General features: G+C 36.3%; 4 protein-coding genes across 4 annotated transcripts; 1 reads left to right on the forward strand and 3 right to left on the reverse strand.

Annotated features, from left to right (window-relative positions):
* Window positions 1-404: 404 nt before the first annotated feature.
* On the reverse strand, window positions 405-5,639 carry LOC104102612 (cathepsin B-like protease 3). Its single transcript, XM_009610374.4, has 12 exons — window positions 5,620-5,639; window positions 4,325-4,520; window positions 3,459-3,512; window positions 3,288-3,368; window positions 3,016-3,172; window positions 2,906-2,910; window positions 2,732-2,806; window positions 2,525-2,650; window positions 2,172-2,390; window positions 1,208-1,321; window positions 1,084-1,119; window positions 405-789 (listed from the first exon to the last, which is right to left on the reverse strand). Exons 1-12 carry the CDS (start codon window positions 5,637-5,639, stop codon window positions 655-657), a joined length of 1,218 nt encoding a protein of 405 aa, XP_009608669.4. The 3' UTR covers window positions 405-654.
* Window positions 5,640-7,542: 1,903 nt separating this feature from the next.
* Window positions 7,543-11,425, reverse strand: LOC104102613 (cathepsin B-like protease 2). The gene is made up of 10 exons (XM_009610375.4): window positions 11,099-11,425; window positions 10,320-10,373; window positions 10,148-10,228; window positions 9,877-10,033; window positions 9,687-9,766; window positions 9,342-9,467; window positions 9,012-9,230; window positions 8,450-8,563; window positions 8,322-8,357; window positions 7,543-7,811 (listed from the first exon to the last, which is right to left on the reverse strand). The coding sequence occupies exons 1-10, from the start codon at window positions 11,165-11,167 to the stop codon at window positions 7,674-7,676; spliced, it is 1,074 nt and encodes a 357-aa protein (XP_009608670.1). The 5' UTR covers window positions 11,168-11,425; the 3' UTR covers window positions 7,543-7,673.
* Window positions 11,426-14,483: 3,058 nt separating this feature from the next.
* LOC104102611 (uncharacterized) lies at window positions 14,484-28,418 on the reverse strand. Its single transcript, XM_018772967.3, has 16 exons — window positions 28,145-28,418; window positions 27,499-27,543; window positions 27,021-27,061; window positions 26,839-26,920; window positions 25,273-25,317; window positions 24,981-25,037; window positions 24,587-24,646; window positions 24,356-24,483; window positions 22,789-23,056; window positions 22,647-22,713; window positions 21,697-21,767; window positions 21,531-21,620; window positions 16,417-16,525; window positions 15,889-15,980; window positions 15,438-15,543; window positions 14,484-14,899 (listed from the first exon to the last, which is right to left on the reverse strand). The coding sequence occupies exons 1-16, from the start codon at window positions 28,274-28,276 to the stop codon at window positions 14,775-14,777; spliced, it is 1,518 nt and encodes a 505-aa protein (XP_018628483.1). The 5' UTR covers window positions 28,277-28,418; the 3' UTR covers window positions 14,484-14,774.
* Window positions 28,419-52,735: 24,317 nt separating this feature from the next.
* On the forward strand, window positions 52,736-60,051 carry LOC104102609 (peptidyl-prolyl cis-trans isomerase FKBP17-1, chloroplastic). Its single transcript, XM_009610370.4, has 6 exons — window positions 52,736-52,865; window positions 52,972-53,077; window positions 53,927-54,049; window positions 56,890-57,006; window positions 57,853-58,043; window positions 59,710-60,051. The coding sequence occupies exons 1-5, from the start codon at window positions 52,807-52,809 to the stop codon at window positions 57,973-57,975; spliced, it is 528 nt and encodes a 175-aa protein (XP_009608665.1). The 5' UTR covers window positions 52,736-52,806; the 3' UTR covers window positions 57,976-58,043; window positions 59,710-60,051.
* The last annotated feature ends 12,038 nt before the right edge of the window (window positions 60,052-72,089 follow it).

Below are 72,089 nucleotides of genomic sequence, written 5' to 3' on the forward strand. Positions count from 1 at the left end.
TACTAATACCATGATTTGCTATGCATTAGCTATACATAGGATAATACCAAATAGAGTGTATAACTAATGTCTGTATTAGTTATACATAATTTGAAAAAATGTATCAAACAAGGTATTACTAATACACAAAACTAATGCATGCATTATTTTCTCCAATACACTCTACCAAACGACCTCGACAATAAGTTACGTATTCACTTTCTTCCAAAATAAAACACATTGGAGGGAGGGGAGAAGGAAATGATATGCTAACTATGATTATGATGAATTAACCAAAATTATGATGAGTTAACTTAGCCACCTTTAGAAATTAGGGTAAAGCTAACTAAAATTATTCCTATTTATCTTTCAAAGATCAGTAGACAACCCAATTTCTTCTAAATTTTCACTAAAATTACCCGAAGTTTCGACCACAATAATACAGTTCATTGATAATGTTAAGTAAAATTCATATTAATGTTACAACAGTGCCAAGATTGACAAAGTACTTGTGAAGATATACATAACAGATAAGGAAAGCACTTCCACTGATAATAAGATAGTGGAACAATTGCAGACAACTTAAGAGGGGAAGAATAATAAACTTAATATGTTATTGTTCCCCAGTCTTCAGAAACTTGCATTCTATTTAGTGTTTAGTTGAAGAATTAGCATTCACATTGCGGCGTCAAGGAAAGCATCAGAGACATCAAGTTCCACGTTCAGATTTCTGGCTGAAGGCAATCCTGCAACCACTTCATCTTCGATTTCACATTCGTTTGTTCCTCTTCTGATCTTAAAGTAACCATCCTGCCATGAACACAAATATACATTTCAGAAGAAGGATGTACGCTCTGCTCAATTAGCACGTCTTCAAGAAGTAGCATTCACCCCCTCCCCCCAAAACCCAAACCAAACCCAAGAATGCGCATGTATAAAGTACTAGAGACATATACTGAACATTATGAGTCAAGTGTGTGAACTCTGATTTTGATAGGGAAAAGCTACGGTTTTAAAACATTTTAGTAATTTTCCCCGAGGAAGAATCGACTTTTTTTCGTTCAAGTAAGCTATGGAAAGGAAAAGGATTAGTTCTAGACATACATCACCCCAGCCTCTGTTCCACTGATTGGCAAGAAGCTGCAAAGCCGAAAAAAGATGATCAAATTTAAAAAAGGACGAAATGGTTTTGAAGATATAATGGCACAATTCGAAGATATCAACAAACCCAATAGTCCTCTCCATCCTCGGAGGTTCCCCATCCGATGAGTTTAACAGCATGGCCTCCCATTATATCACCAGTTACATGCTTGTAAACTCCAGACTTGTAGTGAGCGAAATCCTGTGCTCAAAAATAAGCTTGTCATTCAGTAAAGGAAGGGCATATGTATCAAAGTAGGAGATAATAACAGATAGAATAAAGAAAATAATTCAAGTCAACAAATCCTAATTTCACCAGAAAAGATCACCATGCCGAGGCAAATGAAAGAACATAAGCAGCCTACTACTGAAGCATGTACCACACTTGACAAACAGTACATGTGTGCACAAATATCCCAGACTAGGATATTAGTACATTCAAACAATGAACCTTAGATATTACTCGTAGTACATTTTAACATACTATTGAACTTCCAACTGGTACTTCTTCATTGTGATAGACATAATTATTCTGGAAGACTAAACGACTACAGATCACAAATTGGCATAATAATTCCACAAACATGGTTGATGGTAATACTAGGATTTAGAAAGGTAGACTTGGTGACCAAAACTTATTTTGATCTCTGTATAAAAGTTAATCGACAATAATTTGACAGTTAACCAAAGAAAGAAAGTAATTTCAATTATATTTTGTTATTTCATTCATTTCAGCCAGGCAGTATATAATGTCTTCATGTACGCTTTCTAAAGAATTCTCAAAAATACATTTAGAATACAGTACTAATAATATTTAACTAAAGTTTCTCAATGTATATTAGAGTTAGCCAGGAAGAAGCCTACGCAAGCTAACAACATCATAGGGTAGATACTGAATTGCGTTGTGATTCGTGTTTGGGATCGAGGCTCAGTTGTCATTGCTCTTTTAAAGGTACACGCAACATCCAACTTTATATCTAATATCATATAGTACGAATTGTATCTCAAAATTCAGTATCATAACTTTACTCTCCTTCCTCAATCATTCTTACCTCGTAAACAGTAAAAGAGACCTCAACTGGTCCATTCTTGTACACTTCTGTCATGATACTGTGTGGATCGGAGCTGATCATGTATGCATTGACGCCAAAATGCTTGGACCTACTCCAGAGTAAATTCTGTTTAACGCACTTCCTGTGACACTTTGGGGTGGGATATGCAGGTTCACATCCAGGGTGGGAACATCCCTCGTTATCAAAGTAAGGGTCACACTGCCAGAATAAATTTTATTAGTCAGTTGAGAATAAGGATCCACAATATCATTTTGAGTGGTGTATAAGGATCCAAAGTATCTGAAAGCTGTAATCTTTCTGAAGTCCAATAAGTCAAGAACAAAACCATATACCTCATCTGTGACCACACCCTTGCGGACAAAGTACTTCCAAGCTTGTAACGGATATCCACCATCACAACCATCCCCACATAAAAAGCCACAGCATGCTAAGAGATCATTTGCTGACAGAGAGATATTCTGCCTCACGTCAAATTTGAATCATCAGTGACAATAACTAGAATAAACCTTGCAAGTATTCAGATTAAGAAATGAATTTACCAAGCCATAATGAATACAGAAACGATCGGACAATGATTCAACAGCACCAAAAGCCCAACAAGAACCACAGTGTCCCTGAAATACAAACGATCAGATTATTAGAGTACCTGGAAGAGAAATTTGCAAATTTAGGGAGAAATACATAGGAGTGATACTAGAACCAAGATAATTCACCTGATCTGCGCCGCAAAATAGTACCGGTGCATGACATCAAAAGATGGAAAGCATTAGCACCCCACTATAGGACAATAGCACTAAATCAAGCACAAAAATAATAAACTAACCAAGAATTCTCCCAATAGTGCTACAGTTAGGCCAAGCCACTCGTGCGTCAAACTCTTGTGGCAACTCCAAAAGTTTTGGATGAGTTAAAATAGGAATGCCCTTTAAATCACCCTTTCTTGTGGGCTTAACTCCAAGAAGGCGCTTAAACTGGGAAACCTGTGAATGAAAGGTAACATATTCATGAAAAGAGCGGTGAAGGATGTATCATTGCACAAAAGAAAGTGCAACGCAGTTTGTCCAAACAAAATATACAGCTTTATGGAAATCTCACCGTGAAATTTGAGAATCGAGGGTTCAGTGCAGCTTTCCATCCAGCTTTTTCATTTTCATTAACCTGTTTAATGATTGCGTCCTGTATGCCCATTCAAAAAAAGTCTCTCGCCTTTTAGTAAGAACAGAGTACAATGTGACAGTATTATCTTCTCTATCATGAAGGTCTTACCTGAAGGATTGCGGATTCCGCTTTAGCTTGGGATATTGGTTGTTCTGCAACAACCTGCTTGCCATTCAAAAAAAAATGATTACTGTTACCTACGCATATTTTATTTTGGATTTGAAGATAAACCTACATCTATGTTCCCTCTTTCTACCATTCAATAGTATTGTTCCTTTGTCAAGCGCTCAATTAACTTATACAGTGTGCAGAAAAAGAGAGGATCGGATTGAACATTTCAGCTATGGAACATTTTTGCTTCTTACTTGGGACGTAGGCAGGATAAGGGCAGTTGAATCAAATTAGAGGTTTCTGCTAAAGAACTCATTTTTCCTTCTATAATAATATGCATAAGCTTGGTGAGTAGATTACCATCTATTGGAGCTTCATCCATATACACATTAAATGCGGGATTTTATTAGGTTTGTTGTAGTTCTTGTAGTATTACACCATCCACACCACCACCACCCCCAAAAAAAACCTCCGCACTGTCAACCCAACATATTTCCACTACATATAGGTTCCAGGCAACATCTGCAAAAACGAAACTATTACCCTCCCCCCAAAGAAAAAAACAAACTCAAGCAGACCTCCTCCTCATGTATTGCAGGCAACATAAACTGAAGCTTCAAGAAACATTTAAAAGATTTCCCTTTTTGGAGTACATTAGTTAATCAACTAATTTATCATCATGATTACCAAGATTAAGCTAACCCAAAAGCTAAAAAAAATGGAAGAAAGCAAAACAAGTCAAGAAAAACACAATAGATGGGGCTTTGATCTGCTACAATCACTCAATCCATCTATTCATCTAAAGCTATATAAACCACACCAACCAGCCAAAAACACAAATTATGAAGAATCAAGGATCGAACCTGCAAAACAACGATAGAGGCACCAATCAAAAGCAAGAGAGTGGCTAAGGCCATGTGATTCATCGCTATATTTGGCTTTTCTTTGGAGTTCTCCAATGGTGGTGTGAGGTGCAGGAACTCCCAGAAATATATAGATACAGGAAAAGATAGATCAATTATTGGCCCATCTCTTTTGACGTATGATAAAAGTTTATAACTTTATCAACTAGAGAGATGATTATTATTGATCCACTTTAGGATATTTTGAATTAAAGAATTGGATCAATATTGGCCCTCCCCAAGTTCTGCCAAACTTAGGTGTACATGTTTAGAACCACGTGTGGTTTTGTTATTGGATATTTGGATGTAAGAGAGTACAATAATTTTGTAATTTCAAGATAGATTAACGATTGAGATCTCTTATCATGTGTTTGGCCGAATTAGAAAAGAGATTCCTTCAAGTTGGAGTCCGTTTTTTATATTATTCCTTTGAAATGAAACTACCCACTTGCTGTTCAATATTTATTGAAAGAATGGGTGATATTTTGTTTTTTTATAAAATAAAATATATGATATAGAAAAGGTAATGTAGAGGGTCTCGTTTAATTTTTAAAAAATTATTTAAATTTTTTGAATATTTAACTAGGTTAAAAGATATGAATATCCAATTAGTTGAGATTACTTATGAGTTTATTTATTTGCATTTAATGAAAATATGAATCTTAATCATTCAAATTTTTGTCATTGATTATGTTTGTTTCTTAAATCTTAATCATTAAGTGCATTTATTTTTTCTATTAACAATTACTTAATGATACTAAATAAATATTCAGATGTATAATATGGTTTTAATATTATTAAAATGTTATCTACTCAAGAATTTCGTCGAACAAGGTATTTGACAACTACTCTATCCACTTTGATCGCTATCTACCATCATTCACTACTTACAACCATCATCTTCAATCACCGCCACGACCATAACCACCACTGTCATTAGCCATTATTTACAATATAACACTAATCACAACTATCAACCACCACTAGTCACCATGACAATCATCACCATCAGCCACCATCATATATAACTAGCCACTACTATTAGTCGTAGCCTCTATTATCTAGCATCATCATCAACCACAATTGACAGTCGCCATCACCAACAACCATCATCAACCATCACCATTAAGTACTATTATCAGCCACCATCATAACGAGCTACTAACCACAAATTCACCGAATGTCATCCAACTTATTATTTATTTCATAAAAGTCACTTATCTATTTTTCATCACTTAAAAGTCACTCAACTTTACCTTTGTAACTTAAAAGTCATTCTAGTTCAAAATCTATAAAATATCCAATAAAAAATATGACATGGCATTACATTTAATTAACAAATCTAACAATAATGCCACATAAGCTTAAATAGACCATATCTAAGTTAGACTCATTTCTTGCTCAGCCCGATTTCGGTTGGTTTTTTGAATATTAGTTTTAATTTATTTTATATGAAAAACCGACCGATTTCGGTCGATTTCTTAAAAAATAAATTTCGCGGGATTCTAAAATAGTTTCCCGCATTTTTGTGCAAAAAAAAAAACGACCAAAGTCGGCCGGTTTCGTAAAAAAATTAAAAATTAAAATATTTTGGAAAACCGACCGACTTCGTTCGGTTTTTCGCGGTCGGTTTTGGCCGAATTTTTAGTAGTGAACTTCTACTATGCAATTTCATTGTGGGTATTTCTTACCAATATTTTAACTTTAATGGAATAGTAATTTATGAAAATAGATTCTTATTAGCTTGTTGTTCTTGTCTGTTAGTGGTACATTTATATGTTATGTGAGATTGAAGTCGGTCAGTTTTTTAAAATATTTTATTTTTTAATTTTTTTTTACGAAACCGACCGACTTCGGTTGTTTTTTTTTTTTGCGCAAAAATGCGGGAAACTATTTTAGAATCTCGCGATATTTTTTAAGAAACCGACCGAAATCGGGCGATTTTTCATATAAAATAAATTAAAACTAATATTCAAAAAACCGACTGAAATCGGGCTGAGCAAGAAATGAGTCTAACTTAGATATGGTCTATTTAAGCTTATGTGGCATTATTGTTAGATTTGTTAATTAAATGTAATGCCATGTCATATTTTTTATTGGATATTTTATAGATTTTGAACTAGAATGACTTTTAAGTTACAAAGGTAAAGTTGAGTGACTTTTAAGTGATGAAAAATAGATAAGTGACTTTTATGAAATAAATAATAAGTTGGATGATCATGAGTGAAATTAACCCGCCATCAATTACCACCACCGTTAACCATTACCACAACCAACTACTATGGAAATTTATTTTTTTAATATTTGTTTTGATGCAATATTAAATTAATTCGTATTTTATTGAATTTAATATTTATTATTTTTCAATAATGGAAAATTTATACATTCTCATGTTGAGAAAATAAACTATCTTAATTATTTAATATTCGAATTTTATTGCAACATATTAATATTTAGATGCGCATCCAGACTAGGTCATTTTAAATTCAATGAAATAAGTGGGGCCCAAGAGTCTTTGAATTGGTAAGAGATTTTGTATGTTTATAGAAAATATCGAGAATTTCCAGTTTTAGATGCTTAAATTATATAATATTGGACTAAGATGGAACTAAATCAGAGTGGCATAAAGGTGAAGATTCATATAATTGACCACAGCTAGTCAGCTAGGCTCAAATTAAGACGTAGTAATTTTTGCTGGTTGTCAGATTATGAAAACATGCATCTTTCAAAACTCCTAAACTAGAAAAGCACAAAAAATTGATAAGGTGAGGAATATTTCGCAGTTTGTACACATAAAATATGTTTTTGTCTCTTTTTTAAAATTTTATAAAATTCTTATAGATAGAAAATTTTCATGTCTGTATTCGACTTACCTTTTGATTGTTTTACCTTTTCAAATATAACCAAAGGTTGTATTATAAGGAGTAAGTAGTAATCTAGTCAACAGAATATAAGCGGTACATACCTCTTAACTAGCAAATTGAAAAAGAAAATCCAGAAGTCTTGACAAACAAGAGAATTACCATTTTAATTTATGTTTTTCTCTAAATTTGGGACAAAGTTGTTAAAGAAAATTGTGTAAATTGTGTGGACAACTTGAATGCATTGCGGGCATGCCCACTGATTAAGCTCGTAGGACTTAATTACTAGAGTAACAAATAAAAATTATTCTTAAGTCATAAAACTGAAAACTGAAATTAACAATATAACTGAAAGGCGACTATTGGAACAAGTGTTGATTATGAATTATACAGATAATTAAATCGACGAGATAAATATGCTAGTGCATTAGGGTTGAAGAAGTAGCCTTTTACATTGAGGCATCAAGGAAAGCATCAGATACATCATCAAGTTCCACATTCAGATTTTTTGCAGAAGGCAATCCAGCCACCACATTATGTTCAATGCCACACTCATTTGTTCCTCTTCTGATCTTGAAGTAACCATCCTGTCATATTGGAGATATACATTCATTTAGAGAAGAAGCTACTTTAACTTCTGTGCATTAAAATAGTATACAATTTATTTGCATCATTAGGTTAAATGACATACGACGGCATGTAACTCTCTATAGTAATCCTAAATGAGTAACTTCAAAAAATGCAGTAAATAACTTGCCTTAACTGGTTAAAATATAAAAGGGGCAGTCCGGTGCACAAGGCATCCCGCGTTCACGCAGGGTCCTGGGAAGGGCCGTAGCCCCAAGGGGTATGATGTAGACAGCCTACCCTAATGCAAGCATTAGTGGCTGCTTCCACGGCTCGAACCCGTGACTTATAGGTCACACAGAGATAACTTTACCAGTTGAAATATAGTGCAAAAATTATTTACGTTGTTAGTTTATATAAGTTGAAATCCATTTATTGATGTGCCGCATCAACAACAAGAAGCTAGCATGCCTATGGCTAAGGACTTTTTGCTCATATATGAAAACATAGGGATGAATTTAAGGACATACATCACCCCAGCCTCTGTTCCAAGAATTTGCGATAAGCTGCAGATGATATATAAGGTGATTAGATTTTGACAAAAAGATATGCTTTTAAATAGAAAACAGGACACCAGAACTTGAACACATCTACATACCCAATAGTCCTCTCCCTGTTCACTAGTTCCCCATCCGATAAGCTTAACAGCATGGCCTCCCATACTTTGACCTGTTACGTGCTTGTAAACTCCTGACTTGTAGTGAGCAAAATCCTGTGATTGACAAAAAAAAAATAAAAAAAATTGACTCATTGGTTAGAGGAAAGCATTGCTGAGAAAAAGAGATGATAACAGTTATGATCAAAGACAACAAACAAAATCTAAACAAATCTACTTGCACCGAGAAAGAGATGATGCAGTTTTACGACAACAGGTAACTTCTGATATTGTCTTGTGGTTAGCATTAAATATCTCATTTACAGATATTAGTTTGCAAGTAAATCTCGGGCAAACATAAATTGGGAAGGTACATCGGTAGTTAAAGTTTCTCAATTATCATAACAGTTACACTATAGGTCACCTAAAAATAATTACATGTATCTCATTTTGGGATAGGTAGGCAACCACATATAAGGTTACCAGCTCAGATAATGTCATGTACGGAAAGCTGTATCAAATAGTTTTAGGATCAGAACTTAACATTCTTCCTTATCGTCATTACCTCGTACACTGTAAACGAGACCTCAACTGGTCCATTTTTGTAAATTTCTGTCATGATACTGTAGGGATCACGGTGGATTCTGTATGCATTGACACCATAATGCTTTGATTTCCCCCATAGTAGGTTCTCCTTCACACACTTCCTCTGGCACTTTGGGGTGGGATATCCTGGTTCACAACCCGGGTGCGAACATCCCTCATTATCAAAGTAAGGGTCACACTGCAAGAATAAAAACAACTTTATTAGTGATTGATCATAAAGATCCACGGTAACTAATGGTTTTACTGAAAGCTGTAATCTCTTTTGAGGTGAAAATAAGACAACATTTACCTCTTCTGTGACCACACCCCTACGGATAAAGTATCGCCATGCTGATATAGGATATCCACCATCACAACCGGATCCACATAAAAAGCCACAGCATGCTAGCAGATCATTTACAGACAGAGAGATATTCTGCATTACACATTAAAAGTTAACATTAGTGACATTAACTATAGTGAAAACTTCACAAGCATTTTGTGCTAATATAAGATAGTTTCCACGTGCTTGGCCCATGAGAAAGAATCAGGGCTCGCACATGAGAGAGTATGCTGAAGATATATAAATAAGTAAATAAAAATGCGTCATCTAAAGCTTTTAAATGAGGTGGTCACACAGTTCAACAGAATTTACCAAGTTGTGATGGATACAGAAACGATCAGACAACGATTCAACAGCACCAAAAGCCCAACAAGAACCGCAATGTCCCTGATCTGTGATGCAAATTTGTCCCAGTGATTGATGTGCAAAGACGGAAAGCATTAGGATCACTATCATAGAATTATAATTCAATAGTAGTAAGCAAGAACAAGAAGAAACTGACCCAGAATTCTTCCGATAGTGCTACATTGAGGCCAAGCTTTTCGTGCATCAAACTCTTTTGGTAGCTCCGAAAGTTTAGGATGAGTTAGAAGTGGAATTCCCTCCAAATCACCTTCTCGTGCGGGCTTAACTCCAAGAAGGCGCTTAAATTGTGAAACCTGTGAATACCAAAGATGGACATAATTATAAATGCATGTTTTCAGTGTATAGCAACAAAATAAGCAACTGTTGTTGATGGTTAGAGAAAGCGCTAAGATATATGATGATCTGACCGTGAAATTCGAGAATTGAGGGTTGAATGCAGCTTTCCATCCAGCTTTGGCATTTTCATTAACCTCTTTGATGATAGATTCCTACACGATCATCCAAAAAGCGCTCTTAAGTTTTAAATTTGAAGCAACAAGGGCACTAACATCTTCTTTAATCATGAACAGAAGAATATACCTTAAGGATTGCAGACTCAACTTTAGCTTCAGATATTGGCTTCTCTGCAACAACCTGCTTTCCATAAGAACACATCAATTCTATTCATCAATAGACAAGCTAAAAGCTTTTAGGAAACAGAGTTGAAACTCCAGGAACAAAAGTATGACACAGTGGGTCACAAACGCAGAACTAAAGGTTTCACTTTAATCAAGATGAAACACTTCCACAATTTTTATTTTCAACATTATAATACTATTAACCTGGAAAATTAATTAAAAATTTGTAGCAAATGCATCATATGTCTAAAGCACTATAACGTAGAGGAAGAATCATAGAGCAAAGCAGAAACTGTAACTAGTCCATTGTTTTTCGTCCATTTTCTGCCCTTTCTGTATTTCTTTGTGAAGCAATACTTCCTCTCATGTTATATATAGAAACATGTAAGTTAACTAACACATAAGTAATTTGCATCAAACCATATATTTAACTGCAGGAACATGTCTATACTTCTCTTTTCTCATTCTCACTAGGTAATGAGAAAATTATTAAAATTTACTTCTACTCATGATTTCAAGTCAACGCTTAACTAAAGCATAGGATGTCCTAAATACCCAATAATCTTTGATCTTTCTGAAGAAATACGAAAAGGGTAATCCATGTAAATTGTAAAATCATCAAAAGCTATTAAACCAATACGCTAAATCCACCTAAACAAAATCATCAATTCAATAGGCAAGGACTACCCATAATTAGAAATACTCCTACTGTAGAAAGGTTCAAAGAATGAAGAAGCAAACCTGCAATACAAGGATAAAGAAAGCACCCAAAAGCAAAGGAGTTGCTAAAGACTTCAGAGTCAAGGCCATCTTTGCTTCTTTTTTTAGCTTTCCAGTTGTGGTGTGGAAATGGAGGAAACTCAAAGGTATATATAGATAGATGAAAAAAGAAAAAGGAGATGATAACAATCAATTATTGGCCCATTCTCTTGACATATAAAAATGATGGCTTTATCAAACGGAAGATGATGGCTACTGGTGGTTTTATAAGATATTTTGAATACTTTTGTATTGAAGAATTTAATCGAGTTAGTCCGTTTAACCTTTCCCAAAAGTCTGTTTCAAGTTGGAACGTTAGGTATTCTAGTTGGACTATTTTACAAGCAATATTGCATTCTCCTTTTTTGTTTTTTTGTTTGGTTAACAGAAAATTTTAAGTCTCATGCAAGTCATGTGAGATTGCTTGGGAAACATATCATAGGGTGACAATTTGAGCCCAAATCCGTCCAAAGTTGGGTAATCAATGATCCGCCAACCCGTTCAAGGTTGGGGTGGTCATTGATTCGTCTATTTGTTGAACTCATCTAAAGTTAAACTGATTTTTGTCCAAATTGATCAATGAGTAACTTTGCTAAAATATCGTTAATATAATTTTTTTTGTTTGATATATTATATATGACCATACAAAAGAAAAATATCTTATTTGATTATTAAACAATATATAAGAAAATAATACATATTAATTAAAGCTTGGTAAGAATTGAGTGGTTTGGATTATGATCTAAATTTTAGCCCAACTTGACCTAATCAACTTGCTTTATGATCCGCTCGTTTATTGACTCAGTCCATTTTGACCCGCCCAAAATCAACTCAACCCGCCCATTGACATACGTAAGTGAGAGTACACGGACCTTTATATGTTCACCATAGTCGATATTGCCCTTAATAGATGTTAATGTCTCTAAGCTTCCGTTAATCATTCGATTAAAATGCATATTTATCTTAATTGTGCCAAATATGCTCAATAATTAATAGAGGAACTAAAACTAGAATAATATAATAACTCAAGGGTTAAAAAGACCTAGTTTTGCAAAAACGAAATGGTTATTATAGTAAAAATTAGCATATCACTCTAAATTGACTTAGAAACCAAAGCCACCCGATCTTTAATTTGATGGCATGCCCCGATCTTTTCTTTGTAAAACTATTAATTTATCTTCTATTTAGTGGTTTAGTAAACTCTTAGAAAAATGTAACAAAGCTGAATAAACAATTTGAAAAGATAATGTAAAAAGAAAGTGAAATGGAATGTAAAAATAAATTACATTAATCCAAAACATATTATTTTTGGTACATTAACCCAAAGTATATTTGAACATTGGACTGAATATTGTCCATTCCAATTTTAAAGTCAATATCGTGAAAATTCTGAGGAGTAACATCAAGTTTTGCTTTTGTAATTTTTAGATGTGACACACCGAAGAGGTTGTATTATAACATTATAGAATTTGATTAAGTCACGTTTCTTCGTTTCCAAGGGCAGTGATATACAAAAATTCAACAATTTTCTTTATGATTTTATTTTCTGTTTCCCTTGGTGTGTAGTGGAAACGTGAGTCAGGTGTACATACCATGGCGAATCAAAAAGCAACACGTGTTACCTTTTAATCTCTTTTCTACTGTAATCTACTTTTTCCCTGTCCCCTTTTTAACACTTTGCTAATGCTGCTGATTTTATAAAGACTTAAACTCTTTCTGGGAAACCGTACTTACACAGGTAATCCAAAGTGCCCATTTTTGAATTGCACAGCTAATTAAACCCATGAGATGAAGATGTAATTTAATGAAGTTTTGGTCCCCAGTCTCGTATATTTTGCTAGTATATACTATATAGTGTCTAGTTGAAGAAGTTGCATTTACAGTGAGGCATCAATTTAGCATCAGAGACATCATTCAAGTTCCATATTTAGATTTTTGGCTGAGGAATAGTTTAATAACATCATTGCTTTATTTAAAGGACGGAAAGCAAAAGGTAAAATTTGAAATAATTGGATTGTTGATTTTATTTTAGTTTCCTTTTTTAATTTTAGTGCATTACCAGTTAGTATTACTTAATTGTACTAAAGTTATTTCAATTTGAATGCAAACATAACATGTAACCTTGACCGACTGATCTTATATAGTTTTTAATGAATTAAGTGATTACAGATTTGAGCAAAAAGAGAAAATTTTAGTGAGTTTGTGAAACTAAAGACAAACTACTGGGAGTTGCCTTAAAAAGGAATGATGGGAAATTGGAATATACTAGAGTACAATTTTATTATGATTGTTATTAAAAAAAAATGCACAAATATTACGCACACTCAATAATTACTTATTTGAAACAGTCATCTTGAGATTCAAGGCAATAATTTCATATACTTGTCCCCACTTAATGCACACTAATATATGTGAAATCTTATGCAAAATATACATGTGCATAACGCATAAGTTAGAACAGAATTTTATTAGGAGTCACATTTGTTAGGAATACTTAATCCTAATGTAGGATTTTCCGGTGCGAATCCGAATTTAGGGAAACTCAATGCAAATACTGAACACCAAAAAAAAATATGCGAAAAAGAAAAAAAACAAATATTATGCTCTCCTTGCTTTGTTGCATACACTAGATACGAATGATAAGTATTTTTCATCATTCCAGTGTAGCTCATCTGTCATTTGTTACGACAGTTTTTTAGATTATATACTAGAGCTTGACGTTTTCATAATTTCCTAGGCCAGATCTCGATCCGATTACACCTATTTTTTTTAAAAAAAGAATTTGTCATTATAATTTTAAACAATTGTCATTGTTATTTTTTGCTTCATTTAGGAAATGATACGGCAGAAACGTGATTCAGATGTACAAATTTCGTTCACAAATGAGTGTGGTACGTGCCATAGCGAATATCGAGAGCAACATGTACCCCTATCAAGAAAAAAAAAAATCGTAACTAGTAGGAATTGAACCTATGACCTTTCAAAGATTTTGAACCCCTTAACCACTAAGCTACACTTTTAAACTATGTCAAGAGGGTTCAAAACTTAATATACAAAGGTAAAAAAACAGATTTTACCTTATATATACATTGTAATTTTTCGGCGAAGGGGGTTCGGATGAACTCCTTCCGCCCCCCTAAATCCGCCCCTGGTGTGGCTCATACAGCCGACACTAGTTGTGTAAGGCCTCTTTGTTGTCTGGCGTTTTGTGGACTCAGAGAGACAAGCTAATTAAAATGTTTGTCTCTCAATTTAAAGGAGTTCTATGTAGACACGGCTGCAGGCGTTGGCAATCTTTTATGGTTCTAAACCCAATCTATACAATCATATGCAGGAACAATCAACAGTTAGCTCTAGCAAAATTAAATAGGCCAATAAACTACATATAATTTTGCATTAATACAAAATATAGGTATACCATAATTCATCATTCATAATCAACACTGCTGGAATGAGGTTGACCTTGTCCAAAGGCAAAAGGAAAATAATAACTTGGAAATTTTACATCTATAAAGCTAAAAGAAAGACCAACACGCAAAATTTAATCAAGGTGATTTCATCAATTGAAGAAACAGAACTTCATGGGGGCGAAAGGAAGCTCAAACCTCAGATTTCAAGGCCAGAGCAGTATACAAGAAAACCGCTAAGCACAAATTCATCAATTGTCAGCTCTCTCACTGGGTGCAACATCTGCTGAACTGTAAGCAGCATCAGCTAAGGTGGTGTCCATGTCATTAAGACCCAACTCCTCGTTTTGCTCCCACGATCTTACGTACTCTTCAACTGCAGTAATAATGCAACATATATGTTCAAAAATGAGCAAAATTTAGCATGCCTAGCAAAATCTATTGTCAATTAAAGGAGGTGTGTAAAAGATAGAGAACAAATATCCACATACTCAGGTATCTTCTTTATCCTTCCAATAGAAATCAAAGAAGCATTACTCCAGTGGAAAACGGATGAGGGGACATTTTGGCAAAAATAATAACTACACCATTCAATTCTGATTATAGAGCAAATGACTCGTTTATCTGAGGTTCTTTCTCCTTCTCTCTCTTCTTTTAAGGCGCACCATCTTTTTTCCTGTGTGTGTAGCGGACGGGGAGAGGGGGGGGGGGGGGGGGGGCGCTTGATTTTTACCGGCCAAAAACACGAAATCCAGTATAAACTTTACAAATAGGTAGGATAGAACGAAGATGAAAGATGACCTCATGTATTAAGCTAAAAGCATGAAATTTTACCAGCCATACTTGTTTCCCATCGAAATTTCACAATACACACGTCTTGCATGAACTACTCCGGAGCTGTAAATCTTACTTACATGTTAACTGTTTGTCATCCTTGACATCATCGGTTGCAGGTGCAACAAAAGAATTTGAAAGTGCATCGTCGATGATCAATGTCCACGGTTGTCCCAAGCTCAAAAGCTGTTGAATGTTTGAAATGCAAACAAAAAATATATTAAATAAAAAAAGTTGGAATGGAGTTATATAGAGGAAAATTGCAAGAGGTCTTGTATTTGAAAATACAAATTGTATCTTCAAATTTCAGTCATGGACCAAAAATGGTTACATCCACCTAAAATAGCTCCTCCGACAAAAGCTAGAGGTAATTGTCGAATATTGGTAAATTATTTTCCATTAATGAATTCGTAGAACGGAACCAGGTGATTCACATCTCATAATCTTGAATAGATATGAAATTCTTAGTAGAGAAATCACAGATAAGCTTAAACAATATCTGAAATAGCAATTAAGAGGTATCTGATATACCTTGTCTAGTCTTGCTCGGAAATCCAACCACTTGCTCTTCCTGTCTTCATCAAGACTGTCTCCAAATGTGAATCCATGTACTCTCTCAAGACCTACATTTAAAACAAAAAGTTCATTCAAGAGGATGTTTAAATGACAGAAATTTAAGAAAAAACAAATACAGATACCACAAACGAATAGGTCATTACGATTGAACAGGACAATTAAATAGCCCATGTAGTATTTCACGAGTTAAGATATTGATTAGACAAATGCCATTTGACACAAAAAGTTTTAAGGTTAACAGATGCAAAATAAATGAAAGAAGAAATCAGAAACATGTAAAGAGTCTTAAAAACGACGACTGTAGATTCACAGACGTTCAACTAAAGCTCGACCTTGGATGAGTTTGACAAGTATGCCTCATTGAAATGACAAGTATGCCTCATTGAAATATTCAATGTACTGAATATGCATTCGCAGATATTGTTGTCCAAGAAATTGAAACAAGGAAAGGGATAAGAAAACAAGGAAAAAGAAGATACTCACTTTCGCTAATTTTTGTGATTAGACCCTCAACTGTCGTCACCATTCCACCCAAAGTGCCGCTAGCAAGCTCTAACTCAAGCTCAGGAATTTCCACTCCAGCACTATCAGACTGCAAAGAAACATAGTGGGTGGAACTGTTAAATGGCTCCAAGCCATTAGAAACAATTTTCCTATTTGTAACATGCGTAATATCAAGCAAATTCAAGACAATTAGGGCTCAATGGTTAGGATGAAGGTATATATGATAAACATAGAAGAAATGCATCCAGAAAGATGTAAACGTCAACTGTCAAGTAGAACTAGTTAAGGACAGCTTCTTCAACAACCCTCCGAATTGCAGCAATTTGGCACTTTCTACTTGTAATATAATTTTTATTTTTTTGGGGGGTTGTGAAGTTTAGTTGGCAAACTTGGTTGGACCTTCTAATTTGTTTTGTGTAGCTGAAGAAAATTGAAGTTTCAGACATGCATATTCTCCCAGCTCAGAGAAGAGGGAAGCCAGATTTTTAAAAGTCAAGCAAGAGATGAGTGCATTTTAGTGAAGGTATATTGCAAAATACATGTCATAATGTTTTTATCCATTAACTTAACTGTCTATTCCGGTTAACTGTCTCTTTTCGTGAAGGAATAGATTCTGGTCCAGAACAGTCCCAAATCTGTTACAGGCTCTATACCAGTTAAAAGACTAAACAAAGGCCCTGCACTCAGCTAGAAAGTTCAGTCAACGTTAATTTCGAGATGTATCAGACATAAATACGAAAGTGAACAGAAATACTAGACTCCTTTCAAATCTTTTTTATGCATCAGATGAAGATGCCTGCTCTTGAACATGATATTGATGCTGTCCTCTAATTCCATTTCTTATTCTCTTTATTATTTATTTGATAGGGCATTTCTTAATCTCTTTATTAAATTATGAGCGGCTTGGTTGAATCCAATCAGTACTAAAGCAGAGACTTCAGAACAAAACCACTAATATAAGAAGAAAGGAAATGGACAAAAATCCTGAATAACCCTAGTCAAGACAACAGAGGAATGGCGCATATAACTAATGGGCCTCTGCAAGAAAACTACAAAGTGGAACAAGTAGCAGCTGCAAATAAGAAGATGAAGGTTAGAAGAAATAGCAGTGCAGAAAGTGGACTCTGCTGCACTGATGGCAAGGTATGGGGTGCTTTTCTAGTCTGTTTTTTTTTTTTTTTTTTTTTGGGGGGGGGGGGGGGGAGGGGGGATAACAGTAATGTTCGCACCTCGACTATTCTACCGGGTACCTACTAAGTCCCATCAACCCAGGGACTAGGTAACTCTGCTCACCAAGGTTTAGGTAGATGGGCAGGAATCACCTAATATTTTTATCTCGGCTGGAATTTGAACCCGGTCACCAAAGTTCTCATCGACTTCATTGCCCATTAGGCCACACCCTTGCCCTTGGGTGCCAGGGTGCTTTGCTAGTCTTAATGTCGTGAAAAAACAATTCTCTTTGACCTGATGTTGGAATGTAGGAAGTTGATGTTGTTTGTTCTTTAGTTTTTTGACTTTTTCTTTGCCAGCCAACATGTTTTTTTTTTTTGCTTTTACTTGCGGCTATCTAAAAACAAGTCTTATAATCTTGGGTCATAAGCATGAAATGTATTCCATTTTCAGATACTGTGTCATCCTTGTTCTTCAAGCATGCTCTCAAATGCTGTATCAATCAATCCGCAAGGGAAAAAAATGTTTTTAATGGAAAGTCCCAACTTCCAGACAAGAAAAATCAAATCTTGGCATTCATGCCAACAGGCTGGATACTTTACATCATTGCACAACTTTGCTTTTACTAATCATGATCTTCTCTATCTTTTTAAAGGTAGGGGTAAGGTCTGCGTATACACTACCCGCCCCAAACCCCACTTGTGGGAATACACTGGGTTTATTGTTGTTGCTGTAATCATGATCTTCAAAGTTTGAGAAGTACATGTTACATGTGAAAGCAGCATGTAAATGTGCTATCTATAGTCAAATATAACAGACTAAATAGAAAAGTTATTAAACAGGATTAAGATCCAAAGAACGGCAACGACAGAGAATCAACCCATCTGCTGAGACATTCCTCCACTTTTAGGCGAAAATTAAGATAAAAAAGAAAACAATTTTTTTTGATAAGGTAAATAAAAAAGGGCGTGAAAGGTTGCTCCCCTAGCCATTATGTGGGTGATATGGAAAGAGAGAAATAGGAGAGGTTTTATTTTTCTTTTTTTTTTTGGGGGGGGGGGGGGGGGGGAGACTTTGTTAAGTTGCAATATAGCCATCAAAAAAGATAAATATGAAAGAAAACAATTGACCTTTGAAATATTCCAAATTGAATGGCAAAATGACATGAAGACATGTAGATGAGGTATATCCATCAATTTTTGATTGAAGATCCCGAAATGATAAAACCATTTTTGATTGGACAAAAACTGAAAACGATCAGTCGACCTGGGTCTATGAATTTATTGAATTCCCCGAATTTTAGGTGGAATGGGGATTGTAAATATTATATCACCATGGGAGAGTTTAAAATTAATAATGTTAACTATTCCATTTTTCACGCAAACAATTGACCTTTGAAATATTCCAAATTGAATGGCAAAATGACATGAAGAGAAACATGTAGATGAGGTATATCCATCAATATTTGATTGAAGATCCCTTCGATGACTTATCGGTAGGGGCTGACAAACTGGAAAAAATTGGAATATAGAAGAATGACTTTACTTTTTTTATATAAAATATCCCGCTTTTCAGCAGGTTGTTTTCTACTTAAAATCGCTTTTGGATTTCTTTTTGGCAAAACGGCCTCGTAGCCACTTAAACTTGTATCGATTTTCCATCCCGGTAAACAAACTTTTATCTTTCCCATTTGAACACCTCAACTCAATAAAATAAGTACTACTAAATACCTCTAACCATTGACCAAGCCTATGTGACAATAATATAAGTGATGCGGCAATAGTGTGTGCATATCACGCAAATTGTAAAAATAATAGAAAATAAAAACTTTTACAAATACTCATCCGACACCCCATTCTCTTTACTACTCTTTTTTCTGCCCCCCCCCCCCCTCCTTTTATTTTCCCCCACATCACGTGGTCCTTTCTTCTTCTTTCCTTTTTTTATCTCCATTAAATTAAAAGCTTCCAAGCTCTTCACAGTACAACAGTGAAGCATCCATTTTCCATAAATATGCTTCGAATAAATCAATGGGTTGGCTCCCTGTGTCTCCTTCCCGTTAAAACTGCTGAAAAAATACCCAAAAAGACACCATCCTTGGGAATCAAAATAGACAACCATTTTTCTTCATTAAAAGCTTCACTGAGAAAAATTAAAATGAAAATCATCTTTAATTTTTTCTTGTCTTAGGGATTATTCGCGACAAATAAAAAATTTCGGCCTTTCAATGGTGACTCGTTGAGGAAATGGCTGATTTTACTGATTTAGGAGGTCTTTTGAGAAGAGAGTTTTGAGATGAAGAGAATTAAAAAAATTAAGGATGGCCGAGTGTTGAATATGGTGGAATGGTGGTGGAGTTGCAGGAGCTTTGACTACTACTACTACTACTACTAAGAAGACAAAAATTGATTATTTTAAAGAGAAAGAGAAAGCAAATAAATAAAAAATCTGGTAAAATGATTTTTTTTTTAAAAGTGGAACCCACAACTTACATGTGTCAAAGAATAAAGGCTTAGTATGTGACGTGTCAATCATGTCACAGAGAGTGAAGAACACGTTCAGTCGGATGTGTTTATTAGTATTCAGTTCATCAAGGTGTCCAAATGGAAAAAATGAAAGTTTATATACCGGGATGGCAAACTGGTGCAAATTTAAGTGGCTACGAGGTCGTTTTGCCTTACTTTTTTTAACAAGGGCTACCAAAACATATATCTGTGAATAGATAGCATTCTGCTAGAGAGAAGGCACAAAAGCACGGTCAGCAACGACGAATCTTTTATGGTAAAGAGATCCATTTTTCAAGTTCGTTATAACGGGCAAGAGGCTGAGATGGTTCGGGCATGTTAAGAGGAGAAGTATAGAAGCCCCAGTTAGAAGGTGCGAGCGGTTAGCCTCGGTGGGTAGCAGGAGGGGTAGAGGTAGGGTTAAGAAGTCTTGGGGAGAGGTTATTAGGCGAGACATGGCGTAGCTGGAGCTGACTGAGGACATGGCCCTAGACAGGAGGGTGTGGAGGTCAAAGATTAGGGTAGAAGGTTCGTAGGTAGTCAAGTGTTTCTCTTTGTCTTAATTAGTATTAGTATGATATCTTTTATCCATAAATGGCTATTACTACCTAGAGTTTGACTGCATTCTTGGATTCAATCTTATTTCATCTTGTTGTTATTCCTACTTGTTGCAATTACCTTTTCTTTTCAGTCGTTCTCTAGCCGAGGGTCTATCGGAAACAGCCTTTCTGCCCTTCCAGGGGTAGGGGTAAGGCTGCGTTACCCACCCCACTTGTGGGAAACTAGTGGGTTTGTTGTTGTTGTTATAACTGGTAGGTCCTACAAAGGATCGGACTGATGAAGCATACAACACTTGAATTTAAAAAAAAAAAAAGAATAGGAAAAAGCCACCTATCGGAATCGAACCGATGACCATCGCACTACAAATGCGATGCTCTAACCATGCGTAGTATTTGACTAAACTATTGGAATATTAGTTATTAACTATTAAATACTATTATTTTGAATATTCTAGAATAAGGCCAAGGTCCCAGATCGAGTCAGCCAGCGAGTTCGAACTGTTCGTTAAACTATTTTTTTATTTTATCCAATATTCCATTTATTCATTCAATTCACGGTCACAAGGGGCCGAAAGGACTTCTAGCCTATTCTCCCTTATAGTAGGGAAATGAAATATATCTTTAGTCTCACAAAGATGCAATTTCAATGAATTGTCATTTACTGATCTCGTCTTTTATGGAATTCCTCTCTATAAAGTTGGCAGTATGAGAGCAATTCTAAAAGTAAAATTAAATGTTGCTCCTACAAGGGAATTGCAGAATGAATGAGAGATCACCAAAATAAATAAATAAATAAAGTAAAATTGGATAACAAATAATTAGCAAGTATTTCTGTCAAATATAGGCAGGAGAGTTATACCTTAATCACATCACGGCTCAAGTCTTTAATGTTTTCCACATGAAGCTTAATTTTCTTTCCCTTATCAGATATAGGACCACCAGGTTTCAGCTGCAAAGACGAGTATAATCTCATCATTACTATAAATTTCATAAGCTATTCTTTTCTAGCACGTGACAATGATTACCTCAGAGTTGCGATAACCACAAGCATCACAAGAGGATGCCATAACTATTACTTCTTGAAAGTATGGAATATCTTTATGTGGTTAAGTTCAACAAGTACCATAGAAGCAGAATAGCTTGCAGCAGATGACAGTCGATATTCTTACAAAAAAATGCTAAATCACAAAGATAAATTAATTAAAGCCAAAACTACAGAAAAAGCACCGCCATGCACCAACTGGAACTCTGTCTTGGGAAAAAAAAAAACTAAAACTGGGAGCCAATTAATTCTTTATGTTGACAAAATTATGCAACTCCATTAAAGAGAATTAAAAAATCACAATACAGTTTTCCATGATGAAAAAGACATCAATTAAATCTCTTTACTTACATCTAATCATTCTAAAGAAGCTGACGGTCTTGGTACAAAGTCCCATCTAGATTATTTAACTTTTTTAGGTTGTCTCTCTGTTACGGAGATTTAATAACAGAGAGGGGTTGCTCTAGTGGTGAGCACCCTTCACTTCCAACCAAGAGGTTGTGAGTTCGAGTCACCCCAAGAGCAAGGTGGGGAGTTCTTGGAGGGAAGGAGCCGAGGGTCTATCGGAAACAGCCTCTCTACCCCATGGTAGGGGTAAGGTCTGCGTACACACTACCCTCCCCAGACCCCACTAGAGGGATTATACTGGGTTGTTGTTGTTGTAGACATGCAGGGATCCTCCAAGAACTGAAATTATTAGCTATAACATTAAATCATTTAAGCTCATACAATTGTCAATGATTGCAACACCACATGATAAATTAAGAGGCAGATGCCCGGATAGAACTAAATAAATTTGTAACAAATATAAATAAACAGATGGACAACAAATGCAACTGTTAATATTTCCCTTCAATTATGTGGCAAGGGACTGTGTGGGGTGGAAGTGAGAAATCATGGGGTTATCTATTGTGTAAATGTAGAAAAGGATACTGGTAATAAACATTCTACAGTCACAACTCGCAGCGCATGCTCCACAAGTTGATGGAAACATCATCACCTGTCAAAAATAGGAAGCTATCACAAAGAAATTTAAAGGGGACAGATATAAATGCAAGTAACCACTGCAGGATACCTCTTCAGGAGCTGAATATCGAAATAGAGCTTCAGCTATTTCTGCACTGTTACCCTGAGCAATAGCCTGACGTCCTGCTCTCGCTCCAACTGATCCATGTGGTTCCTTTAGCAGGTGATGAGGAACATTATTTATCCCCTCAGTTGATACCTCATCCCTTTGTCCTCCAACCTTTGATGGGTCCGCAAGATACCCTAAAGCTGCCTGTTGTTCAGGAGTTCGCTCATAGAATGTGATTTTCAATGAGGGATCAGGAGATGGAGCTAGCCTGTGAGATAGGCATTCACCTGAGCATAAGACTAACAATAATAGAACGGAGCAAAGTGAAGCAAAGATAAGCCTACTTGTATGTTTCTTAAAACTACATATTAACAAAGGCGCTTTTGAAGTGAAATGGACCTACTTATACTTTTTTACCGCCATACTAAAAATTGCAGTTTGGGAATGAAATGGACACGAAAAGAGCAGATTGGATAGAGATTAGCAAAGATAAGCCAACTCATTTTTTAAACCACATATTAACAAAGGTGCTTTGAAGTGAAATGGACCTACTTATACTTTTTTTAACTGTCATACTAGCAAATGCAGTTTTGAGATGAAATGGACATGAAAGAGCACATTGGATACAGCGGATTCATATAGCCAACCTGCATTGAGCCATAGTTCAATAATTGATTGATCAATGAACAAAGGTAGTTTGCATAAGGCAGCAAAAGATCAGTCACATTACAACCTAAACTCAACTTTTAGATGAAGAAGTTATTAAGTGTAAAAGGTTGCACCTCAAACTTTTGTATTTTATGTGATTTGGGTCTGGTGCAGAATTTTGAATCTGGCTCAGCATACTTACTTTAGTTTTAGGTTTTGTACCCGCGACATGGAAGACATGGGATAACAATAACAGTACCACTTAAACAAGTCTATCATCTAGCAAGTACTGTACTAATTATCTACTTGATTTTTATTTTGTACTGTAATGTTACCCAGTTCGAACATTTGCTTCACACACTACTGTACAATAATGGGGCCGTAATTCACTTCCTCGCTTTTACGTGAGTTACAATTGTTCTTTGAAGTAAAAGATAATTTTTTTAATAACAACCATAAATTGTTAACCAAAAGGTCCAAAACATGCAACAAAATAAATATGGAACAAAATCTTGATCAGAAAGTAAAAAAGAGACAGCACTATACCGCAATTCAATTTAGATGTTTGAGTCGTATTTGTGTTTTTTTTTTCTTCTAACGCTTGATTGCAGTCATTTCTTCATCTGTATTGATGGTATATTTTATGCCTATATACGCACATGTGGTAATGCTTTTCGTTTTTGGAAGACTAACGGCTAGTTCCTAATTTACACTCCAAAGTAATTTGGTTCTACTCATCCACGGAAAGTTCAGAAATTTCAGGTCATAGCAACCAACATAGTGCTAGTGCCCGTGACTAAACCATGATATATCATCTTTTATACAGCACTATTTTTCCATTATAGGCATGAATCTCTCCAATATATAACTAGATAGGGCAACAGCAGAAACTTTCTATCATATAAAATGAGTCACTTACGGGTTCTCAATAAAGCTGTTACCAGCAGGATCATCAAGAATGAAAGTAAAGGATGAATCTCCTGAAGCACAAGCTCTCAGTTTTATCAAGAACCGATCTATTGCTTCAGCCATCTGGGGATCCACTTTCTGCAAACGCCATGAGATGGAAATATCAGAACACGAAAAATATAGAAGAAAGAAAAGACAAGACCAATGTGCGTGAGCCTCTAAACCAAAAGTAAAACTCCACCTTCCGTTCATCTTGAAGGGCCTCCAAACCGTCGGCAGCTCGAACCAGTATGCCTTCTATCTGTAATGCATCGCAGAGAGGATCTATTAGAACAAGAGGCAAACAATTAAGTATTTCTTCCCTTTCTAAGGTGTGCTGTATTTGCAGCTGGGGAAACAAACAACCACTGGTCCTATTTCCTTGTCTTTTGAATCCCCAACAAAACCATAAACTCCAAATCCTAGCCCAGAACTATTAGGATGTAAAAGAAAAATCTTAAAGACAAGAATGAAGGTTTCTGGACGACTCGTGCCTAAATTCTTTTTAGTAGAACATTGTTACAAAAGCACAAAACAACGATTTAATCATCAGGATAATTTTCTGAATAGAGGCAAGCTAGTAAAAGGGCAGATACCGTTGACAATGATCCACGCTGAGCTTCGGGGGGGATCTCAAAATCCAGTTCAGGGATCTGCACAGCACAGCCATAACTTGATAAGCAAGCTATTTTTTTCGAGTTACACTTTTACATGTTCTTGATTGCCACATCTTTAATAATCAGTTGTGTACAAGCATCCATCTAAAAGATGCATTATCTTCTATTCGTGTATCTGGTTACAACGGAATCAAACATGGAAATTTAATAGATTTACTTGCAGTGTACATGTCGAAACCCTAACAAGTTACAAGAGAGTTTAATAAAGTACCTTGATGGTAGCACTTTCAGACTTCACAACTGTTCTGTCGAGCATCTGCAGTTTGAAAATACCAGTAATTCAACACTTGCGCAGAGTTAAACTAAAAGTTATCTTTACCTTAAAACACCCCAGGACACACAACATTCTTTATTCCATAAAAATATGCATAAAGCAATCTGAAATAGATAAAAACCAGAGGCTTCAAAGAAAGCAACATCTTGAATAATCATGCATTTTTGTAGTGACTACTGTTTGTCCCTATCAACAATTCCATTAGCGAATTTGAACACATTGTTAGGATTGCTTAAGTGCCTTTTCTTGGTTGTGTGTAGCACTTCCAGAAAGAAAATTCTTAAAGATTAAGTCTTAGATAAAGAATAAGTCTGCTCATCCAGCATATAGTATCTGTATCAGGTTTATATTATTAAGGATAACTGAATAATGGCTCGAGAAGAGCACGTCTACAAGTAGATAGGGGGAAGCCAATGAACTACTTACTATCCTCTCATATTTTCCTCTGAAAGGAAGGTCTCTACTCCAAACTACATTCTTCCACACAAAACATTGGTAGATAAACTAGATTTTCTCCTCCTTAGTAAGAGCCAACTTAGTTCCAGTTACCAACTCTGATGATCTTGAGCTAGGAAGAAACAAGTGTCAGGTATGTTCTAGATTCCAAGCAATTCCCCATCCAGGTCAAAGCAAATCACGGATTAACTATTCCAAATTCTCTTTGAAAAGGGATATTGCACAATTCTACCCACAATTTTCAAAAACGACATCAACCAATCTACCTTTCATGGGATCAAACTGATTTCTCTTGCAACTCGTGAAATAGCATAGACTCTCTACAGCGGATGGCCCAGGTTTACATCCCAGCATGAGCGAGGACTAATAGCGCTGTATGAATGCAAAGACCTAGTCTTTTTACAATTCTATTCCCTTTTAGTAGGAAAGAGCATGTAGAAAAGAAGCAGCAAAGTGGAATAACCTAGCTACATGGTTGAAAAACATGAATGTTATCCATAGAACTGTCTAAAACAAAGACCCTAAACACAATTGGCTTCACAGTGCAAAGCATGTCAAATCACTAATTAAAATTAAAAGAATGACATTGGAAACAGAAGAAGAATGACAAAAGTATCACAAAAACATCACGAGAGAACAACTACCCCCTTATTCCAGAGGCCATTGCAACATAGGCAACTGCTTACCCCCTAGTTTATCTCAACTTCAATGTTTCAATTCTAGATGGCTCAACGATTTTGATCAAGTCTACTAGCTCTCTAGCACTGGCAAGAAAGTTTTTTCTCACAAATTAAAAAGAGAATCAAGTATGCAACTACGCACTGTATAGCAACCACAAGACATTATGCTACTTCAATAACTACCTGAGAACTTCGTGGAGAAAGGATAGTCCATGTTCAAATGAAAAATGCAATAGAACTACCGAGTTTATTGCATATAGCAACTTAGTACATTATCTACCAGCAAATAGTACATTATCTACCAGCATATAGCAACGTCAACAGATGCAATAGAGTTTCATCTTGAAATCCTAACTCGTGGCAATACCTTTTGATCACCAGATGGAACATGCAAGCTATAGCAACATCCTCGAGGCTGAATCTCACCAGCGAACTCCACTTCATTATTTCTTCAGAAAGGGAATGAAAAGGCAGAAAAACAGGGTAAGGTAGGTAATTGGGCTGAAAGTTACTCCAACTTCTAATGTCTTCGGGAATGAAACGCCTTACCTTTCACCACAATGGGGACAGTCAAATGCTGACAATAATATCTGGAAGAATATTTAGTTTCCCTTTAGAATAACAATCATTGATGAAAAATAGAGAAGGTGAAAACAAGAGTCGCACACAAACTACAATTTTCAATTTTTCAAGAAGCTATTACTTCTACACCACATTCTGGAGTTTTTTTGGGTTTTTCAAATATCAACAAAATACTGGTAATAATAGTGCTTGTTAAGGATTAGACCTTGATTATGTGAAATGAAATCAATACTAGACAATAACAATATGTCTTACTGATCAGAATTATCTTCTTATTTGTATTATTCAATTCTAGAAAAATATTGACCAATCAAAACTCTGGTTTAGGTTGAAACCTAAACATCTTTTTACTTACAACTATAAGCTAGGCACCAACCTAAACATCTTTTTCTTACAACTATAAGCTAGGCACCACCTCAAAAAAGAGAGGAAGGAAGCCAAGTACCTTCCTAAAATGTGGAATCAGTGTTAAGAGAAACCTTGTTGTACCCTGTCAAAAGAAACAATAAGATCCTTAGACAAAGAGCAGTATTATATAAAGCTAAAAAAACAATAGAATTTTCACTAAAGTAGCTCTAACGAAACTTGCAAAAGGGGAAGGGGAGCTTAATGCACCACGATTTATTACCAAAAGGCAAACTTTATAGAATATAATGGATAAATTATGTACTAAAAGTAAAGAGACGAACCAACGCGTATGCATTCTTCAATTCAGTATATTTTCATGTTATCAACCTTTTATCATTCTCTTACAGAAAATTCAAGAAGAAGAAAGCTACTGCACTGTTTCTCCTTTCCCAGACTAACCCCAAAAAAGAAAAGACTTGAACAAACACAAAATCTACTCAAAGCTGTAACTTTATAGCAAAGACAGAGCAAATAATAATCCATGTAAAGCAAATTAACCAACGCTCTTCAGCTAAAAGCAAATTTACCGCGCTCTTCAGCTAAAAGCAAATTTACCGTGTTTAAAGAAGAAGAAAAAAAGATTGCATTTTTTTCCTGAAATAACACAAAAATAAACAAGAAAAAGCACTTTTCCAAATACACAAAATAAAAAGAAACAAAAAGAAGAAAGAAGGTTTTCGTACATTGTCACCACAGCGCATACAGAGGCTTTCAACGACATAGAGAGGAGTATCAATCTCAACATCATCTCCGGCGGCTGTTACTGCTTCCACCACCGACCGAACATCCATTATCTGTTCCTTAGCCCCCGTCATTCTCTAATAAAAATAATCAAATGTTGAGACAAAAATAATCAAAAGCATTTCCAATCAACCTTCTCTTAAACTTTAAGGTTCTTGCTAGTGGTGGCGAGGTACGAGATGGGCACATTCACACAGTAATTGTAAAGAAGAACAACAAAAATAATCAAAAGCATTTCCAATCAACCTTCTCTTAAACTTTAAGGTTCTTGCTAGTGGTGGCGAGGTACGAGATGGGCACATTCACACAGTAATTGTAAAGAAGAATAAGAACAAATAGATATAAAGGCATAGATGAAGATAATGTACAAGACGTCTTAACTCAGTGGTAGAACGCGTGGCTTTTAGTCATGTGGTCTTGGGTTCAATCCCCACAGACGGCGGTTATTTTTATGCCTTGTAACATTTTTTTTCTATTTTGAAAATTCCAGACGTGACGAAAATATTTTACTAAAACTTGGAACAAATTTAGGGGTCGTTTAGTAATGTATAAGTTAGTAATGCATATATTATTTCGTATTCACTGTTTAGTATGGTATATTAAAATGCATTGCATAATTTTAAGAAAACTAGTTTCAGAGTGCGTGTACGTTATCTTAACGAGTTAAATTTTAAAATATCACATAAATATTATATAAAAAAATTGTGTCTCATGTATGTGTAAGGTAGAAGTTGACGAATAAATTTATGTTTCTAAAAAGGATGATTGTTGATCCTATTTAGGTAACTCAATAATATAAGAAATACATCCTTATAGAAGTCCTCGATTGTCTCGATCAATTTATGTAACCTAAAATTTATTTTAGTTTTATAATTTTATTACTTAATTTCTAAGGTTATCATGCTTTCTTTTTAGTATTAGTACACATATCCTTGAAGATTAAGAGTTTTTTTCATTTTTGAAAAACTATATATTCATATGTTAATTATAGAAGATATAAAATAGGATCAACTAACTGACAGATCTTTCTTATTTTTTTCTCCGGATGCCCAAAATCAAAATATTGATCTTATTTTTTTACATGTTAAAAACATATTTTATACTGGACAATTTTATCATTTAACTATTTTCTTAGTATTTAAATTTTTATGTCATCTATAATCTTTTTATTAGATCTTTTCTTATTTAAACTACTAATTTTAGTATACGCGCTTTGCGCGCGTTCAATTTCACATGTTGCCATATTTCCTTTTTAGTTTCGGCAAGAACATATAGCCCTTAAAGATTTAAGAGTTTTTTTAAAGATACTTTTTGAAAAGTTATTCTCAAATTCATTCGAAGAGACACAAATAGATTGGATTAGCTATAATTTTATTACGATTCTTCAAAAAAATTCAAATAACACAATAGATTAATTGTACATGAATTAATTATTTTTTAGGCTTAATTGTATATGAATTAATTATTTGTATAACTACGGTAAGAATTTTAAAATGCATATTTAATTGCTTTGCTCTCAACAATTTTACGTGCTTCATGTACTTTCCATGAATCTATTTTTATGTTTTCTCTTTGGTGATGATGTAATAAAATATGATCATCACGTTAAGCGTCTAAATATTACTTATATGGCTTTGTTTTCAATTACCACAATTTATATAAGGTAAAATGCTAATGGAATTTAAAGTTCTAAATATTAGGACTTTTACCTAGTTTAATAAGGAAAGATCTAATAAGTAAAATTTGAGTTGATTCTAAATTTCTAAATATTAGGAAAGTAATTTAAATTATAATTTTATCCAATGCAAAATATATTTTTAAAGGGTAAAAAAGGCGAACGATATTTTTCTAAGGGCCTTCGTGTTTTTAATATAAATATAGATATAGATATAGATACATAAAATCTTAATATGCAGGACTTCAAAATTAATTAAGATTAGCTTTTATAAAATTGTTCTAATGTGTAGATTTTAGCTTAATTATAATGAACCAAATATGTTTTAACTCAACAAAAAACTAAATATGTCCGTATTGAAATTGATTACGATAAGACCGTAAGACTTATCATAATCAAGTAGACTTTGTATTGAATTCAGATATCATTAGATAATATCAATAAAATAAATTGATGTCACAATTATGAAACTTATATAAAGAAATAAAATTTACACCACATACCATTTAAAACCATTTATTTGAGATAAAAAAATAATTTAATTAATTATGCCATCAGTGCACACCAAATTGCTTGTGAACAACACATGACCAATATATTAATTTAGTTTACAGGTTCCATTCCTTTCTACTGTTTACGTTATTTTATCATGACAATAACATATGTCCCAGCACTTACTAAGGGGTAAGCATAAGAAAATTAATATCGATAGTCATGGCCACATTCGTAACGTACCTTAGAACAATTTACCGAAAAATATCAATTAGCTCGAATAATAAACATGAGGATAAGCGAACAAACACATCTGTAACGACTCGATCGGTCGTTTTGAATATTACAACCCTGTTTCCCCATTTACTGCTCAAATTATGCTTTTACATCTGTTATGTGACTTGTCGGGGTAATTAGTTCGGGTCCGGTGAATTTTTGGAATGAATTGGAACACTTAGTTCTAAGGTTTAAAGCTTAAGTTGAAATAGTGATCGGATGTCGACCTATGTGTAAAAGACCCCGAAATAAAGTTTTGATGGTTCCAATAGCTCCGTGTGGTGATTTTGGACTTAGGAGCGTGTCCGGAAAATTATTTTGGAAGTCTATAGTAAAATTTGGCTTGAAATGACGAAAGTTGAATTTTTGGGAAGTTTGACCGGGAGGTGACTTTTGATATCGGGGTCGGAATCCGATTCTGGGAATTTGAATAGGTCTGTTATATCATTTATGACTTGTGTGCAAAATTTGAGGTCAATCGGACGTGAATTGATAGGTTCAGGCGTCGTTTGTACAAATTTAAAATTTTAAAAGTTCATTAGGCTTGAATTGGGGTATGATTTGTGATTTTAACGTTTCTTTGATGTGATTTGAAGGCTCGACTAAGTTCGTATGATAATTTAGGAGTTGTTGGTGTATTTAGTTGAAGTCTCGGGGGCCTCAGGTGAGTTTCGAATGGTTAACAGATCAAGTTCGGACTTAGAAGAAAAATCTAAAAGTTTATGCCATCTGATACAATCGCACCTGCGGAGATTGGCTTGCATGTGCGAGCTCGCAGAAGCGAGCATGGCAAGCGCATAAGCGGACGAGAGGCTGGTGAGGCAGTGGTCACAGGTGCGGACGGGTGGTCCGCAGAAGCGGTGTCGCACCTGCGAAGGTTCGATCGCAGAAGCGGAAATGAGGGGGCTAGGCAACTACGCAGAAGCGGACACCTTCTCTCAGAAGCGGACTTCTTGTCCGCATAAGCGATGAGCCCGCAGATGCGGCTAAAAATCTCGCAGAAACGGAAACTCCTAGACAGTGCAAAAACAGAGGGGTTTCGAGTTTTTACCATTTTTGGGCATTTCAAGCTCGGGCTGGGCGATTTTGAGCGAGGTTTTCACGGGGATTCTTGGGGTAAGTCACCTGTGATCATTTCTACTCCATAATATTGAATTATCATCGAATAATCCGACTAGATTACGTATTTTTGAGGTGTAAATCGGGGATTTGAGCCTAGGGATTTGGAAATAAGATTTGATGATTTGGAGGTCGAGTTGATATCGGATTTGGATAGTTTTGGTATGGTTGGACTCGTAGTTGAATGGACATTCATATTTTTTTTTAACTTTTGTCGAGTTCCGATACGTGGGTCCCACGAACGATTTTTGAGTTAAATTTCTGATTTTTGTTGGAAAATTTGTGTTTTTATATGGAATTTATTCCTAGAATTTGTATTGACTAAATTGAATTAATTATGACTAGATTCGAGCCGATCAGAGTCGGAAAATCGAGGGAAAGGCAGTCTACTTGATTGATTGAGCGTGATTTGAGCTAAGTGGCTTGTCTAACCCTGTGTGGGGGAAATTCCCCTAAGATTTGATACTGTTGTAACCATTTGTGATATGTGAACGTCGTGTGCGCGAGGTGACGAGTGCGTACACAAGCTAAATTTGGAAATATCGGTTATTGCTGAGTAATCTTCTTTTAAATTCTTTAACTAAGTTGCCTTAGTATATGTAGTGATCATTGTTAGCCTAATATCACATGTCTACGTGCCTTAACTCTTACTTGCAATATGTGTAACATGCTTAGCTGAATTACCTGCTTTCCTCGATTTGATTTAAATCTTTAACTGTAAGATTTATTGCTGAAAAAATTGTTGTTCCTACAATTACCTACTGCATATTTATTTTGGGACTACAAGGCAGTTTCTCGGGAAATCCCCTGTACTACATATTTACTTTTGGGACTACGAGACGATTCCTCTGGAGATCTCCTTGTACTGGATATTTACTTTTGGGACTACGAGGTGGTTCATCGGGAGATACCCCTTGTACTGCATATTTACTTTTGGGACTATGAGGCAGTTCCTCGGGAGATCCGCTTGTACTGCATATTTACTTTTGGGACTACGAGATGGTACCTCGGGAGCGCCCATGTTGTTTACCTCTAATTGTTGTGTTGTTATCTTTCTGTAAATTTTGTTTATTTCTCAATCACTTCATTACCCTATTATAAATTTCTGCCTTATTTACTATTAATTCTAGTATGGCCTGACCTGACCTCGTCACTACTCTACCGAGGTTAGGCTTGGAACTTACTGGGTACCGTTGAGGTGTACTCATACTACGCTTCTGCACATCTTTTTGTGCAGATCCAGGTACTTCCTACCAGACCAGGTATCAGTGAACTAGTTGTATACGGAGACTTCAAAGTGCATCTGCCAGCGTCCGCAGACCTCGGAGTTCCCATCTATCCTTATTATGTTGTGTTCCTAATTTCTCTTTAGACTCTGATGTATTGAAACACTCAGAATAAATTCTTAGAAGCTTGTGACTTATTTCTACCGGGTTTTGGGAGTTGAAATTTTTGGAATGCAGTTTTATATTTATTTCATATGTTGAGAATTTGGCTTCAATTTTATTTTATGTATTTCTGCAAAAATTATTAGGCTTACCTAGTCTTAGAGACTGGGTGCCATCACGACATCCTACGGAGGGTGAATTTGGGGTCGTGACAAGTTGGTATCAGAGCTCTAGGTTCATAGGTGTTATGAGCCACAAGCAGGTTTATTAGAGTCTCGCGGATCGGTACAGGTACGTCTGTACTTATCTTCAGGAGGCTATGGAACTGTTAGGAAAATGTTCACTTAATTGATTCCTTATCGTGCGCATTGTTGACTTCGAAGTTATAAACTCTTGTCTTTCTATTCTCTCACAGATGGTGAGGACACGCACAACTGGATCTGATGATCAGACACCCACGCCCCTTGTTGGAGCCGCAAGAGGCCAGGGGCGGGTCAGAGGCCATGCCAGAGGCCGGGGAAGACCACGTGGTGCAGTCAGAGCGCCGCACGAGCTGCTGCAGCAAAACCACTAGTAGCTTCGGTTAGAGAACAGGCACCTGAGACGCCTGTTACTACCCCTGCACTTCAGGAGACTTTTGCCCAGTTCTTGAGCATGTTTGGCACTCTAGTTCAGGCAAGGTTGATTCCACTTGCTCCTGCCACATCTCATACCGAGGGAGGAGCACAGACTCCAGCCGCCCGTACCCCAGAGCCACGGGCCCAAGTTTATCATGCCCTAGAGGTTATACCAGTAGAGCCAGTTGTCCCAGTTCGGCCCGAGGATCGGGTAGTAGTTTCAGAGGGGGAGCAGCTCAGGCTCGAGAGGTACAAGAAGTACCACCCTCCTACTTTCAGCAGTTTGGCTTCAGATGATGCTCAGGGTTTTCTTAAGGAATGTCATTGTATCCTCCGTACTATGGGTATTGTGGATTCCAGTGGGGTTTCTTTCACGACATTTCAGCTTAGAGGAGTGGCCTACCAATGGTGGCGAGCATACGAGTTGGATAGTCCGGCTGAGGCAGCTTCACTCACTTGGACTCAGTTTTCAGATATATTCTTGAGGGAGTATATTTCTTGAAGTCTTAGAGATGCATGGCACACAGAGTTTGAACAGATGCGCCGGGGTTCTACGACCGTGTCAAAGTATGCGGTTTGATTCATAGATTTGGCTAGGCATGCACCAGCCTTGGTTGCTACTGTTCGAGAGCGGGTTCACCGGTTTATTAAGGGGTTCTACCCTAGTATCAGATTTAGTATAGCCTGAGAGTTGGAGATGGACATCGCATACCAGCAGGTGGTGTCTATTGCTAGGAGATTGGACGGTATGCGGATCCAGGAGAGAGAAGAGAGGAAAGCTAAGAGACCCAAAGATTCTGGCACGTATAATAGTTATCGTGTCCCATCTACAGCTCGTCAGGGTAGGGTTTATGAGAGTCGTCCTGTTCATTCAGCACTTCCAGCCGCCAGCAGTACTCCGGCCATTCCTAGGCCCAGGATCCCTATTATGCACCGCCAGTGTCTAGTGTACCTCATGTACGGAGTGCTTCCAGCGGCCAGTTCGGTCGATCAGGCTCGAGCCAGTTACAGCAGCCACGTACTCCGAGATCTTGTTTTGAGTGTGGTGGCACTCGTCATATGGTTAGAGATTGCCCCAGATTCAGGAGGAGTGCATTTCGCAGGTCCCACCTATTCCGTAGGGCCCTCAGGCTTCTTAGGCCATGATTACTACTCTAGTTGCCACTCCACCTGCACATCCAGCTAGAGGTTTAAAGCTTAAGTTGAAATAGTGACCAGATGTTGAACTATGTGTAAACGACCCCAAAATAAAGTTTTGATGATTCCAATAACTCTGGTGATTTTGGACTTAGGAGCGTGTCCGAAAAATTATTTGAAAGCCCGTAGTGGAATTTGGCTTGAAATTACAAAAGTTCAATTTTTGGAAAGTTTGACCAGGGAGGTGACTTTTAATATCGGGGTCGGAATCCGATTCTGGAAATTTGAATAGGTTTGTTATGTTATTGATGACTTGTGTGCAAAATTTGAGGTCAATCGGACGTGATTTGATAGGTTCCGCCGTCATTTGTAGAATTTGAAATTTCAACATTTCATTAGGCTTGAATTGGGGTATGATTCGTGGTTTTAGCATTGTATATGCAGTACTCGGGAGATCCCCCGATACTGCATATTTACTTTTGGGACTACGAGGCGGTTCCTCGGGAGATCCCCTGTACTGCATATTTACTTTTGGGACTACGAAACGATTCCTCGGGAGCTTTTGGGACTACGAGGCGATTCCTCGGGAGATTCCCTTGTACTGCATATTTACTTTTGGGACTACGAGGCGGTTCCCCGGGAGATCCCCTTGTAATGCATATTTACTTTTGGAACTACGAGGCGATACCTCGGGAGCGCCCATGTTGTTTACCTCTAATTGTTGTGTTGTACAAATCTTTCTGTAAATTTCATTTATTTCTCAGTCACTTCATTACCTTATTATAAATTTCTGTCTTATTTACTATTAATTCCAATAGGGTCTGACCTGACCTCGTCACTACTCTACCGAGGTTAGGCTTGGCGCTTACTGGGTACCGCTGTGGTGTACTCATACTATGCTTTCTGCACATATTTTTGTGCAGATCCAGGTACTTCCTATCAGACCAGGTATTAGTAAACTAGCTGTACACGGAGACTTCAAGGTACATCTGCCAGTGTCCGTAGACCTCGGAGTCCCCCTCTATCCTCATTATGTTGTCTTCCTGATTTCTCTTTAGACTGTGATGTATTGAAACACTCAAAATAAATTTTTAGAAGCTTGTGACTTATTTCTATCGGATTTTGGGAGGAAATTTTTGGAATGCAGTTTTATATTTATTTCATATGTTGAGAATTTAGCTTCAATTTTATTTTATGTATTTCTGCAAAAATTATTAGGCTTACCTAGTCTTAGAGATTAGGTGCCACATCATGACATCCTACGGAGGGTGAATTTGGGGCCGTGACAACTTCCACGTATAAATATGCTTCTAGCAGCATTAGCATGATTTGATGCTAGTAGTTATTAGATGAACAATGAATGAGATCTTAAAAGCTATTCCGCACATTAGGAATGGCTTCTTATTTATTCAATCTTGTTATGTGTTTTCTCTGAGAAACAATGTAAGAAAGTTTCAAACAGATAATATTCAAATAATAAAGTTGGTTAGAAGCGTGTCGGCATCTTAAGGAATTAAACCCTACATGTATATAAAAGAATCACAAATTTATTTAAAAACAAAAAAACAAAAAATTACGGCAATAACATAGAACTAAATTGCTGACAAAAGAATTTTAATTTAATACGAGTATAACTTAAATATACCAATAGTTTAAAAAAATATTTATATTATTAGGTCAGTCAACAAAAATCTACAGATAATCCTTCATAAAAAAGTGAGATCTATAATCTTCTATAAAACTTAAAGATGAATATTATTACACTTATAATATAAGTTAAAACTCTTATAGTAATATTTTCCGGATTGCGTTTTTTGCATAACAATTATTCAACTTGTGAGTTCTTCTTAATCTTTAAAATCTTTGTACTTAGAAATCTAGTATAACTTTTTTCTATGTGAGTAGAATTAAGGTTGAATGATTTTCAGTTTCGTTTCTTTTACCAAGTACAATTTAACAATCACCGAATGCAATATATTAGAGTTATGATTCTACATGAAGTGTCGTTAGAGTGACATGCCTGAATGTACTAAGATACAATCTACGGATGTAAAAATTATCAAGAACTAAGGAATCATTTGTTTGGAAACGAGTTATCACATGATTAATTATCTCGGGATTAGTTATTATAGGATTAGTTATCCCACCCTCCTATAGATATTAAAAAAATATTATAATCCCGGGATAACTAATTTCAGAATTAGGTATACAACGATTTTATCTCAATCAAACATGGGATAAACTCATCTCAAATTCAATCCTGAAATTAATTATTCATTATCCCTCGTACCAAACGAGCCCTAAGAGTCGTGATATCCCTAGCATTAAAGTTGTACGCAACTAAGAAAACTACTAATGTTTTTTTCCCAAAGCAATGAAACAAGGAGTACACACTAAGCGCCATTGAGCTCTCAAGAAAACAGAAACATGAAAAAATGATAGGAACATAGATCCACCAAAATAATAAGGTATACCAATAGGTAGCATAGATCCTTGAAAACCCACACGAATCGTAGCAAAACAAAGACTGCGTAATCAAATTTATAAACTAAAACGTCAAATATCATAGGTTAGTTTGATCTTGAGCGGAGAATCAGACCCGTTTAAAGTCAGTAAAACAACATAATTGATAGCTTGTTTGGCCAAGTTTCTAAAATCTACTTATTTTGAAAAATATTTTTTTCAAAAGTGCTTTTCAAAAAAGGTATTTTTGGTGAGAAATAGTTTGTGTTTGGCTAATTAATTTGAAAAGCACTTTTGAACAACAATTAGTGTTTGACTAAGCTTTTAAAAGTGTTTCTAAGTGTATTTTTCTCAAAAATATTTTTCAAAAAAGTATTTTTGGAGAGAAGTTTTTTTTTCTTCTGTTTCTCGAAAACTACTTCTATTTCTACTCAAAAATACTTTTTTTGATAAATACCGAATTACCGTATCGAAACATAAATTTTTGGTATTTAGTATTTTGGTATTTGGTATGATATTTGTTTTACATTTAAAAAAAAATTGATATTAGATATGGTGTTTGGTATTTTTTTTTTAAAATACCGAAATACCGATATCGTACCGAAATATATACTGGATTAATTTTAAATATCTTATCATCCTTGAAGCCCGCAATTACCAGAGAGCTTCAGGAGAATGTTTCTAGTTCCATGTTCTTTTGTTAAAGCATGTGCGCCACCTATTTTTGTCTATGTGGTTAATGGATGTTACCCGAATAGTTTTTGTAAACAACACTTGTGAAAAACTTATTTTGGTCACATTTTGAGAAGCTTACTGGTGTATGGTATATTACGGAGATGCAAGTTAGAGCTTTAGACTAGACATACTTACATGTTGATGAAGTTTGTAAACGTTATTCTAATCTTATGCTCCTGTTTATAGAAGCCCCATATATGATGTGTAGTGTTGTTGTATTCATAAGATTAATTTTGGCGGCTAGTTATAATTTAAATTTTGTTGGCTAGTTAAGGTGTTATTCTCCCCTAAATATAACGTTCAAAATTTGTTTTAGAACCGAATAAACCGAAACCGAAAGGCAAAAAATCGAATCATACAGAATTTAATTAGGTACGATATTGGTATAACATTTTAGGATATTGAATACCGAAAATATCGAACTAAAATATCTAAATACCGTACCGTACAGAACGATTAACCCCCTTACTTTTGACTAAAAAGACACTTTTGGCCAAACACGCTACGAGAGTCTAACCTAATAAGCAATAGAATTGTGAGTTGCGCAGAACTCAACTTTTCGTTCAGTCTTAGGATTCTTTTATTGATAATTTTCTAACCTAAGTAGGATTTTATTAAGATTCAATAGTAAATCAGGCAAAGAAAACGTATTAGTTTATAGTTATGTTGAGTAAGGAAACTTTATATGATATAAAATCTTTATTGATTTTCAGTCCCAAAATTTAGGAAAAATTTAATAGAAAAATTTTAAAGTCCTAAATATTACCAAAACATTCAAATGACAATTTTGTCATGTATAAACTTTATTTTTTAAAGGGTAAAAAGGACGAACGACATTTCGTTAAGTACCTTCGTGCTTTTAATATAGCACTAGTTTTTGGGTACGCGCGTTGCGCGTATCCCATATCTTAATGAATACAAAACTTTAAAAAATCACATCAACATTATAGAAGTTCCTAAAATGATGATTGTTGATGCTATTTAAACTCAATAAATGAAAAACTCTACCCATAGAAGTTCTTAATCTTAAATCTCAGTCAATATTTTAATTTAAAATTTATTAAAATTTTATAATTTACTACTTCAATTTCACAAGTTATCATGCTTTTTTTTTTAATTTTTGTAAAAACATATTGTTTACCCTCAAAATCGGATAACAATTGAATTTATAAGTGATTTTAAGGATACATGGATTAACTTGATACAAAATGATAAATTAGATTGCAGTTGAAATAAATAATGACAAAGTAAATGCAAACCACACGAATTGAATAGTATCAACCTTGGAAGGTTAGCCACCCTTGAGTCGGGTACGCTTCGATCGGTGTCAGGATACAGAAGAACAAGAGCTTAAAGAGAAATGATAATAATGTATTGCTTTGGGATGCATGTTATAATGTGTTGAATGAATTATCAGACCCCCTTTATATAGTAGAGGAGTCTTACTTTGGGTACAATTTCATAAAAGGTAAAAAATCTCTTGATTAGCTGAATGTCGATTCCTTACTGATACGCGCCGAGATTCTCGCCGTAATACCCGACCGATCACGGGTATTTCGGTCTTCTGTTGGTTATGCTAACAATATTTCTTCGAGCTCGATCGGGGATAAGGTCGACTCTAGGATTACAGACTCAATGTTCTCGAAGACATGCATTCTGACCCCGGGTTCTAGCTCGGTGGGACTTGGGGTCGATCTTCAGTCTTTAGTTGTCATGTTCCGAGCCTAACTTGCCGTGTCGTAGGCGAGCTCGATTCTAACCATATATAAATAGTCCCCTCATTTTTCGGAGAGTAGACGACAAGAAACGACATGACCTTTCGATTCTTTCTTCGACACCACACGATAGAACAGTCAAAACGTCTCGTCAGTCAAGTCTTAATGACATTAAATGTTTGTCAGTTGCTGGTTGGCTACTCCTGGATGCGAATCGTCGTTGAAAAACTATAAATACCCCCTCATTTGCTCATTTAAACTTTACATTCAAAGTTTCTGCCCTCGTACCTTAGCAATCTCAATATTTTCAGGCACTTATATTTGAGGTCTTTTTATATGAACTTATGTTGTGTCTTCATCCCAAACCATTAAGTGTACTCTTTTAACTTCCTCTTTTTCCTTATTTCCTCTCCATAAAGAAATGGCGAAAACTTACAAAATCGTTCCCCAAAAAGAAACTCTTTCTACCTCGCGGTCGGCTGAACCAGCACCGAAACCTCATCTAAAAATATTCATCCCGGAGGGGTGCCCGATCAATGCTAATTTTAAAGTCGAAAAGCCCTGCTCCATACCAGGCCGGTGTGAGGAGGTCTCGAGGTACATCTGCTTGATCACCGAGGATATTCTCTCCGAAATCAAGAAGGATTGTAACTGGGTTGACAAACATGTGGTGGTTCCCAAACCTAATAAAGCCATCACCACCCACTTCAAGGGATTTTTAAGTGTTTACACTTATCCCTTTGCGTTGGGGCCCTTGGACCCGATTATCGTCGACTTTTGCAAAAAAATACAAGGTAACCCTCAGTCAAATTCACCCTTCTTTCTGTAGGATCGTGATCCTCCTTCGTTTCTTTGTAAGTAATATCGAAGGGTGCCCTTTCACGATCGACCACCTTATGTGTTTATACATTCCCCGACTCTACCGAGGGGGACTGAACAAGCTCGTCCATCGGGCCAGTAAAGTCATATTCTCGAGTATCGATGAAGATAGGGATCGAGGTTGACTAAGACGTTTTGTCCGAGTGAGGACCTCGGACTTGATCCTAGCTGAGCACATGTCGTTCCCTGAGAAGTGGAACATGAAACGTAAGTATATAATTTTGCTTCCAAGATTTTATTTATCGCCATTTTCCCTTCTTTCTTATCGATGTTCTATGATGGTGCATCTGTTGCTCGGATCCGGAACGCAGTTCCTTGACTCAAGGAGTGGGTCGAGGGCATCGTATCACAAAGGCTTTATTCCGAGCACTCGTGGCGCGAACTTTCAAAGGGCCGATGGGAGGCCCGTTTGCACGGTGAGATCTCTTTCATGAGTAATACTTGTTTTATTTCTTTTTGCTGGTTTACCCAAGGATGTCCAAATGAGGCCCCCATCCAGTAGTGATGATATCCCCACTGAGTCCCCTGCTCCGAAACAGGGTGGAGAGAAGAAGAGAAAAAAGGCTCCGAGTTCTCCGAGCTCGGAGAAAAAGAAACCAAGAAGGAGGCTGATCCGCAAGCCAAAAGAAACCTCCAACTCCTGAATACTTGATTTGGACTCCCTCTACCGGCTCAAGGACAAGTCTGAAGAGGATGAAATTTTAGTGGCTGGGATCCATCGGTCCCTGAAGAACGGGCATCAACCGAAGGGGGGACGATAGAGGCCAATCCCTCCCAAACTCAAGAGGTCAATGCATCAATGAGGGTCGAGAACCCTCAAGATGTCGGTTCTTCTCTGCCCGGTGTCATTGATATAACAAGATCTCCTTCGTTCTCGGACTCAATGTTCGGTGAAACTCAAGAGGCGAAAGAGCGTTCAAATGAGGGGATCCAAGGAGCGAACGATCCCATCCAAAGCTTTTTTGATGGTGTGGACTCTATTGCTATGGAGAATGTCATCGGATTGGGTGATTTAGAAGTACCAAGAAGAAGTCCACCCTCGGGGACATGTGGGTTTAGCTCGAGCCCGAGATTAGTCAACTGATTCCGTGTCCCGAGTGTCGATCCCGGTCGGAAGCGGTCAATCGCTATCTCTGTTCCGAAGGATGCCCGAGTCCTTTCTGCGCCTGTTGGGATAGTTAGTTACCTCCGGTGCCTAGTGACTAAAGAAGACCAGTCAAAGATGAACGAGGCAGAATCTTCATGCTTGTTCAACGAAGCACATCAGGCATTGAATCGGGTGTGGTGTTACCAAACCTTTTTATTTTCCAGCTTTGGTTACTTAATGACCTTAATATTTTTCCTTGTAGTCGGAGGCCTCGATGCTTCACCACGAGACCTTCCTTCGATATGGAGAAGAACTGAAGCTCCTCGAGGCAGAAGCCAAAGAGCTTACTGAGAAGAGAGATATGTACAAACTTCTCAGTGAGCAACACGAGGGGTTGGTTAAGAGCCTCCGAGCTAAGATGGAGGTGGCTCAAAATGAGCATGCCGACTTGGTTGAGCAGGTAAAAATATTTGAGGTTAGTGATGGAAACCTAGGCTCGGTGACTAACGGTCGGAATCCGCAGGTCTAACAAAAAATCGATCAGATCGATCAACTGCGAGTTAAGATGGAAGTTGTCAAGGCCAAGACCAACGAATAAAGGGGCAGGATGGATCGTCTGGCCTCGGAAAAGGAGGTTGCTCAGGCACAGCTGACTTTGGTTGAGGTCCATCTTCGAGCAGCAAAGGAAAAGGCCGAGGTGCAGACCAAAAAGGTCGAAGAGCTCCAGCCTTGGCTAAGTTCAGCTGCCTCTGATTGAAAAATTATGGCCAAGGAACTTGAAACGGCCAAGTCAGTGGCCGCAGTGGTTAAAGCCAACACCGACGAGGTGGTGACCCAATATAAGGCTGATGCCGAGGCGGCCCAAGATCGCTTGAAAGATATTGTTGAATACGAGAAGCGATAGTCACGAAGAGAGGCCCTCGAGGAGGTTCATGCTCGGGGTTTTGATTTATCGGCCGAGATCGAAATTGCTAAGGGCTCGAGGCCGAGGCCAAGAAATTGGTTTACCCCGAGGAAGAATAAGAAGAAGACTTCGAGGGTTCCGATAGAACTGGGGGCAAAAAAGACCAGGCTATTTAGACGCCTTTGTAGATGTTTTTGCTTTTTTCGTACTTGTGCATTTTTGCACTTTTTGTCAACGCCATTTGGCCTTTGTAAAGACTGTATATAATAGGCTTGTTTTTCCCTTCAAAAGTTTGAGAATTTGTTTTTCCTTTGCTTTATTCTTTATGTTTGCAAAGATCAAAATGCCTTAGCATAAAATAGTTAGGTCATGTTCGGAGGTTCGAGCAGGCCTTGTCTTCGACATTATTTTGTTAAGGCATCGTGGGGGTTCAGTATTTTTCCCAAAGTACTTATGATTTTTGAGATTATAGTTTGCCGAAGGTAGCCTTTAGAACTAGTTATGAAATTTTGAAGGCCTTGTTTTTAGTTACAGGTCTCAGACATCTCCGAGCCATTTTAATATGGCCGTAGCCTTTACTTCGGGTGTTGCACAATGGGCTTGTTACCCCGAGTTACCCCGGCTTGCTTAAGATAACAGTCCCCGAATGGGGGTGGCCGTAGCCTTTAAGGTTCAGGCGCTGCCCAATAGGTCTCATGCCCCCGGGCTCCGATAGCCCGAGCCGTCCGAGTTTTGTTTTTGGATGACAGCCCTCGATTAGGAGTGATCGTTTAAACTCAGATAAAGGCGCCCTTGGGCTCGATACCTTTAGGGGATCGAATGTAAGAAATTTCTTAAGAGGAAAAGAAAAAATAGAAATTCTTAAGGGATAAGATATTTATTTGCAAGGTAGAAACTTCTTTTTATTATTATGTGCAATAGTTACACATATGTACAAGTTTTGTGCCAGGGCTCAAGTAGTCTATGCGTGCACGGTTCATTTGACCTTTTGGCCCTTACATTAAATTCTATCGATCGAGTCGAGACCATTCAATCATAAAGTTTCCTTTCTTGCTAAAGTCGTTATCCGAGGGTGATGCCCCCCAGTGTTTGGGGCCGAATGTAGAGATGCCTCTAATACTGTTATCGTGATCTTTGATACCAGTTAGTAACCGACCTTCAATTCTAAGTTAGTACGATTTATTATTGCCTCGTTAAAAACCTTGCCGGAAAACCCATTTTTTACAAAACCGGTTCAAGGGAAAAAAGTGCAATGTGTGCTTTCAGGCCTAAAGATTGTATCGTCCTTTGATTATTGCATGTAAGTATTAGTTCGTAATGTAAATAAATAAAAGGAAATGAATGGGGTCGTATTAACAGTAGTACCGCTTCAAGTGATTTATTTTTCAGTTGTTTGGTAGTTACTCATTATTCATTGTTCCGAGCTTGTACGATCCTTTACTAGTGATCACGATAATTTGATAAGGTCTTTCCCAGTTTGGCCCCAGTTTTCCTTCGTTCGGGTTCCGGGTATTTAGTATGACCTTCCTTAACACTAAGTCCCCGACATTGAAGTGTCGAAGGTTGGCCCTTCGATTGTAATATCTCTCGATCCGTTATTTTTGGGCGGCCAACCGGACAAGGGCTACTTCGCGCCTTTCATCTAATAGATCTAGGCATGAGTTCATAGCCTCGCCGTTCGATTCCTTGGTTGCATATCGGAACCTGAGACTTGGTTCCCAGACTTCGACTGGTATTAGAGCTTCGACGCCATAAACTAGTGAGAATAGGGTGGCCCCGGTACTGGACTTCGAGGTCGTAATGTATGCCCATAAGATTTCGGGCATGATTTTCTTCCATTTTCCTTTGGCATCGGTCAACCTCTTCTTGAGGTTTTGGAATATGGTTTTGTTGGTCAATTCTGCTTGTTTGTTCCCACTAGGGTGGTAAGGTGTTGATAGGATCCTTTTGATCTTATGATTTTCGAGAAACTTGCTAACTTTGCTGCCGATGAATTATTTCCCGTTGTCGCACACGATCTCGGCCAGCATTCCGAACCGACATATGACGTGGTCCCAATTAAAATCGATGACTTCCTTGACTTTTTCGCATGCCTGGGCTTCCACCCACTTAGAAAAATAGTGAGTCAAACAATATAAATTAAGCCTTACCAGGTGCCGACAGAAGGGGGCCAATGATATCCATTCCCCACTTCATGAACGACCATGGTGACAAAACCGAATGCAGCAGCTCCCCGGGCTGATGAATCATCGGAGCGTGTCTTTGACATTTATCATATTTTTGTATGAACTCCTTCGCGTTCTTTTCCATATCGATCCAGTAGTAGCCGGCTCTGATCACTTTCCGAACCAATGATTCGGCACATGAATGGTTTTCACAGGTGCCTTCGTGGATTTCCCTCAAAACGTACTCGGTATCCCCTGGTCCTAGACATATCGCGAGCGGGCCATCGAATGTTCTTCTGAGCAGGGTCCCGTCTCCGGACAGGCTGAACTGAGATGCCTTTGTACGTAGGGCCCTTGATTCTTTTGTATCCGAGGGTAATTTTCTGGTCTTCATATATTCTATATATTTATTCCTTTAGTCCCAAGTTAGGCTCGTTGAGTTAATCTCAGCATGGCCTTCTTCCACTACCGATATCATAAGTTGTACGACTGCCCCCGAGTTGAACTCGTCGTCCTCGACCTGTCACAACCTAATTCTCCTATACGCCGTGATGACACCCAACATTACCGCTAAACAAGCCAACAGTGAATTAAACCATGTTATGTCTCTTTTAATAAGTTTTCAAGTAATTAAATTTTACTTAATAATAAATTAGGGAGTGGGGAATTTAATAACTGAAATGAAGACAACTGAATGGCAATCATGATGATACAAGTACTCCAAAACTATAAAGTCTACTAGTGTGTGTGCCAAGATCGGAATTTAATATAAATATGAGCCAACCTCTCTGAAGAGTACGTGGTCACAACCGGAATGAAATGTGCCGACTTGGTCAACCGGAATTGAATACAAGTACACCCCAAACCAAATTGAATCAACTTATGAACTTCAAGTTCTTCCAACTTACTCTGAATGAGCCGAAACATACTTAAACTACTCGGAATGAACCAAATTTTGCGTGCAAGTCTTAAATCACCATACGGAGCTATTCCCCAGCTCGGAATCCCAAACGGACCTCGATAACACCAAAACTTACTCCAAACCAAATTTAAAAAACTTTTAAACCTTTAATAAGCAAACTTTCAACCTTAAGTGCCGAAACGCTCCCGGGTCATTCAAAACCCGATCTGAATATATGCCCAAGTCCAAAATCATTATACGAACCTATTGGAACAGTAAAATTCTGGTTCTGAGATCGTTTACTCAAAATATTGACCAAATTCAAACTTAGCCTTTTAAAAACCAACTAAGGAACTAAGCGTTCCGATTTCAACCCGAACCCTTCCGAATCCTTAACTAACCATTCCCGCAAGTCATAAAACAGTAACATCATGTACGAGGAGTCTTATTTAGGGGAACGAGGACCTAGGAAGCAAAACGACCGATCGGGTCATTACACGACCGATGACCCTAAATTAGCGAGGGCATCGACCTCACTGTTTTGATCCTGAGGTACGTGTTGCAAAGTTAATTATTTGAACCGATGTAATGTTACCAACAACTTATCCAGGTACCTTTGCATTCGTTCTTCTTTAACTTCGAACATCCCATTAACTTGGTTCACCAGAAGGAGGGAGTCACACTTGGCTTCGATCACCTCTGCCCATAAGCTTTTGGCTAGTTCGAGACCTGCAATCATGGCCTCATATTCGGCCTCGTTGTTAGTCAATTTCACAGTCCTAATAGATTGTCTGACTACATTGCCTGTTGATGGCTTCAATACGATTCCATGTCCGGACTCTTTTGCGTTCGAAGCACCATCCGTAAAGAGGGTCCAGATCCCCGAGGAGGTTCCTGAGTTGATTAATAACTCTCTTTCGACCTCAGGTTACGTCGGCCACAAAGTCTGCCAAAATTTGAAATTTAATGGCTGTCTGGGGTCGATATTCAAAATCGTACCCACTGATTTTCACGGTCCATTTGACCAACCGGCCCAAGAACTCGGGCTTATGCATGATATTCCTCAACGGGTAAGTAATCACGACACATATGGAGTGACACTGGAAGTATGGGTTTAGCTTTCTAGAGGCGCTTAGCAAAGCGAGCGCTAGCTTTTCTAGGTGAGGGTACCTAGTTTCGACTTCACCTAGGGTCCCGGTAACATAGTAGATTGGAAATTGCGTACCTTGCTCTTCCCGGACCAGGACTCCACTTACTGCTATCTCCGATACTGCCAAATACAAGTATAGTTGTTTGTCTGTCTTCGTTGTGTGAAGCAGCGGTGGGCTCGATAGATATCGCTTGAGTTCCTCCAAGGCCCGTTGACACTCCGGGGGCCATGAGAAGTTATTCTTCTTCTTCAATAGTGTGAAGAACCAGTGGCTCTTGTCGGAGGACCTCGAGATGAATTGCCCCAGGGCGGCTAATGTGCCCGATTAATCTTTGCACGGCCTTCACGTTGTCCACAACCGTGATATCTCTAATGGCTTTGATTTTGTCGTGGTTGATCTCAATTCCCCCGTTGGATACCATGAATCCGAGGAATTTATTTGACCCAACTCCAAACGCACATTTCTCCGGGTTTAGCTTCATATTGTATTTCTTCAATATGCTGAAGGTTTCCTTCAAATATTTTAAATGGTCCTCTGTTCGCAGGGACTTAACCAATATATCGTCAATGTAAACCTCCATTGATTTTTCTATTTGTTCCTCGAACATCCGGTTTACAAGGCATTGGTAAGTGTCACCGACGTTATTTTAATCCGAATGGCATCACGTTATAGCAGTATGTGCCGTATTTAGTGATGAAAGAGATTTTTTCCTGATTACCCGGGTTCATCCGTATTTGGTTTTACCCGAAGTAGGCATCGAGAAAACTGAGCATCTCGTTGCCGGTTGTGGCGTTGATCATACGATCGATGTTGGGCAAAGGGAAAGATTCCTTGGGACATGCCTTATTCAAATCCTTATAGTCTACACACATTCTTAATTTGTTCTCTTTTTTAGGGACTACTACTACATTTTCTAACCAATTCGGGTATTTAACCTCCTGAATGGACCCTATTTTAAGGATTTTAGATACCTCGTCCTTGATGAAAGCATGTTTGACCTCGGACTGGGGTCTCTTCTTTTTCTTGACCAGATGGAATTTCGGGTCCAAGCTTAGTTTATAAGTGGTTATCTCCGGCAGGATACTTGTCATATCAAGGTGGGACCAAGCGAAACAATCTTCATTAGCTATAAGAAATTGAATGAGTTTTTTCCTAAGCTCGGGGCTTAACCCTGTGCCCATGTATACCTTTCGATCGGGTAGGTGTTCATTCAATACGACTTGTTCAAGTTCCTCGATCGTTGATTTTGTAGCGTTAGAGTCATCGAGGGCTATAAAAGATCTGGGGACCTCGTAGTCATCGTCCTCATCTACCCCTCGTTTCTCCGATTCTATCGAGGTTGGTATCAGTGATTACTATTTGGACCCGTTTTTGACCATATGGTTCGGATCCTCCGATGTTGAGATTGTGGATATTGGGATCACTTAATCGACTGCGAACATTTCCTTGGTGGCCGATTGTTCCCCATAAACTATTTTGATTCCGCTGGGTGTTAGGAATTTCAGCACTTGGTGCAGTGTTGAAGGCATTGCTCTTATGTTATGGATCCAAGGCCTCCCGAACAAAGCGTTGTACCTCATGTCTCCTTTGATCACATAAAACTTAGCTTCCTAGATAGTCCCGACGGTGTTCACCGGTAATGTTATCTCACCCTTAGTGGTTTCACATGTCATGTTGAATCTGTTTAGAACTCGGACCGCAGACACGATTTGATCTTGTCGACCGAGCTGCTCCACGACCCTCAATCAGATGATGTTGGCCGAGCTACCTGGATCAATTAACACATGTTTAACTCGAATTTTATTTACGAGTACAAATATTACTAGTGTATCATTGTGGGGTTGCACGATCCCTTCCGCGTCCTCATCGTTGAAAGACAAGGTTCCTTCCGGTATATAATCTCGAGTTCATTTCTCCCTCGTGATGGACACTTTGGTGCGCTTCAACATCGGCCCTTGAGGGACATCAACCCCACAAATGATCATGTTAATGACATGTTGAGATTTTTCTTGTTCGATCTGTTTGTTAAATCCCTATTCCTGAAATGATTCTTGGCTCATCGCTAAGGAATTCTCGAAGATGCCCATTGTTGAATAGTCGGGCTACTTCCTCTCTCAACTGTCGGTAGTCCTCCGTTCTGTGGCCGTGAGTGCCGTGATATTTACATATATGGTTAGGATCCCTTTTGGTTGGATCAGATTGTATAGGTCGAGGCAATTTGGTAGCTTTGATATGTCTGATAGCTGATACAATGGCGACAACATCGACATTAAAGTTGTATTCCGATAACCTCGATGCTTCTTTAGGGCCGATGGGCCTATCAAAGATGGTTTTGATCATGAGTCCCCGGTTGCCCTGACCTCGATCACTTCTCCTTTCATATCTCATAGCGTTCCGCCCAGATCCATTGCTTCTTCAGTCTCCATTATACGGCTGATACCGATCCCTGTTTGGTCTCAATTCACGATCGATGTCTCTCTTTACTCTGTCAATGGTTATGACGGGATAAACATACCCCGAAATGATCATCATCCACTATGATCTTTGATTGATACCGGTTATGCACGTCGGCCTAAGTAATGACCGGATATTCTATCAGGTTTTGTTTCAACTGATGTGAAGCCACCGAGCTTCGAACATTGAGCCCTTGGGTGAAAATCTGAATGGCCCAATCATCAGCGACCGGTGGCAGGTCCATTCGTTTCATTTGAAACCGGGACACGAACTCTCTGAGCATCTCGTTATCCTTCTGTTTTACTTTGAAAAGGTCTGATTTCCTGGTCTCGACCTTGATGGCCCCGGCGTGTGCTTTCACGAAAGAATCCGCAAGCATAACAAATGAGTCAATAGAATTAGGAGATAAGTTGTGATACCATATCATAGCCCCTTTTGACAGGATCTCTCCGAACTTTTTTAACAGGACATACTCGATCTCATCATCCTCCAAGTCGTTCCCTTTGATGGCACATGTGTAAGAGGTTACATGCTCATTTGGGTTGGTCGTTCCGTTATAATTAGCAATCTCAGGCATGCGGAATTTCTTAGGGATCGACTTTGGAGCCGCGCTCGGAGGAAAAGGTTTTTGCACGAACTTCTTGGAATCCAGACCTTTCAATATTGGCGGTGCTCCCGGGATTTGGTCTGCCCTGAAATTGTAAATCTAAACCTTTTGTCATTAGCTTCGATTTCCTTCTCCCCTGATTCTATCCGTTTTGTCAGCTCTTCGAGCATCCTTATAATCTCGGGGTTAGCCCCCGATTCATTTTCATTTGACCTTTCTGCGGCCGGTTTATCCCTGCGAGTGACTTCCCGGGGTGGATCGGGTTCAACTCTACTCGGTGCACGACTTTGGTTCTGTAACAGAGCTATCACCGCCTGTTGAGCCTGCAATATTTAGAATATCACCCGTAAACTGATCCCGTCTCCTCCAATGTTTTGTGTGTTTTGACTTTTGAGTTGCCGATGAGGCTCCACCACATACGCTATTCTCGAGGTCGGTAGGCAAGTTTGCGTCGATAGCAACATGTGAATTAGTGTCAATCGGGCCCGCAGCCGAAATTTCGATGGGATCAACGGCGGTACCTCGTCACCGGGCGCTATATTGTTATTTTCACCGTGATGGCCGGACTCGTTGTCAACATGTAGGGGTGCTGATTGAGAGTTCGACATTTTTGAGTTTTAACCTGAAATTAGAGTCACTTCAAAGATCAAGTATAAAGTAGTGTGTATTATGGAGATTTGTATCAAATAACCACTATTATTCTTAGTCCCACGGTGGGCGCAAAACTATTTACCCTCAAAATTGGATAACAATTGAATTTGTAAGTAGTTTTAAGGATACGTGGACTAACTTGAAACAAAATGATAAATTAGATCGCAATTGAAATAAATAATGACAAAGTAAATACAAACCACACTAATTAAATAATATCATCATTGGAAGTTTAGCCACCCTCAAGCTGGGTACGTTTCGATCGGTGTCAGGATACAGAAGAACAAGAGCTTAAAGAGAAATAATAACAATCTATTGCTTTGGGATGGGTGTTACAATGTGTTGAATGAATTATCAGACCCCCCTTTATATAGTCGAGGAGTCCTACTTTATGTACAATTCTATAAAAGGTAAAAAATCTCTTGATTAGCTGATTGCATGCTCCTTACTGATACGCGCCGAGATTCCCGCCGTAATACCTGACCGGTCACAAATATTTCAGTCTTCTGTTGGTTATTCTAACAATATTTCTTCGAGCTCGATCGGAGCTAAGGTCGACTCCGGGATTACGGACTCAATGTTCTCGAAGACAGGCGTCCTGACCCCGGGTTCTAACTCGGTGGGACTCGGGATTGATCTTCAATCTTTGGTTGTCATGTTCCGAGCCTAACTTGCCATGTCGTAGGTGAACTCGATTCCGACCGTATACACATATATAACCCTAGGTGATTTGAGAGTTATTTGTGATCGGCTAAGTATCCATGTGCACCGCGTGTACATCACGAGGGTCTAACGCTACCCTAGTTAGTTACGGATGCCAACACAATTTAAATCGGACTACTATGTATGGATAATAACATAATCTGGAGGTAACAAATGCTTCCTCACTATAAAAATTTAACCTTTTTTTCCTCATGAAATCAGATTGAATGTTAACTCTCTCCCTCTCTTGCTTTGTGTGATTTTATTGGTAGTTACCTTTAAACAAAACATTGATCAGAGTATTATTTTGGTTATTTCCGGTATAGATTTGTTATAAACGAAATATATTGTATTCTTTTATTAGAACCATCTTTTAAAAAAGAACAACAAAATTACTATAGATCTTGGCTTATTTTATTCTACATTGAAATAAATAAAATTATATTAGAAAAGAAATTCATGTGATAGATAAAAGAAATTAAATTGCCTATGAAAAGATGGATAATATTTGTACATGCGACAATGATTGATATGTCTATTATTAAATAACGCAATAATGTCATATCAAAATTGATAAATAACACGATTAAAGCACTAAAGCATGCTAAGTTTCATAATTTATTCTCGATTAAAGTAGATGCATGAAGTTACTTATATTTTAAAGAGAACTTATGGAATGAAAAAATTACCTGTAGAAAAACTGCTATTCCAACAATAGTTACAACAGTTCAAGTTAAACGTGATCTTCCATATAGAGGATAGAAGTGGCCCAACATGTCCATCTTGAATTGTTATGGCTGGGAAATTTTAACCGTAAGTATATGATACAATATTTTAAGGAATTTGGAAGTTTGAAGATTTTAGAAGTTCATGAAGATTCGTATTAGACTTCACGAATACTTTCCATAATCAGTTAAATTTAAAGCCCTAAATGTTAGGAAAAATCTAATATATTAATTTTAACTTCTTTAAAGAAGGAGAATTTCAATTAATAGCCAAAATTTTATAGTTGATTTCATATTCCTAAATATTAGGAAAGTAACTTAAATTATAATTTTATTCAATACAAAATCTTTTTTTATAAAAGACGAACGATATTTCGCTAAGGGCGTTCGTACTTTTAATATAATATAGATTAGTTATTTATAAAATTGCTCTCCATATTCTTTAGCTTTAAGGATAATTTTATCTTTAGCTATGCTAATACATGCATTAATAGTCTTGATATTACTGATATCATGGTTTACTATGTATTAGTTATACCTATGATAACATCAAATATGTTATATAACTAATATTTGTATTAATAAAATATTCGTTAAAAAAAGGTGTATCAAATAAAAAATTAGTAATAACAAAAACTACTACATGCATTATTTTGTCCGGTGCATCCTGCAAAAGGACACATAAATGAAATTCTTGTCCCTCACCAAAAAGGAAGGCCAGAAGTGAAGATGACGATGAAACTAGTAGTTCCATCACCACCATGTCCAACATACGTATGTATACGCCATGGCCACAAAACCCTCCCCTCCTCAACTACACGTAAGCAAGAAGACTCTTCTTGTTCAACTCAGAAATCAAGAAGAGCTTTCTCTCTTTCTGCGCTTACTCTTTCATTCTCTGCTCTAATCTTTCCAAATGGATCCAGTTCAAATGCTCAAGTTCCACAGTTCACAGAGCTGCCCAATTCTGGTGGTGTCAAGGCCTTGGACCTTCGTATTGGTGATGGGGATACCCCCCTTGATGGTGATGTGGTTGCTACCCTTCTCTCTCTCTCTCTCTTCTCCTCAAATGCTATGAGCTTCTGCTTTATATTGTAATCACATATTATAGGTAGCAAAAGAAAAAAAATTGAGTCTTTGGAAGATTTTGAATGAAATATGTTTGCAAAATTGTGGAAGCAAATGATTCGACTAGCTGGAATTAAAGATTCTAGTTTTATTTAACTTCTAATTTGCTTAAAAGACAAATTAATTGGGATGAAATGAGGCCAATTAGAGCGGAATGTATATAGGATTTAGATAGCTCACTCCAACTAGCTTGGATGGAGGCATAGCTTATGATCGATTGATGTTTGCGAAATTTGGGACAAGAAATCTCCTCCTTTGAGTTAGGTTGAGATTCTAATGTTGAATTTTTACTTGCACGAAATAATGATATGATTATGGTGACATAGTGAAAAACAAGTTTCTCTAGCATATATATTGTCTACAAACAATCTATCAAATTATACTGGTCTTTCCTTGTTAAGTAAAATAGAAGCCTAGACAAGCATCTTTTTCTTATGTGGAGTTATCAATAAGTGCAGATAACTTCTTTTTATGACCTCTAAAACTAATAGGACCAAAATGCTAGTAATGGAATAAGTCAGAATTCGGCAAGTGTTGTTTATATAACTTTGTCACTCTGAGGTCAATGGTGTTGCATATGGTTTCTCTTTGAAGAAAAAGCAAGGAGGAATCAGTGGATCATATCTGAATAGAAGGTGCTCTTGCACATTAATGTCATCATGACATAAAACTTAAGTACTTATAGTGCTTTATGATGTCAGTTGCAGTTCTGGAGTAAAGTAATTAAGCTTTCTTCTTACTGTGATTGGACAGGTTGCAATTCATTATTACGGGAGACTTGCTGCAAAGCAAGGATGGCGCTTTGACTCAACGTATGATCACAAAGATGAAAGTGGCGAACCAATTCCCTTCTCTTTCATCCTTGGTTCTGGAAAAGTGAGTTAACCTGTCTTTCACACTTGTCCATTGAAGTTTTTTTACCTGAGAAAAGAGGACTCAAGGTAATTAGTTGAACTTCTATGTGGTTGATCGGTGTCTGCTTGATGCTGTGGCCAAAGAGCTTATAAAACTGCTTCACCACGTATAAACTCCAATGCTCAACTTGACCTGATGATTTGTTGTTCTTAATACAGCATGTTACTATAACTACTTCCTTTAATTAAAAAAACATGTTACTGTACCTACTTTAATAACTGGTTGAAAATAGAATTAGTTTGGATAAAGTGAAAAGTTTAGACACCCTTTTGAGGAGATAATAGCTAAGCATATGAATAATAAACATGAAATTCACACTTGAGTTTAAAAAAAAAACATTATAGATGAATGTCATTTCCTTGAGTAGGCCTTGTGGATGCAAGACTATGATATGTGCTCTTTATGATGCTTTTGTCCTCTTTGGACCAACAGTTTTTAGGTAATACAGCATTCAGGGAAACAATGAGGTCAATGTCAATCCAGACTTGGTATGAGTGAGTAAAGACTAAAGAGTCATTTGGTGATCTATTGCTGTTTTGGTTCTCAGTATTGAAGAGGGAGTTAAAAGTTTTTGTAGAAGAACATGGGCATAAGTTTGGAAATTTCGAAAAGGGAACGGTTGTATAAATTAATTATGCTAATACAAAGCTACTAAATAGCAACTTGTGCAATTGGCCCATTGGACTTGTAAATCTTTTGGATTTTAGGATGTCAAAAATTTTAGCCTAAGTTTTTCTTTTATGATGTTGTATGCTTGATTCTTAAATCAGTAAATTTTCCCTCAAGCATGGCTGCATTGCTATGCGCTCAACATAGCAACATCTGATACTTATAAAAAAAATATAGCAACATCTGGCATGTACACCACAAGGTTCCTCCCCTGGTTGCATTTTCCTTTTTCTAGTGATAAGTTTATAGGGTGGTAATATCTGGCAGACAGAGCAAGTTTACCGGTAAACTTACATACAGACAGCAGGTATTGAGGTTCAATTTCCCTGCACCATTATGCTAGTTTCACCAGCAATTGAGCTAGCCAATCCTCAAACCAAGTTTGAGATCAAGTATGATCCAGGTAGATAGGGATATGGGGCAGAGTGGCAAGCTTGTCGTCTCAAGTTTAAGACCAAAGAGACATTTTGTTGGAAGTGTAACATTATGAAATTAGGTTGAGAAATGAATCAAAAGATTGATGTCTTGTGTATCGCGCTCTAAGGGTGGAGGATGGTTACTTCCTTTGTAGCTCAACACTTGCTCTTCTCTTCTGCTGGCAGTAGTTCACTGTGCCAGTATGTTTGATTTCTGGAAAAGTTCACTTTGTCAGAGGTGGTACTAAAAATTTTTCCCAAAACATGCTAGATGGTAGGAGAATAGAGGTTGCGTCGGAGGTAAGAGCGCTCCACTTCTAACCAAAAGGGTGGGAGTTCAATCAGAGTTCAATCACCAATGAAACTAAATAGAAAAGGGCCACTGTTGACTCCTGGGCGAGGGAATTTGGGGGTAGGATTTACCGTACTTACAAAATAGAGTAGACCAGAGAAGGGGCAATGGTGGTAGGGAGACAACCAGAGTGGAAAAGGATGAAGAAATGAAAGCCTACTTATAGCATATAGCCACCAATTGTGAGCAGCATGTAGGAATGTGCATTCCTCTGTGTTATTGTTTCTTGCTATCATCCTTTAGTCTGTTGGTGAAAGCACCAAGTGGGTCACTTCGATTATGTTTGTTTGTGTTTAGGATGGTTAGTAATAGTTACCCTGTAATTCAATTAAACTTATTTCTACTTGTTCCTTCCGGCAGCCCTATAACCATATGAAATGCTCTTCTAAACAGATCTTCACTAGAGTTCGCATCTTCTTGATTTAAAAGGTAACTAGTATATACCAAGTATACCAGCACATGGAAAGGCTGCCATTACAGTATTTTCCTTATGAAAACTAGCCTAGAGTAATTGATGTTTCTAGGCTATTTGATTCTAGTCTTGTTACTGCTACAATGTTCCTTCCTTTTTGCGATCCTTCAGTTCTAGCATCCCATACAAAAATGGAAAACCTTAGCTTCTGGCACCACCTACAGCAATTGAAGATTACTACTTGATAAAGTTGTTTTGGAATGCTTAACAGAAGCATGATGAGGGAAAAAGATAAAAGTAAATGCATTTAGAAAAACTTGTCCAGCATTGCTGAAGGGAAAGGAAGAAGGTTCTGGAAGTGTGGAGGTCATGATGGAACAAGTACTAATGAGATTTGCCAAGCCTTGAAGAACAATGAAGGGTAGGTGAGGACTACAACTGAGGTAAACTTCAAAAGTAGGTTCAGAGTAAGGTGTATCCAAGAGGAGAATATGATTAGAAAGGACGATGTTGAATGTTTATCTTTTTCTTCTGAATTTCAGATTATCACTGTAAAACCAAAATTTGTTATTTTTTGTTTTACTTTAGAAAAGATCACTAGTTGATGTTGTCAATTCCCAACTCTACCTATCTCGAATACATTTTCTAATTGTAGTGGATATTCAAATGAGATATTTCCCTTGTCTGGTTTCCCTTACTTTTTTGGTATTTCACAGCCGGTGTACTATCCTTGTTTTGGTTGGTTTCAATTTGCTTCTATCTTCGTTTGAGTTTTTCCCTCTGATATGAATTTATCTTCTTTCTTTTTTTCTATATTAAATTCTTTGTTTCTCAATCTTTTTGAAGTAGTATCCGTTTGACTGTCCGGACCTACTAAATTATATAACAATTATATATAGCAAATAAAACTGTAGCAATTAATTCCACATCTTTGTCTATCTATTTATTGCAGGTTATATCAGGGATTGAAAGTGCTGTGAGATCGATGAAAGTAGGCAGCCTTCGTCGAGTTATTATACCACCATCTCAAGGATATCAGAATGCATCCCAAGAACCCCTGCCACCTAATGTGTGAAGTTGCTCTTCTTCCTTTATAATCTATATTTGGTCCTACTCAGTCGCATTCTTTTGGAGAGACTTGATAGGGAATTCTAGTCAGTCTTCTGAATTCGAGATGCTCTTTCTACATAAATTAAGCGTGGGGTACTTACCAGACTTGGGTTTTGGAAAGTAAAAGGCATGGAATCATGTAGTTAATCTCCCTTTCCTGTCTGATATATGTTTCTGTTATTGAACTTTTACCCTTTTCTTAGATAGGCATTACATCTTAGATAGGGAGTTTTCATAAGGGAAATTTGTGCAAGAATTACTTTGCTCTTTTGGATATAGTAAGATCATACCACCTTCCATGTTTTGAATTACAACCCTTTTACGATTTTTAGTTTTAGTGACTAGAGAAAAAAAAAAATTTGTATTATCACATTGGAGATTCTTATTCTTATGCTTCAAATAATAGTTAAGATGTATGTGCATGGGGTGGCCTGTTTGGTTTTTTCGGAGATGGAAGGTTTTGCTATTATGGCTAAGGGGTCTTGCAAACTGGGATAGACTAAATGAGAAAGTAGGTCAACTGAATTGGGAACGAGGAGCATCCAAATTATTATTTTTTGACACATTCAAACTTATTTAGAGCTAGGAGTTTTCTTGTTCCAGCCCTTTTCCATTGGATGATTCAGTCATTTTTAAAATCCGCAGTAGAAAGGTCTTTAGAACTGATTGATTGTATTTATTTGGAGTTGAAACCGAGATTAGTATTGCTTTTAGTTCTTTATAGAAAGAAATTAGATATACTTTTAATTTCATCAATGTATTTCATTGGGGACTTGAGTTAGTGAACATTTTGTCCCTGTTTCAGTATTTTGATCGGCAGAGGCTTTTTACTACCATTTTTAATCCAACCCGTCTTGCAAATGGAGAAGGCGCGACATTGGGGACAGTCATATTTGATATCGAACTGGTCAGCCTGAGGCATCTTTGATCTGCAGGCATTTTTCTCCTCTTAATTGGAGTACGGAGCAATTGTTGTCAGTTCGATGACGATGAAAGGTAAATCTATTGTTTATAGGAGATGTTTTAACATTATTGATGGTGATTACCTGGTTACTTATTGCATAATTATCTGGCAATGTTTTGGAAAATGTGTTTCATCAAAAAGTCTATCCTATATCTCCATTTAGGCTTCACATATTTTTGACAGTACCTAGCTACATCTTTTCTGATGCATAAGTGAGCATTTTGATATACCGTTTTAAAGTTGATTTACTCCTTGTACAGCATATATAGTTGCTGAATGCTTTATAGAGGATTTAGTGCTAAGATGCGATAAATACCTCTTAACTCTTGGTTATGTATAATGGAAATCCATGAGCCTGCTAACTCGAGCTCACTTTGTTTCTATGCTTGATAAAGTTTGGTGTTTCTTGTAAGGCAAAATGTCCTCCTGGCCACTTAAACTTGCACCCAATTGCCAACCCGGTAAAGAAACTTACAACTTTCCCATTTGAACATCTCAACTCGCGCATATGTGAAATAGTAAACACTTTTGACCATTGATTATGCTTATGTGACAAGAACACATGTGACATGGACAAAGTGCGTGCAGCTCACATAATTAGCGCGCGTGAGTACAATAATTTTGGATTAATTTTTTTTTTACAATTAGGAAAAAAAATAATAAATTAAAAAGAAAGAAAGGCCCCCATCCCATCCCTTTCTTTACCAGTACACCCTTTCCCCCTTCTTCCTCGACCATTGTGTGCCAACCCCCCAACTAAGGTCTGCAGTAGAGAGATTGAGCTCAACAACTTGAGCATTTGAGCATGAAATCCCGTTTCTCTCATAGATTCAGATGAACCAAAGAGAAAGGAAAAGCGGCACAATTCAGGAATTCTTGCTCCTATCCAGTTTTCTGATGCTCTGGTGAAGTTTCTTGGTACATGAGAGATTGAATTGCTACGGTACAACGTTGTTAGGAGAATTTGAGAATACATTAAGCAAAATAACTTGCAAGTGCAGGGACTTGAAGAAGAAAAACTCCAATCATTCAAAAACCAATTTGAATCAAACCCAACAATTTCAGTGTCACTAAGCACCCTTCAATTTTCTCCCAAGCTATTCTTTTACTGAAAGTCAAGGGTATAGTTGAGAGGGACATTAAGAATCCAAAACTTGCGTGCCAATTTTCGAATTAGGCAAAAACAAAGCAAAAATCAATTTTGGAATTCCATGTGGTTGGTCGTCAGCGAACTGGAGGTGGCGACCATTGGAGTTTTCTAGTGGTCAAAACTCAAATTCTATTCTTAATTGAATTTAACAGAAATAAGAAGAGAAGTAGAAAAGGGGGGAGTGTTTGAGTGGAAAAGAAAGTAAAAATAAAATAAAAATTTGATAAATTAATTTTAAAAGTGGGGTCCACAAATAACACATGTCAAGCAATAAATGGTTTAGCATATGACGTGTTTGACATGTCAACGCAATTGATATACACACTCGATTGGATGTGTTTATTAGTATTCATTCCGTCAAGTTGAGGTGTTCAAATGGGAAAATTATAAGTTTGTTTACCGGGTTGACAATTGGGTGCAAGTTTAAGTGGCCAAGAGGCAATTTTGCCTCTCGTAATGCTTATTTACTTAGTAGCCTGTTATGCTAGCTACAAGTTAAAAGATATCTCCTCCTTAGTCAATTCATTGTTGTTGTTCCTGATTTACAGATGATGAAATAGTTTCTGGCTAATGCTTGGGTGTTAAAGAAGCCTCGGTGAAAAGTTTGGTCATCTGATGTGTAAAGGAAAAATGACACTGTATAGCCGCTCTCAAAATAATAGCCGAAAAAATATATATTTTTAGTATATTTTTTGGGTGTGTGTTGTGTGTGTGTGTGTGTGTTTGTGGGGGGGGGGGAGTATTGATAGTTATGTATCAATTTGTGAGGTATATGGTATATTTCATGTTTTGTGAAGTACTGTATTCAGACATCAACTTCATTCCCCACGGACACATATGTAAAAAGCTCAAGCCATCAACGAGAGGCATCATTTGTTTACATACCCAAATTCAGGGGCGGATGCATGCTTACCGAAGTGGTGTCACGCGACACTGCTTTGTCGGAAAATTTTACTAAATATATATATTAATACTGCATGAAAACGGATAAGTAGGAAAAAATGACACCATTTGACATAAATTGTTTCTTGGCGTGTTGGTTATGTGTTTAATTTTGCTCTAAGAGGTCAAAGGTTCAAACCTCAACTAGCACATTTTTCTAGAGCCTTTGTGGTTAAAAATTGTGATGAAGTAGAATTGAATTCTTATGTAAATATAAAGTTGGGAATGAGAAAGATGATGTGGCACCTTTCTATGTCCAACAATTGTATTTATCTTTTTTCTCCTTTTTTTTGACAATTTTGCTTCTATCTCTCTATGATGTTGCCCAAAGATCTGCAATTATATTGGTTCTTTTTGAATTCTTTAATTTGCCAAGAAACGGATGAAATTATTGATATATTTAAGTCCCTATTTAAAGTCCTTAATTTGCCAAGAAACAGGTGAAATTATAGAAGAATATTAAGGGTCAAGGATAACATTTCTTCTATATAAAGAGACATAATCTTCGTTAACCATAGCAGCAGAAACATGATATAAGGTTTATTTAAGTGAACAATACACAAAAAAGTAGACCAATGGGTAGAAGAGAGAAGGAAAGCATGTTTTTCTTTACTCTTTTTCGTTTTGCCCCAGGAGAGGGGAGGGGAAATCTTGGTATAGAGGATGTTCTCCAACTCCCTCTCAGTGATGGTCATAGAAATTCATTTGATAGAATGATAGGAGCCAGTTGTTGTAGGAAGGGGGCTGTAAAAAATTATGTACAGTTGGCTGAATTTCGATCCCAAAAAAGCATAGTTTAACTTGCTCAATTTCAGTTTCTATGATTTATGAGGATAAATTATTTAGCAACTTTCAAGTTGGAGTATCTTCCATTTAAAGTGAGTCCTACTTGGATTTGATCTTTTTTTTCCATGGCTTTTGACCTACTTGCTTAGGGAAAAGATAGGCCGCGCTACTTGTATCAACTATTGGAAATTGGGGTATTTCATGTACTTTTACAAGGAGTTTAGTGCAGTTTGTATACCAACTGAAGTATTAAAGATCTACTGCTATTTCAATTATCTGCAAGTAGTTTTGTATTTCAAGTTTGCCATAGTCCTAATATGAAGTCTCTTTTACTTGCTCATTTATCTTCAATTGAACTTTAAGTACTCTTTTTCAGATGATTTTTGTTTTAGGTTTTTTGTTGTTGCGCGATCGTGATTACTTCTTTTAATTCTCACTTCTTTGTTTGAGACAAATTTTTAGCCAAGGATTGTAGTTTTAGTCGTAAGGTGGATTGTGTGTATTTTTTGTTTGGACATGTGAGATGCAGGACTACAATTTTTGTTTCTCATATAATTCTTTAAGTTGGTTTATATTTTATGCAGAATGCATATGGATTGAAATGTAATCTTGTATGTCCAGATTATTTTTTGAAAGAAAAATTAAAAGTAACTTTTTGTTTACACAAATATATTTTAAATTATTTTTAATACTCAGATATCAGAAAAGGATTAAATTATAAATTCAATGAGCCATTTTACAATCGCGTGAAGCACGAATATATTTACTAGTTTATATATATATATATATATATATATATATATATATATATATATATATATATATATATATAGAAATGTATCGTAGCCACACTGATTAATAATCAAAACAATAACATATGAAGCCATCCATCAAATATGGGGTGCATAGTCGAAACTCTATGTAGTTGTGCTCAAGTCTCGTAATCGGAATATCAATCGAACATGTAAAACTAGAAAGTTAATTGGATGAGTATGAAAATACCCTATAAGTTGTAGAGACCATTCTCTAAAAGGTGAAACAAGTCTTTTTACGAAAATATTCCATCTTTAAAATCACTCTTTTGTCAAAATCAAGTTTTTCATAATGTAATTACAAGGCTCAAGTAAAAAAGCATAGTAAATCTTTCATAAACATTCCTTAAAATATGCCTAGGGAAGTTCCTATTGGTCACATGTATACATCACGACGTTCATCACTCTCCCGATCAATTAGACAACTGTATTAAGTCGTAGTAAAGTACAAGCTCGATTAAGTATGGCGGTAAAACCCAAATAAATGCCAATTGTTAGGGGCATCTTACACGTCGCCATTTATGTGGTTTCGGGCTTCGGCATGCTTTAAGTGTAGTGCGGGAACACCTATCCTTTTATTCCGAATATTAATTATTTCAAACAAAAGCATTTATCAATATTTTTTACTAAACTTATCAAATACTTCTAACTAATTTCACCACTTCTATATACATGATTATGCATTTGTAGGATAAATTTCATTACTTAAAATACTGTTTTATATGCTTATAAGTAACCAGTAGGGGTGTACAAAGAAAACCGACAAATCTCACCAAACTGAAAATCCGAATCAAACCGGAAAATAAAACCCGACTATGATTTGTTTTGATTTGGTTTGGTGTTGGGATGAAAAATCAACCATAATTGGTTTGATTTAGTTTTAACTAAAAAAGTCAAACCGAAACCAAACCAATCCGACATTACATGTATAGAAATTTTAAATATATTTAATACATAAAAAATATTTATTGTAGTTTATTTTATAAATATTTTTTAAATATTTTCATAATTTTATCTTTTAACGTATTATTTTAAACTTGGACTTATAATTATTGAATGCTACAATAAGTTTTATAGTCAATATTAATGCTAATAAAAGACATTCAATTAAATTGTACTAGGAATGACAATAGTGTTGGATATCTAATTTTTTAATTTTTTCATGATTTAGATAAAATGCACAACTTATTTTTTTTATAGTGTTTAGTCATGTAAAAATAGTACTTGTTAATCGTACTTATTTTAGCAACTTAGTAATTTTAGATTATGTTTATTTTCATTATGGCTTATTAATAATATTTATTTTATGCATTTTTTTATCTTTATTGTTGAATATTTTAGTACAATGACATAGCTCATATCATATTTTATATTATTTTATTGAAAAATACCTTATATAGTTATGTCTTACTAGGATCTAAGAGTGACATGTGGGTCGGGCCGGGTCCTAAGTGGACTTCGCGGGCCCGGTCATAAGTGGGTCGATCCTATGCGGTCCAGTCCTAAACGGTCCTGGGCTTCGCGGGCTTCTTGTTGGAACCGGGACCACGAACTAACGGTCCCGGGCCTAAGTTGACCCAACGGATACTTTTTATTTTAAATTTTTTTTTTATAGAAGTTAGAGAAAAAAATGGTAATAAAGATATATAAGCTATATTCGATTTATATACTATATATACATCTTAAGATATATATATATATATCTTAAGATATATATATATATATATATATATATATATATATATATATACTATACTATATATATCCTATGATTGTTGTTGTGATACTAATATTGTTTCCTTTTTGTCATTTTATCTTTTTATTTTTTTGAGCCGAGGGTCTTTCAGAAACAGCTTCTCTACTCCTTCGGGGTAGTGGTAAGGTCTGCGTACACACTACCCTCCCCAGACCCCATTAGTGGAATTTTACTGGGTTGTTGTTGTTGTTGTTATATATACTATACTATATATAAAATAGTATATAAGCCATAATCGATAGTATACATCTTAAAATATACTATATATACATCTTAAGATATATATATATATATATATCGAATATAACTTATATATCTTAAGCTGTATATATAGTATACAATACTCTCTTTATATATATATACTATACTATACTATATATACATCTTACTATATATATATATATATATATATATATATATATATATATATATATATATATATATATATATATATACACTATATATACATCTTAAGATATATAAACTGTATTCGATATATATATATAAGCTTATATATATAATATACTATGTTATATATACATTTTAAGATATATAATCTATATTCGATTTACTATATCCAGAGGAAGATCATCACCTTCAGGATCGTCATACGGATCCACATCAAACTCCTCAGTTATACAAATGGGAAGAAAGAGTTTAACCAATGAGAGGATATCTCTCAGAGAAGAAGCATCAATCGGACCATCTGGAAGATATTCCAGAAGATAGTCCATTATACGCACATTTGCAGGCATATTTGACTGCTCAAAAACAGAAAGATACTTCTGCTAAGCAAAGTGATACTTTTGCTTCCATTACAAAAGATGACAATGATGATATCAAGTCATACGAGAAAGTGTCTAAAAAAAAATGATATTTCTTTTAGAAAATTCTGATATTCAGAGAAAAGAAGAGCCGTGGAAGATATTCCAAAGGTATTTAATAAATGGATTATATTACCCGGGTGAGTCATACAAAACCCGCTCTTATTATGAAACAATACTCACCAGTACTGGCAGTGCAGAGTTTCAGCACTTTTCTGGTTATAGCACATATGAGAACGTTTATAACTTCTCAAAGATCATAATTAAACAGATTATATCTGTTGAAGATCGGGATATATCCACAATGAAAGAAAGGCAGATAAGCCTTAACAAATCTCGAATGAATTTTACCTATTGGGATTATATCCAGGCATTTGATAAAGTGTTATACTACAATAATGATCGATACAAACATACTTGGTTTATTAAAGTATGTGCAAAGATATTTGTAGAGGCTATTCCTAATTGGTTTCTAAACTGGTGGTCATACCACGGTCCGACAGTAAAATTTTTACCTGATCCATTTCTCATGTTATACAAAGAATGGATAAAAATTTCCCCTTTTATAAATAATTTATATCATACAGATCATATCTGTTACCCGGAAAAAATTGACCAAATTTATTTCTTTCTGGAATTCTCTATTCCCTGAATTCATAAATGGACTCCAGAAGTCGGATTCACTGAAGAACAAGTCCCGTGCTTATACAGGACCTTTTACAATAACTTTTGGGATAAACTAATGAAAAAAGATCCCAAAACAAAGACATTATATGGTCAAGAACTCTTGGATTCCATCAAAATGAAAATCCAGGAATATTCCAGCAGACCTCAGAAAGAGGTGATTGATGACAGCTCAGTAAGGCATATTGCCAGAAAGATCTCCTTTCAGGAAAGAGATAAAGAAGAAATGATTAACAACTACTTGGAAGAAGTCAAAAGAAATTTACTTCGTTCCATTAATCAATATGAAACATCAGACACTTCTATGCAGAGTGAAACCAGCAACGATAATATCGCTGAAGATTCTCAACCCTTTGAATCAGAGAAAATACTATCTGATGAAGATTTGCAGAATGCGGAAGAATTCCTCCGCAAAATGAAAGAATCAGATAAAAGACTAGCACGGTGAAACAGCTAGACCCCACAAACACAGTGAAGCCGCCGGACCCCACTCAAACAGTTGATACACTGTTCATCAACAGTAGATACACTGTTTATAAACAGTAGAAATACTATTTTGTATAGTAAAAAATACTGTAACAGGGACCCACGGGACCCACTTTTTACTGTTCATAGATTCTTTTCTTTTTTATTTATACGTTTCATTCGTTCAGAAGAAGAAGGAAGCGAACCGAGACCCTCTCTCTATAGAATTCTCTCTCTCTCTCTTCAAAGTGTAATTAAGAGTTTGTAGTTTGTTGATTGTAACAAGAAGAACAAGTAAATAAAGTTTTCAGTTCTTCATCTTCAGGCCTTGCATCCCGGCCAAAAGGTACTGATTTCTTTCTTAGTTAGTTTTTCTTCTAGTCTCTTCTCTCTGGCCGTGACGATGTCCGGCAAAGAGACTTCATATCTATGTTGAGTATATAACTTCTCCCCTATATAAACCATGAAAGAGACGGCATCTATTTAAATATAAATGAACTTTATATATAGAGTTTTGACTTGGTGTCAAGATGGTTGGTACAGTCTAATATAACACTGCTCTTATTGGCTTTGCCTTAGTGGCTTCGTCTAGCCAGCCGTGAACCTCAGCCCGATTAAGGAGTTAAAAAGGGCATCTTCTTTCATGGTTAGAACTGCTAGACACATGGGCTCAATAAAAGTATGTATTATATTACGACAGACCCCTTGCTTGAGTAAAGGTTTTAACCTTCCATACAGTCATTAAACTATATATAAAATTCAAGTATATTTCAATTCTTATATCCTTACTGATTGTGCGGATTACCGCCAGTCTTTAAATATAAGGGTACTGAATTAGCTAGATTAAGAATTCTCAAGTATGTTAAGATAGAAATCTTTAACTGGTGGAAACCTCGGTGGACATATAAATGTCAGCAGAGGTACGAAACAATTCCAGTTCCCGGTCAAACAGTGATTTCTGTTTTAGCTTAGTTGAGGAGGCTGTGCGGATTACCGCCCGCCACTTGATCCTGTTAAAATAGTATCAGAGCCTAGGTACTTTCATGGTATATATGAGATAGATATGAAATATTCGACATAGATATGTTTCTGAAATATGGATTTAGGAGAAACTAGTATGAAAAATATTAGGTTGGAAGAGGTAGATATACCTCAAAACCTTGATTTGTTAAACAAATGGACTATTCCTAAAGTCCCTATTAGAATAATCTATGATTATGAATGGTTTGATAAACTCTCTTCTAAACAACTTGTTAAAACAACTGAGCAATCTTTAGCTTTAAATTCGTCTGAACAGACTATTCGTTTGTTAAACAAGCATGATGTAGATGTTTATAAAAATCAATATAATTATCTGCATATTGGTATGGTACAAATTGCTTTTAAGCCATTAACCCTAAAAGGGTTACTAGAGACGTTTTTGGCTACTCTCAGAGATGCCAGAAATCTGAATTTTAGACAGTCTCTGATGGGTTCTATTGAATCTACTGTTGCCTACGGCCCAGTATATTTTAATACTCAACCCAATCTGCAATTATCTCTATCTGATGTTAATATACTTGATGCATTAACATTAAATGTGAAAACGCATGGTTATAATTATGCGCCTGGTTCTGATAAATCAAGCAAATCTATTTCAGCTTCGGATTCTGACTCAGAATAATAATCAGATTCTGATCCAGAAGTGTATAACAAACCATAAACCTTATCACGTAACTCATCGTCTAGTCCTAAGGTTTTCATCTTTTGAAGCTTACAATTCGGGGCTATATGGCCAAATTTTCCACACTTATAACACTTAATGTCACCAAGATCTCTCTTAGACCTATTTTTGGTAAATCTAGTAGACTTGCGATGAGCTTTCTTAGCTTCTCGTTCTTCTTTGGATCTATATCTAGATCTCTTTCTCCTATAAGGACTGTCTTGGCTAGGGTATCTATGATACTTATGTTTCTTCTTCTTATGAGTAGAAATCTCGGGTAAACCGGACTGGGTGCAAAAGTCCCCTAATTGGTTTCTTTCCTTAAGCTTATCCATTTTAAGTTGTCTGAACAATCTTAATTCATTGCACAGGTTTAACCTTTCCTGTGTGCAAATTCCTATTAACTTACCATAGGTATAGTCTCTGTATGAAATTTCACCATAACTAACTCTTAAAATTTTTCTAACTCTAATTGGAGTCTATGCTAGTAAAAAGATAAATGGCGTTAATAAACGGTGTTTCAACTATAATTGGAGGGTATAACTGATTTTTAACCAAGAAAAAGAAGTGAGGAATATAAATTTTATTCTGACAAATACCCGTATTAGGCAATTTATACTTTATATCTAAAGCATGTCCGGATGCAGATCTAACCATGTGAGTAGTTTTTTGAAAATATTTCGTAGGTATTAAACCTTCTTGAATGCAGCTAACATCTGCTCCACTATCAATCATGGCAATGTTTGTAATAGAAAAACTATTATCAATGAGAATAGTACATTTAATATACCATTTATGAGCAGTAATAATTTGCATCATTCCTAAAAACATATCATGTTTAGGAATAAAACTAATAGGTTTTTCTTCAATATCATTTTCAAAAATACCTTTGTTTTTATCATTAGATTTCTCAGTTGGAGAATTGATTTTCTCAATCTGAGTAATCCTATGATCACAAATCATCTGATTCTGTTTAAGAGATTTGATTTCTCGTTTCAAGTTTTCAACTTCAACCTTCAAATCATCGAAAGAAGAATCTCTTGATGGAGTTGCATTTTTATTTAAAAGATGGTTATTAACCTCCAGTAAAGAATAAGGCGGGGAATATTCAAATTCTTTTTCAAAAGGTTTTGCAAAACTAGAACTTGAACTAGCAGCCAAATTAATAATTTTTTCACGAAATTTTTCATCAGTAACTTCTTTTAAAAGTTCTATTACATTATCAGATGTAATAGTTTTCATGTTCAAATCTTGAAACTGTGATTGCAATTTATAAAATTCATCATCATCACAAGTACATGTATCACCTTTGCAAGTTGTACAAGTATTATCAATATTTTTATCACTATCAGATAAATCAAGCAAATCTATTTTAGTTTCGGATTCTGACTCAGAATAATAATCAGATTCTGATCCAGAAGTGTATAACAAACCATAAACCTTATCACGTAACTCATCGTCTAGTCCTAAGGTTTTCAGCTTTTGAAGCTTACCATTCGGGGCTATATGGCCAAATTTGCCACACTTATAACACTTAATGTCAGCAAGATCTCTCTTAGACCTATTTTTGGTAAATCTAGTAGACTTGCGATGGGCTTTCTTAGCTTCTCGTTCTTCTTTGGATCTATATCTAGATCTCTTTCTCCTATAAGGACTGTCTTGGTTAGGGTATCTATGATACTTATATTTTTTCTTCTTATGAGTAGAAGTCTGAGACCTATTAAGTGGGAAGAAATTAATTTTCTAACTACATGGATTTTGGACTCGGTAATATCACCAAGTCAAATTACAAATGTTGTTAGTAATACTGAATATTGCCATATTACTCAAAATCCGGATGGTAGGATTTGTATCCAGTTTGATGAAAATAGTTCCACTTATAATAGGCAGTCCTTTTCTAATAATAGACTCTTGCCTGCTACTAGTTCTAATTATAATAGACATTCCTTTACCAATCATAGACTGTTGCCTGATATTCAATACATTTCTCATGTTGAACCAGTCTATGGACCAGCTAGAAATCATGTTGCATCTCTGCACACAATTTCTACTAAAGTAGGTGATAAACTTGTTGAAAGGGTTAAGATTAATCCCAGGACAAATATTGTTCAGGATAGTGATAATATTTCTGATAAGGATATTCCTTCTGCGTCCGAGATGGATTTTGACTCAAATGATGTTTAAATGATTCCACACCAAATTGATTTTAGTCCAGGGTCACAAGCTAGAGGTTATATTCAAAAAGAATTTTTCAGTGATAAATGGAACCGATTTAAAACTTGGTTTTTTGATACTTATAGTAAAGAGGATTTAAACAATATTTCTCAAAAATTTTATGAAACTTGTGCTTTATATAATCAAATTATGTATTTTGTTCCTTGGTTTATAACCACATATTTATCACTTTTTATAAAAGTTTTGGAAAGATCTTATAAAGACGGGAGTGGCAATATTACTAAAGCCATTTACCCTCCTCAGGCACCTTTTGTTTTACCTAATAATACAGGTATTACTTTTACTGCATTTCAAAAATTTATTGATGAAGATGTTGCTGCAGTCAGCATCGCAGAAATTAATAAATTAATTTCTCAAAATAATTATTTAAGCTTATATGTTAAGGTTTTGGGAGAACATATTAGTTTTCTTGATAAAAAACTTGATGATTTAACAGTTTTGATAAAAGATATGAGTACTAGCAAGAAAATAACTGATATTGCCTCTACTTCAGGAAGCAAATCAGGAGCTCAAATTGTTCTTACTCATATTCAAAGACCCCCTGAGATTCAGGATTTTAAATTTAAATCTTTTAATAATTTAGAAGAACTTCTTGATAAAAAGTTATCCGGTTTGAATATCAAACCTATTGATTTATCAAAAGATTTTATAGAGAAGATGCTGTTTATACTCTTATTCTTACTATATTAGAACACTTCATTGGTAGATTTACCAACCAGAATGAGACTGTCAACACTCTCCTTAATGGACTTAGATGTAAGACCTTAGGTGAGTTTAGGTGGTATAAAGACACTTTTATGAGTAGAGTGATGGAACTACGAGAAAATAAGTTTGAACATTGGAAAGCTAAGTTCATAGATGGCCTTCCCTCTTTATTTGCTGAAAGAGTTAGAAAAATTTTAAGAGGTAGTTATGGTGAAATTCCATACAGAGACTATACCTATGGTAAGTTAATAGGAATTTGCACACAGGAAGGGTTAAACCTGTGCAATGAATTAAGATTGTCCAGTATTTAATAAATGGATTATATTACTCGGGTGAGTCATACAAAACCCGCTCCTATTATGAAACAATACTCATCAGTATTGGCAGTGCAGAGTTTCAACACTTTTCTGGTTATAGCACAGATGAGAACGTTTATAACTTCTCGAAGATCATAATTAAACAGATTATATCTGTTGAAGACTGGGAGTATATCCACAATGAAAGAAAGGCAGATAAGCCTTAACAAATCTCGAATGAATTTTACCTATTAGGATTATATCCAGGCATTTGATAAAGTGTTATACTACAATAATGATCAACACAAACATACTTGGTTTATTAAAGTATGTGCAAAGATATTTGCAGAGGCTATTCCTAATTAGTTTCTAAACTGGTGGTCATACCACGGTTCGACAGTAAAATTTTTACCTGATCCATTTCTCATGTTATACAAAGAATGGATAAAAATTTCCCCTTTTATAAATAATTTATATCACACAGATCATATCTGTTACCCAGAAAAAATTGACCAAATTTATTTCTTTTTGGAATTCTCTATTCCCTGGATTCATAAATGGACTCCAGAAGTCGGATTCCCCGAAGAACAAGTCCCGTGCTTATACAGGACCTTTTACAACAACTTTTGAGATAAACTAATGAAAAAAGATCCCAAAATAAAGACATTATATGGTCAAGAACTCTTGGATTCCATCAAAACGAAAATCCAGGAATATTCCAGCAGACCTCAGAAAGAGGTGATTGTTGACAGCTCAGTAAGGCATATTGCCAGAAAGATCTCCTTTCAGGAAGGAGATAAAGAAGAAATGATTAACAACTACTTGGAAGAAGTCAAAAGAAATTTACTTCGTTCCATTAATCAATATGAAACATCAGACACTTCTATGCAGAGTGAAACCAGCAACGATGATATCGCTGAAGATTCTCAACCCTTTGAATCAGAGAAAATACTATCTGATGAAGATTTGCAGAATGCGGAAGAATTCCTCCGCAAAATGAAAGAATCAGACAAAAGACTAGCACAATGAAACAACTAGACCCCACAAACACAGTGAAGCCGCCGGCCCCCACTCAAACAGTAGATACACTGTTCATCAACAGTAGATACACTGTTCATAAACAGTAGAAATACTGTTTTGTATAGTAAAAATACTGTAACAGGGACCCACGGGACCCACTTTTTACTGTTCATAGATTCTTTTCTTTTCTATTTATACGTTCCATTCGTTCAGAAGAAGAAGGAAGCGAACCGAGACCCTCTCTCTCTCTAGAATTCTCTCTCTCTCTCTCTCTTCAAAGTGTAATTAAGAGTTTGTAGTTTGTTGATTATAACAAGAAGAACAAGTAAATAAAGTTTTTAGTTTTTCATCTTCAGGCCTTGCATCCCGGCCAAAAGGTACTGATTTCTTTCTTAGTTAGTTTTTCTTCTAGTCTCTCCTCTCTGGCCGTGACGATGTCGTAACTAGAGATATTAATGCTTTAATTGATATGAAGCAGAAACATGTTGATTCTTTACAGTTAAAGTTGTTTAGTATAAAGATATTTGATACTTTGAATTCTACTAAAGTAAAAAAAAAAATCAAATTGATTTCCGAACAGATTGCTATTGATATTTGTGCTGAGCATCCTAGTGCTTTTTGGAATAGAAAAAAACATATTGTCACTTTGCCTTATGAAGATAATTTCTCTGAGGATACTATATATACATCTTAAGATATAT

This window comes from Nicotiana tomentosiformis, chromosome 2 (assembly GCF_000390325.3).
Source record: "Nicotiana tomentosiformis chromosome 2, ASM39032v3, whole genome shotgun sequence".
Lineage (NCBI taxonomy): Eukaryota > Viridiplantae > Streptophyta > Magnoliopsida > Solanales > Solanaceae > Nicotiana > Nicotiana tomentosiformis.

What these genes read in the sequence shown, in the direction of transcription:
- LOC104102611 (XM_018772967.3), bottom strand. Translation starts at nt 28,276, where the DNA reads ATGACGGGGGCTAAGGAACAGATAATGGATGTTCGGTCGGTGGTGGAA. An exon ending in TGTCCCCATTGTGGTGAAAG is followed by an intron (nt 26,921 to 27,020) that starts GTAAGGCGTTTC and finishes CCCTTTCTGAAG; the next exon opens with AAATAATGAAGTGGAGTTCG. An exon ending in GTGGTTATCGCAACTCTGAG is followed by an intron (nt 21,621 to 21,696) that starts GTAATCATTGTC and finishes TCGTCTTTGCAG; the next exon opens with CTGAAACCTGGTGGTCCTAT.
- LOC104102609 (XM_009610370.4), top strand. Translation starts at nt 52,807, where the DNA reads ATGTCCAACATACGTATGTATACGCCATGGCCACAAAACCCTCCCCTC. An exon ending in CCTCCCCTCCTCAACTACAC is followed by an intron (nt 52,866 to 52,971) that starts GTAAGCAAGAAG and finishes AAATGGATCCAG; the next exon opens with TTCAAATGCTCAAGTTCCAC. An exon ending in TCATCCTTGGTTCTGGAAAA is followed by an intron (nt 54,050 to 56,889) that starts GTGAGTTAACCT and finishes TATTTATTGCAG; the next exon opens with GTTATATCAGGGATTGAAAG.
- LOC104102613 (XM_009610375.4), bottom strand. Translation starts at nt 11,167, where the DNA reads ATGGCCTTGACTCTGAAGTCTTTAGCAACTCCTTTGCTTTTGGGTGCT. An exon ending in TCTCGTTTACAGTGTACGAG is followed by an intron (nt 8,564 to 9,011) that starts GTAATGACGATA and finishes TGTCAATCACAG; the next exon opens with GATTTTGCTCACTACAAGTC. An exon ending in AACAGGGAGAGGACTATTGG is followed by an intron (nt 8,358 to 8,449) that starts GTATGTAGATGT and finishes TATCATCTGCAG; the next exon opens with CTTATCGCAAATTCTTGGAA.
- LOC104102612 (XM_009610374.4), bottom strand. Translation starts at nt 5,639, where the DNA reads ATGACTTTTAAGTTACAAAG. An exon ending in TCTCTTTTACTGTTTACGAG is followed by an intron (nt 1,322 to 2,171) that starts GTAAGAATGATT and finishes TTTTGAGCACAG; the next exon opens with GATTTCGCTCACTACAAGTC. An exon ending in AGGATGGAGAGGACTATTGG is followed by an intron (nt 1,120 to 1,207) that starts GTTTGTTGATAT and finishes TCGGCTTTGCAG; the next exon opens with CTTCTTGCCAATCAGTGGAA.